Raw genomic sequence first — 72,089 nt, 5'->3', positions numbered from 1 at the left:
ACTTAAGGATGAATGTGCTTAATATGACTTAGCTTTACATCAACTAATAAGAGATTGGATGGATAAAGAAAGTAAATTTAAATAAGAAGCCTCCAAATTGTATCATATATCCCCCTGCATGTAGGGACCTTCATATGTCGCAATGATGATGTCTATACTATTTGGGGAGAATTACCTTATCCATTCCAAACTATATTGTGTCCCTATCATGCACAAAACCCTCAGCGGGTATGTCTTCAATTGTGCTAACATTCTATTGGGTAATCTTTAGAGGAAAATTGAGGGTTGCAGGAAAGCTAGGTTTGACTCAAGGACACCTCCTTTTCAAATGTCATCATATATCTTAGATGCCATTTTATTTTCCACTCCTTTTCCTCAATTAAATTTGCACTAGACTAAGGAAAATCTAGAAAACCTCCATCTTTTCCATTCAATATTATGGCAAGATAAAGTTGGAGACAATTTCTACCACATATATCAACTTGTAATGATCCCATTATATCATAATTTCTTCAATACCCTACCTCCTAGGTTTTCCCAAGAAGAAAAACAAAGTATTAAATAGATTGGGGATTGGTACATTGAAGAAACATTCTCTTGTATTTGGATTTATAGATACCAATAACCTCCTCATGCAATTCCCCTATATGCACTAGATAGGTTGGTTTGTAGGGAAGTGGCCTACCAAATAACAAAAAATAGTGTTGCTAGAGAGTTATTTTAAAAGCATGCAAGAAAATATGGCCTCCTTTTCCTTTGCAAGTTGGCCCCTATTGTATAGCTAATCTCTTTCATGGTGGCAACTAAGTTTCATCCCTTTAAGTTATCTTCTATTGAGTATAAATTTCATGACCCCTTGAAGATCGTATCTGAGCATTGTGTACATGTTTACTTCAAAAAGTATGTTAATGAATATTTTCCTTTCGGTGACATCTTCAAAAGAGCATATGCATATTCAGAAGTCCATCAGAGGATTAAATAGCTCCCTAAGGAGCCACTAGTGAAGTTTCTAAATTTCTAAAGAAACATAATAAGATGTATTTCAATCATTTTGCAAAACCAAGGGATGGAACAGGTTCAGCCTAAAGTTGGAAGTTCATCTATTTCTTAAGTCATCCAGCAGAATCCTAAGGAAATGGAGATTCATGAAGCTACACTCAAGTGTCTCCTAACCCTAAGGGAAACTAAAAAGGAGCTTCCAATCATTTTTGAGTAGGTTGTTAAGTCATTGATAGAACAAATCATAAAGAAAACAATTGTGTAAAAAGCTTCCATTGTTGCAGATAAGGTAAGCTTACAATATCAATGGATACAATTTGAAAAGGTTCAAGCAGAGAAGGAAAAATAAGCTCAAACTATACATAAACAATCACTATGGATCATCTCCCATATCATTAGAACACTAGCATATCTAGACACTTAAAGGATTGTACCCACAGGAGTCTTGTAAAAAAATTCTCTTGTTATAATTCCAGTTGACACCCCTCAATACCTCATTGTTGCTTCTTCTTTATATTCAATTGAGTTAGAAGAGATACCTCCTACTTATTTTTTCTTTTGTCCAAAATAAAGATTCATTGTCAATGGAAAGAATAGGAAAAGCAAAGAACATTATCTAGATGAACTCCCTATGCCATAGACAATAGTCTGGGATTATTCTAAGCACAACAATGAGAAATTGGATAGAGAATTAGATGGTACCATGGGTGTTTTTTCCACTGCTAATTTGTGATATGTTAATAATTTTATGGAAATACTTAAGCAGAAAAAGTGAACAATTTTTTCACTTAGAGCAACAATTAAGCTTAAAAGAATACTTGTTGCAAGAACAAGCAAAACTAAAGGCCTCAGAAGGCTAGAAATGATAGCGATAATAGCATCTAAAGAATCAAATTGAAAATATGCAACATGACTTCATTATTTCTGACAACAGAAAAGATTCTTAGATCTCTAAATTATAGATGTGTATTAAGAGCCTCAGTGGAAAATTAATTGACATTTAATAATTTAGGAAGGAATTTCAACAAACAAGTGATTAGATCATCCATGCTCAAAATAAGTTTTGTAAGCAATTAAGCTAACTACAAAGTTAGCAGGAAACAATTGACAAGCTCCTGGAAGAGATCACTAACAAAATATTTTATAGAAGTCAGAGGAAAAAGTGAATATATTGTAGTTGGTCTCCTAGCACACCACAACTAAGATATCAATTTCAAAGATTGCTAAAGCATTAGAAGTTGAAATAAAAAGGAGCAGGATTTCCCTCAAAAGGTGGAAGAGGAATTTATAGCAATTTAAAGATACGATTAGAGAAATTGAGAAAACTTGCTCACATTTGATTAAATAATCATTTCAATTCATTAAGGATGTAGATATGTTGAATGCTCTATTTTTTGAAGATTCAAAAAAGGAAAATGATTACATTAGTGATGTATTGAGTCATTGAAGATGAAGGAAAAGTGATAATGTTAATTTGGAAAGCTGGATATGGAAGCAAGTTTGTAATTTCATATTCAAACCATGAAGAAACTACCTCATTTTATTAGAAACAACATCAATATTAGCTCAATAATTTCTTGTAATATAAGGTCATATCTATGGCAGGTCAAATTAGCATACATTATGACGATCCAAAATTGATCACCCATATCCTCAACATGCATGGACAATGGAAAGATTTCTTTGAAGCATTAGGTCTGTATAATAATATTCCAACCCCCATATTGTTAATGTTGTGCCCCATAGAAGCCCACTATTATTATTGTTGTGCCCTTACATTATTATTGTTATGTAGACCCTAATTATATTTTGACTTTTATATATCCAAGGAGGTCTTTTCATTTGAATCAACCAAGAATTGTTCATTTATGTGATGTAAATGGAGGTTCCCCTTCGAAGTGGATCATTATCAAGTATTTGATCTATCTTTTATTATTTTTCTACATTATTTTGATATGGATACATAACATTTGGTATTAGAAGTCCTGATCTAACGGTTTTGCTACTACATGTTGAAGAATCTAGGGCATCGAGGTTATAGTGAGATTCTTATAATGATGATAACAATTTGTGAAGTACTTTTACTTTTCTTACTAGCACAATATTTTCTTATTATTATTAGAGTGCGTTCTCTTACTTCATCAAACATTTACCAAAACAAAAGGAGATAATAACACAAGATGTTGGCTCTTAGCCAGGGAAAAACCTCTCTCTCCTAGAGAGGAAAACCCTTCTACAAATTTCTCTTATTGAAGCTTTAGTTGAAAAATTCCAAACCCTAGACCCTTGACCAGTTGATCCTTCACAAGACACAATATCGCTTCCTTCATTTAATGCCTTCTTCTCATTTTTACCTTGATCTCTTCCTTCACACTTCTTCCAGCAACTAACAACTCATTTTTTGGCAACTGCAAAAACCCTAGGTCTCCTTAGAGACCTCTTCTTTGGTGCCTTTCTTTCCTTTGCTTGGAAATATTTCCACTTCTTGATATTTTGACTAGATAATGAGCCTCTTCTTCTAGTGTATCTTTGAGTTTAGAGGTTGATCCTCTAAACCCTGGTACAGATCTGATTTCTTCACTTGTGCGGTTGATGTGGGGCTTGAGATAACCCCTTTTACTTGCTCCCTTCATTTGCTAGATGTGGGACCTCCTTCGCTTGATATGGAAGCTTATTTGGAGTCACTTCTTAACCCAATCGAACTTTGTTGTGTTGTTTCCCTTGTGGATTGTTATGTAGTTTTCTTCTTGAATGTGTACAAAAAGAAACTACTTTAGGATGTGGATGACAGATAGCCCTAACAACAAAAATGGTTATTAAACAGTGTAGATCTGCAACAAATGATAGAAACAAAACCTTCCAAAGCCATGATCTATGCCACAGTCATAGTTAAACAGCAAAATGGAATAGTAAAATAAGCACAAATAACTCCAATAATCCAATGGAAACCAGATATATAAAGAATATATTTTATTAAACAACACCTGTGAAGGGAAAAAATAATGTTACCAGTCCCCCTTTATGGGATGGGTTCTTGGCTATCCTCAATGTCTTCAGCTTTTGTAGAGTCTCTCTCCTCTATAATGTGTAAAACCGGGCAAACAAAATGTTTGAGCTCAATGAGAACTCAAATGGAAAAGAAGATGGTGTGCGACAGTGATAATAATCAAAGCTGCAATAGTGAGTGCAACAATGAAAATAATCAAAAGTGAAGAATGAATGGAAAACCCTTCTATTTATAACAAAATATTAGGTTATCCTCGAATAATGAACAATAATAAAATATTATTAACCCCATTCTAAAATTAACCATTTCGAATATTTTATTATATTTGGTTAGAGGGAAAAAAGTATTTAAACTTTTATTTACAAATAATAAATAAATAAATGATGTATTTATCATCTTAAGAAATATGGTTAAGGAATAATAAATAAATAATGATTTATTTAAGTATTCCTAGGGGATTTAGTCCAGCTTGACAAGGAATAATAACCAATTAGTGATTAATTAATTATTCCTAGAGAAAAATAAGATAATTAATTATTTATCTATTTATTTCTCATAACTGGGTCAAATGTGACAAGGAATATTAATTAAACAATGGTTTAATTAATTATTCCTAGAAGATAATTAAATAAATAGTGATTTATTTAATTATTCTTCATGGGTTTAATTATAAATGACTTAAAAATGTGGTTTATTAAGTAATTTCTCACAGTGAAAGAAATTTTACTATGGTAAAATTGACCCTACATGGTGTACTTCAATCCATCTAGTAAATTATGGCTAGATGATCAATTTTTTGTGATAACATGGATCTTATGTGACTGAAAAATTTATCTCCTTTCTTCACATGTGTAACATAAGTAGGCCCAAAAATAGTCTTCCCAAACTCAGTTTCTCTTTCCTCTTCTTCGTTGCCCTAGAATCACTTCAATGCTCCTTTTTTGCACCTCTTTTTCGTCCTTCCTTGCTCGCTAGTTTCAAAGATGATTCATGGTCTAATAGTGAAGTCGAACTGCCCTATATAGAGGAGGTTTTCCCTCCTTTTGGGCCGACATTGAGCTAGTGAGGCAAACTTGACTTTAAGTGCACCAAACTTCATTCTTTTAGCTGACTTCAAGAGGATACTTGTCCTTGTGCTTTTTAGGATCACTTTTGACACATATCTTTGACATAATTGCATAGGTTATATAGTGTAACATGCCCACATGGGTCTTCAACAATCACATTGACTCTTTGACTTTCCTAGAAGAACTCAAACGTGTGCTTGACCTATCTATTGGGCAAGAAACCCATTCTTGATAATTACAAAAATAATAATTATTTTCTTTTACAAGTACAAAGATCAAAATTACATTTATATTGAAGACCGAACCTAATTACACTTTCTTCGACACTCCCTCTTAACTAGGGAGGTATTCATAAATCATTTTATATAAGGTGTTTGGACATTTTCAATCTGAAGAATTCATATAAGAGAAATCAGATTGGCAATCCATCTATTATAGCATCGTAGTAACCAACATTGTTTCCACAGCAAGGCCTTGACTGACAACTCTATCTCTCAATAGATCAAATCACAATGTTTGCGAGACTAATGACTATAAACACTTTCATCATTATCTCTCAAGATACATACCCAACCAGGTGTTCACTGAGTATGACCTTCTAGGACTATTCTTGTCTTGGGTTCCTAGCCCTCCAAGAATATCTTTCCTCTTACCTAATCTTATCTTGGATGCCCTACACATCCTCAAAGAACATCGAATTCTAGATGATTACCCAATCCTCCACTATTTCTTCCCAGGTGAAGACAAGAATGTTGTGTCTATCTCTCCCTCTCAACTAGGGAAGATATTTCCATTCCTGTGAAGGAATGTACCCAAGTTCCCTCTAAGCAGAAACTTTCCCAATCTCCCTCTTAATAAGGGACTTGTCAGAGCTCCCTTTCAACTAGGGACTTATTTTCAGCAGAAACTTCTTCTTGTGGGTCCTTCAGCTGCTTGATCAATTTCTTTTCTTGATGTCATGAAATTAAGTCGAGCTTCTTCTTTGTAGGGCATCATCCATCGATCACTTTCCTTCTTGGTTCATCATTTCAATCCTTTATTCATGTAAAGTGGCCTTATTGATACATATATGGAACCCTCATCATATGGCTACTTCTTCTTCGTCATGTTTCTTCAAGAATTTCCATCCACCACATGAATGCTAGTTGTAATTTTACTCACAACCCTTGTTCCAGTAGCCTTGCATGAACCTATCTATATATTATTCAAGAAATGAAAGAATAACATTAAATCAAATAGTACCTTACAAGATGGCTTTCCATCATGACATATTGTTGGCTTGAATCATTAGCATCCTACATTTTCACATCTCCAAGGCCTTTCTAGGTGTTAAGGGTCCTTTGATCTTTTTCTTCCTTTGTCAAAATTCTCGTGCCTTCTTCCGGGAGATGCCTTCAACAGATCCGGCAGATGTTGATTCCTAGTGTCCATGGTGTCCTTTTTATCCCTAATCTCTTTTATTATATGCTTCTTCATAGTTTTCTTAGTCAACCTCCTCATACTCCATATGAGTACATTTCTCATATTTACCTTCATCAGTGTGTGAACCATGCCTTCATGCACATTTTTAATGAAATAGATCTATTGTTTTCTTCTTGACAATGCTTCTAGAGAAATTATCCGTGCTCATTAACACAAATGATTACATGACTTAATTGAAAACATAGATGCATACATACCTCATCTTAGTTCTTTCCTTTGACAACTTCCTAGATTGAGACTACCTCAATCCCCTTTGTTTTGCTACATCTTTCCTTGCCTGCATATCATCCTTTATTGAAACCCCATAAGTGGAATTCCAATCGAGACATCTTCTTTTCCTGAAAGTCATGAACCTTCTATTGGAGATTCCACCAGAGGATCCTAGTAGTCCTCATCCTACAAATGATCCTTTCTACTGATGGTATTAGCCTTCCAAGATGATTCTTCTTGATCGTGATCATTCCTCTATGCCTTGATGAGGTTATCCATTGGCTACATCCTTCCTACATGAATATCTTTATCTAAGATATCTCTACATAATTCTCCTATATTCCTAAAGATTCCATTCTCATAAATAATGCATTATATCCTACTACTACATGTTCCTATGATACCCAAAACTTTAAAGAAGACTTATGTGAAGAATTTGATTTCAATCATAGTAGAGATCCGGAGAGTCCTCCTTCTTCTGCTTCTTATATTATTCTTTCACTTCTTGGGTAATTTGAGATTCTTCTTGTTTCCTCTTATTGTTTTCCTTAAACTTAGGACAATCCCTTTTATAGTGTCCATACTCTTGGCAACCAAATCATTGGACTTTGGACATATCTATCTTACCCTTTATTTGTGGACCAAATTTGCCAAATTTCCCTTTTCTCTTGGCCATAACAGCAAATGCCTGCTCCTTTGATCCCACATCATATTTGGCCTTGAGTCTAGTTTCCTCAATATTGCATAGAGACCAAAGTTAATTCAACAGGGTGGATTCCTTATTGGCATATATACTTGATGTTAAGTTGCCCCATTCCTCAGGTAATGCATTGAGCATTACAATTGTCATCTCTCTGTCTGACATAATTTCTCATAGTTCTTGCAACTGATCTCTCATCTCAGAAACCTTCATGAAGTAGGGAGATTTTCCTTCTTCCTTGGATATCTTCCTTTTGTATAGTTTATTACGCAACGATATCACTTCTCCAACTGTACTAACTGAGAATATCTCCACCAATTTATCATAGATTTCTTTAGATGTTTCAAGTTTGGAAACAAAAGGAATGAGAGGTTGTTTGATGAATTCCATCTGAATCCTTTGAGCCCTTATTTCATCCTTATTATACTTTTCTAGGGCTTGATTTTGTTCCTTAGCAGGGACAGTGACACTCCCTTTGACATAGTCCATAAGTTCATTTTCTTTTAGAATTAGATCAGTCCTCTTTTTCCATGCAAGGAAATTGGCATTCCCAACCAATTTGTTGTTTTCCTTGAAAAAAGACATTTTGATATTTTCAGAAGAGGACAAAAAAATAATTACTTGAGAGAGTTGATATGAAGAGATCTTGTTGCTTCCTTGAATATTTGATGTCTTGACTTCTTAGATCTTGGAGTTATTCAAGATGATTCCTTCAAGGTGCCTTATGAGAGACTTTCTTAGTGATGAGAACTTATCATTGTGTAGATCTGGAGATCTTCAATGATGAATCTAGAACTTGGGTGCCTTTCTTTGAAGACGAAGGATATTTGATGGAGACTCTTCTTGGATGTACCTTCTTATAGAATCCTTTAGATGGAAGGCTTTCTTCTTTCTTTGTTCCCAAGCTAGTAGTCCTTCTTGATGGATCTAGGAGAGGAGATGGTAATCCTTCTTGTCTTTGTTGGATATGGAACTCACGCTTTTAGATCTAATGCTTCAACCTTTGTGTGCCCTTGCTTCTTGATCGTAATAATTAGATCTTCTATGTGTTTTTAAGATTCCCTTCCTTGATGTGTCACCTTAGCTCCGATACCATGTTGAGGAATCTGGGGCATCTAGGTTATAGTGAGATTCTTCTGATAATGATAACAATTTGTGAAGTACTTTTACTTTTCTTATTAGTACAATATTATCTTATTATTATTAGCATGTGTTCTCTTACTTCATCAAACAGTTACCAAAACAAAAAGAGACAAGAACACAAAATGTTGGCTCTCAGCTAGGGCAAAACCTCTCTCTCCTAGAGAGGAAAACCCTTATGCAAATTTCTCTTATTGAAGCTTCAGTTGACAAATGCCAAACCCTACACCCTTTACCAGTAGATCCTCCAAGCACGAGACACAATCTATCTTCCTTCATTAAATGCCTTCTTCTCCTTTGTTCCTTGATCTCTTCTTTCACACTTCTTCCGACAACTTACAGCTCTTTTTTCGGCAACTACAGAAACCTTAGGTCTCCTTAGAGACCTATTATTTGGTGCCTTTCTTTCCTTTGCTTGGAAATCTTTCTTCTTCTTGATATTTCGACTAGATAATGAGCCTCTTCTTCTGGAGTATCTCTGATTTTTGAGGTTGATCCTCTTAACCCTAGTACAGATCTAATTTCTTTGCATGTGTAGCTGATCTAGGGCTTGAGATAAACCCTTTTACTTGCTCCCTTCCTTTGCTAGATGTGAGACATCCTTCTCTTGATATGGAGGCTTATTTGGAGTCACTTCTTAGCCCAATCAAACTTTATTATGTTATTGTCCTTGTGGATCTGATGTGACTACAGAACTGCCCTCCTTTCTTTGCACGTGTGACAGAATTAGACCCAAAAATAGTCCTCCCAAACTTAGTTTCTCTAAACTCTTCTTTGCTACCATAGAGTCACTTCAATACTCCTTTTTCACACCTCTTTTTCTTCCTTCCTTTCTTGTTGATTTCATAGATTATTCATGGTCTAATGGTGAGGTTGAACTACCCTATATATAGGAGTCTGTACATCCTTTTGGGCCAACTTTGAGCTAGTGAGGCCAACTTGACTTTAATTGCACCAAAATTCATTCTTTGAGCTGATTTGAAGAGGAGACTTGTCCTTGTTCTTTGGAGGATCACTTTTGACACATATCTTTGACATAATTTCATAGGTTACATAGTGTAACATGCCCACATGGGTCTTCAATAATTACATTGACTTTTTGACTTTCCTAGAAGCACTCAAACATGTGCTTGACCTATCTAATGGGAAGGAAACTCATTCTTAATAGCTATAAAAATAATAATTCTTTTATTTTACAAGTACAAAGATTTAAATTACATTTATCAAGACCGAACCTAGTTACACTTTCTTCAACACTTCAAACGGGTCATCGTAGAATTTTTGCCATATTTTTTTTGTGAAGCTTCAGATCATGAAATTATTACCACATGGAGGTGAAATATTAATGAATATTTGGTAAACATTCTAACCTTGGTTTTCTATTTTCGGAGATATGTTCCAAGGAAGTTAGGGTTTTTGTATGCTCTAGAATTCAGCCTCAAATAGGTGTCCTAGGGAAAATCATCATAACTTTCTCTTTGAGAATTAGTTTTAATTCCATAAGAAGTAATTAAAATTTCATGGAATTTAATTTTATAGGTATGATTTTTAGGTTCGAAGGTTGAAATAGTAACATGGGGCATCCCATACAAGTTCTCCCTACTAAACCAGTCCATAGTCAAGTCATCGTGGGATATTTGATATATTTATCTTGAAGAATCCAATCTCGATCTGACTTTTGGTGTTCAAAAGAAGAGATATAGAGATACCTTAGGATGCAATTTCAAACCTTGCGAGGAAAAATCATAGAGATCCAATAGTTTCAAGGTCATCCGGATTGACAAGCTCAAAATCAAGCTCTTAAAAAGTGTATATGTTTAAATTTGCATAACTTTTGTTTGAAAAAATAGTTTGAATTGATTCAAAGGGAATAGAAAAGAATATATTTCATTATTTTATTCCAAAACTACTCAAAAACAAAAAACAAAAAAGACACACCCATTAATCCCACAAATATATCTACTATGACACATGAAGAATAGGAAGAAATGCAACATGATATATCAGAATTATGAGAGCAAGTGAAACAATATTCACTCTCACAAAGAGAAGCCAAAAATAAATTAGAAGTGATGATTGATGTTAATATTGATGGTTTAGAAGAAAAAATAAAAGGGAACATGGAAGGTTTGAAGGATGTTTAAAAGCATAAATGGAAGGTTTGACAAAGTTGCTACAAGAAATGCTTCCTAGTGGTGATAATTTATTCCATGAAAATAGTGATGAGAAATAAAGGAATATGAATCATTATTTTAGAGACTCCAAATTTGGGTTGAAGAACCACCACATTCCAAATATCTTATGAGGAAGTTTGATGGCAGGGATTTGGCAACATGGATACTACAAATGGAGCAGTTATTTGATCGACACGATGTGTAACACACACAAAAGGCACACATTACAGCTTTATATTTAGAAAAAAATCACTTTGTGTGGTATCAATGGCTTTGTTTTCATAAATCACTTGTCACATGGATAATTTTTATGGACTCGGAATTGATAGCACATTATGAAGATACAAAGAGAGATACTTTCTTTAGCCAATTGATAAATGTTAAACAAAAGGGTTTAGTTGTGGAGCACATTGAGGACTTCCAACGATTGAATATTAAGGTAAATGATATTCCAAAGGAGCATTTGATTGATGTCTTCATATGGAATTTAAAATATAACATATCACATGAGGTTTTCCTTTGGGAACCTAATTCATTGGAGAATGCATTCAGGGTGATAAGAAAATTTGAAAGAAAAATTATAGTAACAAGGAGGTCTACCACTCACAACTATAAATATGGAATTGTTTTTTCTCTTAGCCTCCCACAATCTACAAGGTTGGCACCACAATATCTAGAGGAAAAGGAGAAAAATGGCTTTGTCATAGTTGTGATAGCAAATACACTAAAGTTCATAAGTGTGCTAAGAAGAAATTATTTACATAGACTGTGAAGAGGAGGAAGAAAAGGAACAAGAAACATCAAAAGAAAAAGATATAAACCAGGAACCAACCCAAAGGGTTGAAAAATAAGAAATAAATCTGACTATATCTTATCATTTATTAGCAGGAATTACCACTCATCAAACTCTAAAAATAGCAAGATAAATCAATAAGAAAAAAGTAATAGTGCTAATTGATTCGGGTAGTACCAATAATTTTATTTATTGTAAGATAGCCCAGGATTTCAATCTCTTTCTATATCCAACACCAAAGTGTCAAGTGATGGTTGTAGATGGAGGAACTATAAATAGCTCAGGTAAGTGCCATAATATCAATCCAACCATGGGGAAATATGTATTAAATAGTCCAATTCTTATCATTCCAATGGGTGGTGCTAATTTTGTATGAGAAGTCCAATGGTTACAATCTTTGGGGATGATAGCTTTTGATTTTCAAGAACTTTTCTTAAAAAAAAATTGGGATGGAAAGGAAAATGAATTAAGGGGTATCACAGGGAAACCTAGGAACATAATCATCTCTAATGGAATGAAAATTATTTTGAATAAGGAATAATGAGGGTTAATTGCACAATTAAGCTCACTAGATGTGCAAAAATCTAAGCAATCCATTTCTCAAGATCTCCAAAGAGACCTCAAAAATAATTCCAAGGTATTTGAGACTCCAAAGGTCTCCCACCTATTCGTTATCATGGTCATGCTTTTCACTTGATGTCAAAAGTGTTCCTCTAAACATCATACTTTACAGATATCTCTATGCCCATAAGAGTGTAATTGAATGTATGGTTCTAGAAATGCTAGAGGAAGGTATAATTCAACCCATCCAAAGTTCTTTCTCTACTCTAGTAGTATTGGTGCACAAGAAAGATGGATCATGGCATATGTGTTTGGATTATAGAAAGCTCAACAAGCTCACTATTAAAATTAAATTTCCCATTCCTATCATTGATGAATTGTTGGATGAACTACATGGAGAAATTTACTTCACCAAGTTGGATCTTCATTTAGGATATCATCAAATTAGAATGAAGACAGAAAACATTCTGAAAACAACATGCATGACTCATGAAGGCAATTATGAATTTTTCGTCATGCCTTTTGGCCTTACTAATGCACCTTCCACATTTCAAGGTTTGATAAATTTCACTTTTAAACCCTTCCTTAGAAAATTTGTGTTAGTATTTTTTTTATCATGATATATTAATCTATGGAAAGTATTGGAAAGATCATGTTCAACATGTTAACAGTGTGCTCAAACTATTGGAGGAGAAAAAATTGTATTAAAAACCCTCAAAATATTTCTTTGGGGTAAATGAAATGGAGTATTTGGGTCATATTGTATATCATGAGGGTGTTAAGGTATACCCTGAAAAAATGAAAGCCATAAAGGAATGGAAAATCCCCATAACGTCAAGGAATCTTTGACGATTTCTTGGGTTGACAAGGTATTATCACAAGTTTGTTAAGAATTCTAGGAAAATGGCAACACCTCTAACAACATTACTAAAGAAAGATGCATTTTTTTGGACTTCAGAAGTAACTGGGTACTTTTAACATGTTAAATAAGAAATGTGTCAAGCTTCGTTCTTAGCTACACCATACTTCACAAAAACCTTCATTGTGGAATGTGATAGCTCAGGAAATAGCATTGGTGTTGTTTTAATGCAAGAAGGAATATCCATTGATTTAGAAAGTTATCCAATCAAGGGAAAGAATTTACGCAAACCTATTTATGAGAAGGAAATGTTGGAAATACTACATGCCTCGAAGAAATGGTGCCCTTACCTAATGGGAAGAAACTTCAAGGTAAAAATAGACCATGATAGTTTTAAATACTTCTTGGAACAAATATAATCTTCAAAAGAGCAACAAAAATGGGTCACAAAGATGTTGGGTTATGACTTTTAAATCATCTGCACAAAATGGAATAAATTTTTTTTTACTCTCAAGAAGGGATGAGGATGTGGAGGCATTGCTCTATGCCATTTCTATTATCCAACCTGATTGGATAACTAAAGCAAGGGATGAATGGAGGAATTACCAAGAGGTGTGGACACCCATTCAAAAGTTGTAGCAATATCCTAATGCATCTGATACATTTATCTAGAAAAATAATTCATGTAAGAACTCCCAACTAAAACAAAAGGTTCTTTTGGAATTGCATACCTCTCCTATATGGGGGCACTCAGGATCTTTAAAAACTTATCATAGGGTCAAGATTGATTTTTTTTGGGATGGCCTTAAACTGGATATTCAAAAAATTTTGGAAGAATGTTTGGTTTGCTAACAAAATAAAGTTGAAACAATTAAGACTCCAGGTATTTTACAACCATAGTCATTCCAGTTTAGTGTTGGGAGGAGGTCTTAATGGATTTTATCTTAGGTCTATCCAAATCTGAAGAAAAGAGTATCATCATGGTGGTAGTTGATAGACTTACCAAGTATGCACACCTTTATGCACTATCTCATCCTTTCAAATCGAGTACAATCACTACTTCATTTGTGGAAACAGTTCAAAAGCTACATGGAAACCCAAAGATTGTTGTAAGTGATAGGGATCTAATTTTCACTAGGAAATTTTAGACTAAATTATTTTCTTGTCTTGGTACTCAAATAGCTTATAACTCATCTTATCGTCCTCAATCTAATGGGAAACTGAGATAGTGAAAAAAAATTGGAAGGATATCTTAATTTCTTTATATTTGATAAACAAACACAATGGATCAAGTGGTTACCTCTGGCAGAATGGTGGTCTAACACTTCCTTCCATACCACAACAAAAATGACCCCATTTATGGCACTTTATGGATATCACCCACCATCCTTCACCTCATCTTTAAGAGACAATTATAAGGTTCAATCATTGGAATATCACATCAAGAATGAATATCAAGTTCTCCAGCTCTTAACGGATAACCTAACTCTGGCGCAGAATCGAATGAAACAATGGGCAGATCGACATTATAGTGAAAGAAATTTTGATGTGGGCAGTTGGGTATTTTTACAGCTACAACCATACAAACAAATGTCCCTCAATCAAGCTAAGAAGGATAATAAATTATCACCCAAATAATATGGCCCTTACAAGGTGTTACAAAAGATTGGTACTATGGCACATAAATTGGATTTTCCTGCATCTTCATGAGTACACCCAATTTTTCATGTTTCATGCTTAAAAATGGTTATTGGTGACAAGCTCATGGTTCAAACTATATTTCCAGAACTTGACAAGGAAGAAAAAATAATACTGGAGCCTGAAACAATCATAGCAACAAGAAACTAGCAGCTATGGAATCTACAAATTTCAGAATATCTCATTAAGTGGAAGAACTTACCCAATGAAGATTCCATATGGGAGGATAAGTATTTTATGCAGAAGCATCCATAACTACTCAAGCATTGAGGACAACACTTTTCTGAAGGAGAGGGGCACTTTAGGTCCATATAATACTAGTTTAGCCCCCATATCGTTATTGTTGTCCCCCATAGAAGCCCATTATTGGTACTCTTGTGCCCTTACATTATTATTGATATGTAGGCCCTAATTATATTCTGACGCTTTAGACTCTTATATATATATACCCATGATATATTTTCATTTGAATCATCCAAGAATTGTTCATTTATGTGATGTAAAGGAGGTTTCCCCCTCAAAGTGTCTTATTATCACGTCATTGATCTATATTTGTTATTTTTCTTCATTATTTTGATCTAGATACATAACACAGATCCTCTAGCTCAACTTCCCAAAACAAATGATTCATAAACTTTGCTTCACATCTCAAAAAACCATCCTTTACTATATTTTACTTCTTTAATTTGTTTTTTCTTGTAACAATATCAAACCAAATTACTAAAGCCAAGGGGCCTATTTAAGCGAGCCTCATTCGTAGTGTTCGAGGTTCTACTTTTTTTAAGAGATAGACTATTTGCACTATTGTAAAGTTTATTTTGGAATACTAATTCTAAACCATTTTTTGATTTCTAGTTGCAGTGCATCAAATGAATATGGTACTATTGTTGTGATTTCATTTGATTCTTTTATACGAAATCAATATATTTCTTTACTTGGTTTTATCAACATTTTATGAATTGATTAGTTACTACTTACTAGATGTTTCATTGAATTGTCAAAATAACTAAGATGTATGTGTATGAATGTTATTTTTGCATTTAATTCAATTAATTATTTAAATGATTTTAATTATATTTGCTGTAGCGTTTATTTGAGCCATTAGTCTAAAGATCTAAATCTCATTATTCTCGCTAGTTCTCCTAAATTCATACATGACTTTAATAAATCTCAGGATATAATATAGTATAGTGATAATAATTTTATATATAATTTTATCTTTAAATTTATATTAATCCTTTCACTACTTCCATAAAAACCACACTCACTAGCACATCCTTTAGAAAGTCCCCGGCTTTTGGAGAAAACTCTCTAGGTGGAAACTAGCCCCACATATCAGTCAGAATCACCATCCCAAACAGATAAAGGTCTAACTGGGGCCTTGACCGAGTGATTTTCCAAATTTTTTCTTAGTGTTGATAGTGCTAAAACATGCCAACATGAAAAGGGGTCTCCCCGATGAAAATTCCCAATTAGACTTTGTACCGTTTCGTATAGGATCCCTTCCAAAAATAAGGCGTGACTACCATTTTTCTTAGATATTTTCCATGGTTGTGATGGTCAGCACAAGAGAGTAATGTAAATGTACTTTTCAATGAACAATTGAATATGCATTGTGGAATGTTTAGTTGTGAAATGTATCAAGGTTCTTTCACCAGAGGGGAAATAGAAGTGATCCTTTAAGAGAAGAGTAATAGTACTAATCTAACAAAAACGCACAAGCATATATGTGTGTGTGTGTGTGTGTGTGTGTGTGTGTGTGTGTGTGTGTGTGTGTGTGTGTGTGTGTGTGTGTGTGTGTGTGTGTGTGTGTGTGTGTGTGTGTGTGTGTGTATGTGTGTGTGTGTGTGTGTTTGTGTGTGTGTGTGTGTGTCAACTAGAAAATTAGTACACATAGAAGTAATGATCATTAAATCAAGTACAATACACCCTCAACAAGATAAGTGCCAAAACCACAAAAATAGTTCAATTTCTTTATTACAGATGAAAAAAACATATATTTCAAACATTCAAAGAATAGTCTTACAAAATTTATGACCTATGCATGAAAGTGTGTTGGCTCAATGAGCTTCAAGTATTAAGAAAAAGTTCCAAGGTACATCGATATAATGAACACCACTAACTCTAATAGTGGAGCATTAGAGTTACCACTTTCTCCTCAAAAGAATTATCTTCCTCCCTAATGCCTAGTTAGAGGAGACAAGGTGAAAAGTACTTTGCTTGAGCTATGAGGGTGTATATATAACAAATGAGGTGACTCTCCACCTCCCTTGTGACTCTTGGACTTCCCTCTTGACTCTTTGACTTCCATATGACCTTTTGACTTCTTCATGACTTTTCACATTCTATAGGTGACTCTTGGACTTCCACTTTACATTATATTTCTCACATTGTTGAAAATTACATAATCAGATCCACAAATGATGTGGAAAATGATGACTCATATGACACCTTAACTTGACACCTTGACAAGACATGACATGAAATTAATGACATGGACTAAATGATGATGTGGAAATGTCAAGCCACTCTTTATGTTGTTATCTTTGTGTCTTCTTGAAAGATGGTACATGATATTCTTCTTCCTCCTCCATAAGGATTTAAGGTAGGGAGTCTTCAATATGATCTTGATCTTTAGTTTGTCATGATATGGTGTCCCTTCATCTTCTCTTTCAATGATCAACTTGTCCTTGCAACTTCATATGTGTCTTCTAGTATAGTTTCCTTCTCCTTCTCTTCAATAATTATCCTGTCATGTGAAGATATAGTACCTGCAACTAGAAATCACTCATGAAAATATGAAATTAGTCCAAAAAATGCCTAGTCTAACATGCTTCTTGAAAATCACTTATGGCATTGGAATTGGGTACTGAACTGGGGAAAGTTGATGGATTCTGCAGTGCACAATTCCAGAAGCCTGGAGTGGAGGATTGTTGCTTGTGACTGCGCAATGCACAGTTTTAGAGGTGTGGGAAGGAAGACTGCATAGTTAAGGAGCTCAATGAGATAGGTTTACCCACTGAGACTATGCAATATAAATTTTAGGGGAGAGAGAGTCCAAGAGATTACATGGTTTCACAGCTCAAGAAGGCAGGGATACAACTTGTTGCTTGCCACTATGTAATGTGCAAAATGAGACAGACGGGCAAGCTTGATTTCATAGCTATGGAGATCAGGGGACAAGAATGGGCACTGTGACTATGCAATATGTAATCCTTGGAGGTAGGAACTATGCATTGCATAGTGCCAAGTGGAAAGGGTACATGATTGAGGCTTGCCACTGTGAAATGCGCAATTTAAGGAGATAGAGTTGGGTCAAGTTGGTTGGGCAAGAAATTTTCTAGAATTTCGCTAAGTGTGGGATCAGTGAAGTGAATTTGAAACTGATGTTGGACATGGACATGATCACACACTTTGAAAAATTAATGAAACATCATAGAACACTTGGCACTTAGAAACAACATGGTCCCCCTATTGTGACGGAAAAATAACATACTCCTCCAAGTGCGACACTTAAGGTACACTTTGTGACGACAGTGATGACACTAGTGCAACAATGCATGAAACTTTGGGAATGAGTCTAATGCATGTCTATATGATAAATAAGACCCATTGAAATCAAATTTTCCCCTTTAAATAAACCAAAACACTACTTTTGCGATGTGTGACGCTTCCCATGCCAAAAGACGACACTTGAGTTTTATTCTAAAAGGGACTGGAAAGCTTAAAGAATATACATGGAATGACTATAGCTACTAGAAATGACAGCATGAAAGGTCAAAGTAGGCTCTAAAATTTGAATGTAGGGTAAAATTTTGGAGGGTTTTATACCAGTGAAAACACTTGGCAACGCACTGGTAGAATTCCAGCTTCTCTGCCTTAGTCTAATATTTTATACAAGGTCTAGTTCTTCAAGAAGTATTAATTCATTGTATGGATTACTCATGATTTTCCAATTCCCAGTTATAGATATATTCCCCTTCATCCCTTTCTCGGTTAAATAAATTCATAAGGATAGACATAGCACAATTGTTTCAATTCAAGGGAAGGGTAATATAGTTCGTGATATTTAAGATATTCAAAGTATGATTTTTCATATCTAGTGTTGCTCCGCTACCAGCAAGCCTGGAAAATACCCCAGTGGAGTTACTATAGAAACACAAGCATTAGTTCATTTCCAGTGAACCTAAACAATACCCTAGCGAAGTTGTTTGTTTCAACTCTCTGCAAACGAAGCCTTTCTCTTCATTCACCCTTTATTTATTTTATTCATAGAACCGTGCTTCAACACTTATTTATTTCAATGAGGCAAAATAGGGATCCTGTCTTATTGAGAGCATAAGAGGTTATTCCACCAGAGAAGCGTATACATATAACTATGATATTAGCATGCTCAATAATATTTTCCCCTTGTCCCTCTCTACTTGATTGGATCATCATGCAAAACATTGAAACATAAAAAACTGAGAGTAGGAAGGAGGTTCCTAGAATATATACGGGTATCATGGTTCTACGCAAAACTCTCCATATGAAAGAATCATATTTTCCATCGAAACATCATCGAATAAAAGGTATGGACCAATATGAAGAAGAAGGACTAAATACTAGCCAAATGTTGTAGTATCACAAGGACCTTTCCCATTTTTCCACACGCATTGGAACCAAACCCAAAACTTTTACATAGGGCTTATTCACAATAAGGAAAATACAACGGAAAAGACTGATCATGAAAAATAGAAAAACAAAGATAAATAATATATACATAGGGTAAGGCATAGCCCTAGACTGCTATTGAAAATATTGTTTCAAATCTTAGCGATTGATAGAAAGAGAGTCCATCTTCACATCCAAATATTGGAGATGATAAGTGTGGTGATGAATCTTGTCATGAACTAGATAAGGTCTAATCCAGAGGGATTGTGGGTTGGACCTTAGTGTGTTTCCTCTTCTCTTCATGGGCTTTATCCCACTTCAATATCATGTCACCCACATTGAATTCTTTCTTCCCTACAGACTTCTTATCAAACCATCTCTTGATACAGTTTTGATGAAGAGTGAATTTTCCTTTTTCTTTCCTCCTTTCTTCCTGTAACTTCACAAGAGTATCTATACTACTCTAAACCAAAATACAAGGCTTATCTCGACACTCTTATGAAATTTGAAGGGCAGAGAGGTAAATTTTAGAGGTATAATGGATTCTTTTTCATATACCAAAAAGTAAGGAGAGGTTTTGAGAGAGGGCTTAGGCATGACATGGTCATCCCATAGAGCATTCACCAAAGCATTGTGTCAGTTCCTTTCTTCAGAGTAAACATTTTCTTGATAATATAGATCAAGTTTTTATTGGTTGACTCAACAAGAAAATTACCATATGGATAATAATTAGATGAATGTTTCAATACGATGTCATTTTCTAATGAAAATTCATAGAGTTTAAGTTATGAGAAATAAGTTTCATTATCGAAAACAAGTGATGTAGGAATCTCTAACCTCGTAATGATATTATGTCTGAGGAAATTGATGACCTCCTTATCATTCACTTATTTGAGAGGAATGATATTATGTTTGAGGAAATTGATGACCTCGTTATCATTCAGTTATCTGAGAGGAACCACTTTTGTCCACTGCGTAAAGTAGTTTGTAGCATTGAGAATGCAGCGGTGTTGCTTCGATGAGTGTGGAAGGATTTCATTGATGACATCCAATACCCATTATTGGAAAGGTTCTTCTACAACAATAGACTACAATGGGGTAGATGACTTCTTATCTTGGCCAGCACATTTCTGACAAACTAGACATTTACGAGCATAAGCATGAGCATCCTTGAAAAGTGTGGGCCAATAGAAACCAGCTCTCATAATCTTGTGTGTTGTAGTGTCACCCACATAATTCCCATTGGCTAGCTCATCATGGAGGTCTCCCAATACCCTTTCTAAATCAGGTTCTTCCATACATCTGATTAGGACCCCATTATGGTGCTTTTGAAAAAGCACTATGTGTACCAACTGGTATGATAGAGATTTAAGTCAAGTATCCATTTTCTATCTTACCGATAAGTGTGGAGGAAAGGTACGATGCTCAACATATTGTCACACATCTGTGTACCAAAATGTGGATGTGTCAGTGGGGGTAGCTTGTTCAATTTTAAATATTTCAATTTCCTGCTCCCATCTAGAAGAATCATCTTCTGGTGAATTGATTTCTTAAGCTACTAGATGGCATAGACCATGGCCTTTTATTGTGTGAATTGTCTTGAACTCAATATTGTACTCTTGCAATTTTTTCATCCAATTCACTCTTATTTCACCTAGCTCTTATTGAACAAATAGCGATCTGACTGTTGGGTGTGGTACAAATATGGTAACATGATTTTTCAAAAAATAAGGCCTGAAGTGTTTCAACGCATTGTACATTTTGTAGTCTTTCTTATTAATGGTTGTATACTTTAATTCAGGTCCTTGCAAGATTAAATTCATGAATTATATAGGTCGTTGATTACCTTAATCATCCTTTTACGTGAGAATGGCAGCAAGGGAAGAATCAAAAGTGAAAGTGTACAACAGGAAATATTTGTCAAAAATTGGACATTATAGTGTTTGAGCTTCTATGATTACTTGCTCAATATGGGTGATACCATCCTTTTCCCTTTTATCCCACTTGTATACTACATCCTTCTTTATCATATCCTGTAACAGTTTCACTATCTGTGCATAGTGTAATATGAACTTGTGAAGGAAATTAATTTTCCCTAAGAAAGACTATGTAGCTTTCTTGTTTACCGAGAAGGGAATCTGAGTGATAGTTTTGACCCATTCTGGGTCCACTTTAATCCCACTCTTCACAATGATATGACCCAAGATATTTCCCTTCGACACTTTGAAAATTATCTTCTTAAGATTCTGAAATATCTCGCATTTGCAACATCACTAGAAAATTGCCTTAGATGGCGCCAGCGATCATATATCTTCTTTGAAAACATGGCCACATCATCTAAGTATACCACAACCCTTTGTCCAATCAAATTGTGAATTGTGATGTCCATAGCACATTGAAGAGTAGAACCTACATTAACAAGTCCAAAAGGACTTATTTTGAAGGAAAATGTACCCCACTTGGTTTTAAACATATTTTTGTGCTTGTCGGGTTCTGCCACCAAAGCCTGGTTGTATCCCGAGAAACCATCCAGTAACAAAAACATTTCAGACCTGATATTATTTGCAAAATCTATTCCATTAACAACACTGGGTAATTATCTTTGTCTGAGGCATGATTCAAATTACAAAAATTGACGCACAAGTGTATCTCCCTGGACTTCTTCCCTACAAGAACTAGATTGGAGACCCATGTTGAATGCTAACGTTAAATATGATCCAAGAATCTAGCATTTTTCTTAATTATTTTTGAATGAGGAGTTCAAGTGTGGGAAAAAAAATTCTCAGCTTCTACTGGAAAGGCTTGACCCCTTCCTTGATGGGAATTACATGCTATATTATTTGTGTGTCATAAGTCTTACGATCATCGTATGTCCAAGCGAAGACATCTCAATACTTCTTGAAATTTTGGATAATATCTTGTCTCTGTTGAGGTGTACAACAAGCATTGATATTTACATACTTCGGATCTTCTTTTGTACCAATATTTACTTGTTCGTGCAAAAGTGTAGAGCTATGTGTCTTTAAATTGATCGTTCCCTTGAAGTGATTTTGCAGGTCATACATCTTTTCCAATGTCATTACACCCTTGGGCATGGGGTTTCCTCTACTTGCTTGAGCTGAATCCTGCAAATCTTTCTCATGATCATCTTTATTGATAGTTGTGACCCTGAAAACATCAGCATTCGCCATGAAATCCAGTATTTGTTGGTTGTAATTAAAAAATCAAAAATAAGTAATGTTATCAGGAATGGATGGCCTATCAAGAATCTCAGCTGGAAATCCATCCCTTAAAGGTGACAACCTAGAAGCAACATTTTCTAATGTATCAGCAACATAACTATGAATTCGAGGAACATAAATAATATTAAAATCTTGGAATTGTGAAATTCAATGTCATACCTCTTGTTGATAATTTTTTAGATTAGATGACACACAGTGTATCGTATTCCATACCTGCCATGTGATGATTTCAGAGTCACCTATTTCTTTTAGCACTTCAACTTTGAGGTCAATGGATTTCTTCAAACCTAGAATGAGTGCTTCATATTCGGCAACATTGTTGGTGCACTCAAATTCCAAGTGGAAAGAGATCTAATGTTTTTTCTATTGTGTTTCTATTAAAATGCAACCATCTCTAGATCCCTCCTATGTTTTCGAACCATTAAATTATAATATCCAATTGTCAACAATACTAGTGATATGCCCTATACTAGTACTATTTACATATACTATACATAAGTCAATTGCACTTGTTGGATCTTGAGGAAGCAGTTCCAATTGTGTATCTAGTGGGACGGGTGAAGGTTGTGCTAGGTAATATTTGTGATCTACTTCCAAAAAATAATTTCTGAAAATGACATCTACAAATCCCATTGGTTCATTTTTCCCTCAAGTTGTGTCACGATATGTTTGATGTAAGGCTCACTTTCTACTTGAATCTAGTTATTTCTTCCTTTATATGGAAGCCACATATGTGTCCAATTAGTTGAAAAGTACCCTTTTAACTTGTTGGACATATCTCTGCTCAACAATAAACCACACATTTCAGGAGTGTCCACAATTACAATTGTTATGCATTGGTGAACTCTATGGTCAGATGACAAGCGAATGGTAAGATTTTTGAGTTCACCAATGGCCTCGACAAATGATCTATCCAGTTTTATGACTTGTGCGTTAGTTTTATCCCATTTAGCATTAATTTTCTTAACAACAGATAATGGCATAACATTTGTGGATGCACCAAAATCAACCAAACAATTATGGACATTATAATTAAAGATTTCAAAAGTTAAAATAAATGGAGGAAAAAGTGTGTTAGGTTTCAAATTGAAGACATTAACTATAGATTTGATAATATCGTGAGTATTACCAAACATTACCTAAGAAGCAGAAACTTCTTTACCTACCGAAGAGTGCAATGAGAGTGCTTGGATAATCAGTTCTCACTGACCTGTTATCTTTGTGAGCTCAAATATTGAAATGTTGGCCCAATATTTTTCCATATCATCGACAACATTGTAATCAATATTTTCCATCTTAAAGGGTTGTGCTGACGAATTGGGTGGTGTATCCTTAATTGATGTTTCACGAGTGGTGTACTTTTTCTTGTTGTTGGCGGAAGTGTTCTTAGCAGAAGGAGCACTTCTATACTTGTTTGTGAGTTATGATTTGGATTAGACAGTGGTATAATTCATCACAACAATTTCTTCTTAAGTTCCTGCTCAAAAACAGGTCCCTTGATCCTCAAATTATAATGACCAATTGACTTTTGGGGAGAAGCTTCACTCAATGACAGTTCATTAGCACTCTACTTATCCGCACCCAAACTTTCTTCGATTCATTGGCTTCTTCTCTCTACTCAGGTTTTTCTTATGCTAGCAAGGTATGTACCAAATCAACCATCATAGATTTCATATTATGATTCCACTTGGGCATGTCTTTTTGAATTTTTATCTTGGTGATAAGTATAAAAATTGTCCATTCTCAAGTTGTCGACATTGGACACTATGTTAGAACTTTGGGCATATTTGGTCGACTAAGAATTGTTATTCTTCTTAAAGAAAGGTGGTCTAACAAACTTGTTGCTAGTAGTGGATCCCTCACTTGACATCCACTTTAACTATGATAATTCATTCGTGAGTAGCTTCAAATATTTGGTCAAGCTTTCCATATCGAAATATTTTTTCTCCTTAGCTTTGTCAGAAGAGGCTTGAGTCTTATTACCAGTTTCCTTGGACTATTTAGGATCATCGATGTCTTCAATGAATCTAATAGAATGCAAAAAAAAATTGACTACAAGAACTTCTGCAAAGTTTCAAGAAAAAATATTCTTTGCAGCCTTTTTGACAAACAGATTCAATTATTGAATGAATCCAATAGTCTCCATAATACTTTCCCATCCTAAAGGGTAATTCATTTAATTTTATAAAAATAAATAAACATAATACCTCTAAAAACAACTCAAAACAATGATGTTTAAAAACTTTACATACTATTTGGATATTAATAATTATAATTATATAGCCTCATAAAATAAAATTAAAAGTTTGTAATTAAAGAATCATAAATTAAATTAGTCAAATGGAAAAAGAAACATTAATACAAAAAATCATATTTCATAACAACCCTAATAACTAATTAAACCCTAATTTCACATTAAAATCAATACATTACATTGGATAGTGATAATAAATCCAATTAAAATATCACTAATAATGGAATCTCCATTTTAATTAAATCAACTAATGATCTAAACCACATAATTTAATTTTACCCAAAATGTCAAATAACCCTAGCCGACTAAATCATTTCATATTGATCATTTCCATAAACTACATATATACATAAGATTAGCTCTATGATACATCATTAATCTCCTCTTAATCAACTGGTTTATCCCCTAAGGATGGACTCACTTAGAAGTCTGAAACGTTGGGTTAAATAAACTCTATAAATAGGTTATTCCTCTCTCATTAAAACAGAGAAATGTTAATTGGCAAGGACATTGTATAGTAATATTTGGTAATGCCATCATGTGACTGTACATCAGCGAGGAACTTGTGCAACAACTGAGTAAATATTTGGTTAAAATATTTAACTCTTTCTTTGTCCCCCATTTTCAGGTTCCCAGGCACTTTTACTAACATGGAGGGAGTTTTATCATCAGCAAATTTTCCCAAAAAAAGCTTCTTAAAATCCCTCTAATTGTGGATTGAATTGGTCGGAAGACTGTAATACCATACATGAACTCTACCTTCTAAAGTGAATTGAAAGAGTCTACAAACAATGTCATTAAAACATACCTCAAGCATTAGTAAATGCATTTAGAAGATTTCAGTATGGTCTTTTGCTTTAGTCTTCTTATCAGGATCAAACTTTGACAGCAGATTTTCTAGATGTTTTGGAATCTTATAAAGATTATCTGGAAGAGTGAGTGTCCCTTAGGCCATCTAATCTAATTCTACATCAGTCATGTCTTCATCTCCTTCCTCTTCCTCCTCTTCTGAGTCTGAAGAGGTTTATCCTTCACCATTAAAGTATGTGTTATAATCAAGATGTTCCTCATCTAAAAACTAAAAATCTTCCCCTTCAATGTCCAAATTCTCTTCAATAAGTGGAAGTTCCTCTTGGTGATTTGTTCTTTCCGTAGGATCAACTAACTCTACAAGGGTTGAAATAACCAAATATGCCACCGAATAAACAAATATGCCACTTGGAGTGGCTTCTTTCATTACAGGCTTATGAGGTAGAGTAGTAGCAATAAGGAGTAAACCAAGGAGTCCATTGTCCTAGTATTTTATCAAATCCTCTCTCGTAATGAGCACTAGAGTGACTCACTACTTATCTGATCTTATTCACAGGACCTACACAATTTTCAACAATATTTCAATTCAAACATAGGGCTCGGCAATGAGCTCCAAGGTGTTTTTCCTTCTAAATACATGGCTCCATATCTCCAAGCTCAACTTTGAACATCCTTGGCTATTTAGTGAGAGATATTAAGAGAGAAATAACACACACATGACCAAAAACCAACCTAAGACCAAAACGATTAACTGATGAACAACTTACATTTCTCTTCTTCTTCTTCTTCTTCTTCTTCTTCTTCTATGTATATAGATATATATATCATCACATCATGTATCTGATAAAGTGATCCTTTGGCTCTTAGATCTACTCGGGGAATTGGGCATCGACCCATGCCCCTCACAACCCCAATCCAAATTATTGAATACCTCTCACATGGTGACTTCTCTCCAATCAAAAAAATCTATTGGACGATGCCATTAGCCCGCAACTGGTGTCTTAGCAATTTAATTCAGCTGGGTTATGGATTTCAAGTTATGCAAGTAAGCAAGCCCTCAAGTTATGGATCCATAAGGCATTCCTTCCTTGGTAGTTAATTAATTTTAAAAAATTAATACTTAAATGCTTAATTATCATATCATCCATCCTTGACTCGCCACATTATCAATACAATGATAATCTCATATTACATAAATAGGGGAAAAGTGAAGGATGTTACATTAGCTTTCCAATACCTCTTTTCCTTGAAATTTAACAATGAGATAATGCTTTTCCATTTCATGAAACTATTTATAATTAGAAAAACTTTATTATATTACAAATTACTCGTATTACCCTTTCAATTCGTCATCCCATTTCTTTAGTAACTTCCCTTTCCAATTCCCTTTTGTCTTGCAAGATAACCACCATGAAATGATTTCGTATTCAAAACCTATATTCACCCTTCAAGAATATTTCTTCGATTGCAAACTACCCTTGAGAATCCTCTCCATACTTCTTTGATCATTTCCCGTCCATTCTCTCTTTTCTTTGGTTATTATCTTTCCAATACCCTTTAGCTTGGGAAACTAATTACTAGGTAATGATTTTCCATTTTAAAACCTCTATTCACAACAGAAAAATCTGTATTATATTGGAAACCACATTTATAACCATTTCCCATCCATATTCTCTTTTCATTAGAAAATTATCTATTGAATACCCATTTTTATTTCCCTTCCAATGCCCTTTTTCCTTGAAATATAATGACAATGAAATTCTTTTCCATCCACAACATTTATTCATAATTCAAAATATTTTATGTATTGAAAACTACTATTATGTCATCTCCCCATCTACAATTCCTTGATTATTGTTATGACCCCTTCCCATACACGATCCCTTTTATCTGGTACATTATTTTTCCAATAACCTTTTCTTAGCAAACTAACCACTATGTAATGTTTTTCCATTTCACGCCCTCTTTTCACAATGAACAAACATTTCATGTATTGGAAACTACCTTTGTAACCATGTCCTATCCATACTCTATTTTCTTTGGAAGATTACCTTTCCAATGCCATTTTTACTTATAATCTAATCACCATGTAATGCTTCTCAATCCACAACCCCTATTCATCATTCACAAACATTTATTGGATTTCAACATACTCCTTCGACCCCTCCCCACCCATGACCCCTTTTCCATTGTAGCTTTCCTCTCCGATGCACTTTTTCCTTACAACCTAACCACCATGAAATGATTTTCCCTTCACAATCCCTACTTGCCAATAAAAATATTTCTTGGATTAAAAACTACCTTTGTAACTTGTCCTTGCCCAAAATTCCTTGACTAGTATTGTTATGACCCCTTCCCATGCATGATCCCTTTCATTTAGTATCTTATTTTTCCATTGTCCTTATTCTTATCAAACTAACTATTGTATAATGATTTTTCATTTCACAACCTCTATCCATGATGAACTAACCTCTCTTGTGTTGGGAACTACTCTTAGATCCCTTTCTAATTTATATTTTCCTATCTTTGGAAGTCTACCTTTCTAATACCCCTTTTTCTTTGAAATCTAACCACCATGTAATGCTTTCCAATTTCATTATTTGCATTCATGGTTCATAAACCTTTATTGGATTAAACTATTTTTCTCACCCCTTCCTATCCACAATCCATTTTATTGGGTAGTTTTATTTTCCCATACTATTGAGAAGTGGAACAAGAAAGGCTTAATTTGACTTAGCCTTGGTCAAATTAAGTAAATTTGAAATTTCCACATTAGAAAACAACTTGGAGGCAGTTAACTAAGGTGACATGGCTCTTGTCACTCAGTTACCTCAGTAAATTCGAATTAGTGGGCTTGGAGTTCAGTTTGCATGTGTTGATTGCTAATTTGTAGCAATCCAATTCAGTTATTTCTAGTTGCACTTAGTTAAACTAGTTCTAACAGTTAATAGAACTAGTTGGAGGTCAGTGATGCAGTGGGACAACATTCTAACTCAAATGTCATCCAGTTAACTGATCAATCAACCAAATATAGCTCATGAATGAAAGGAATTTGAATTGAGCAGTTGTGGTGGATATTCTAAGGAAGTGTAACATCAGTTGTGGACCAGTCTTGAGTGTACATGTGTCGCATGTAATTAGTGATTAATCCTTGGGAATTGCACAATCAATTTGGAGGAAATTCCTGAGGAATAGGGGCCAATTTCCTTGGGATTTGCACAAGGAAATAGGAGCTCAAGTGGGGGCATAAATTGACTAAGTCTGGTCCAGAGCTTCTCGTTTAGTAGAGAGAAAAATTATTCACTTGCAAGTTGAGCTCAGAGCATGCATGCAATTATAATACATTCTCTATTCATATGATTAATTCAAGAAGGATTAAGGGATTTTTACCATTTGGTTTCCCCTAGATAAATTTGTGTACTTATGTATGTCATTGATGCATGTTTGTGAATGTTTTTCTAAATTGTGAATTAATTTCTGCAAAGTAGTAGAGTAGAATTGTGTCTCTTGATTTTGATTAAATTTCTTAAGCAGTTGCAATTCTATCACCATATTTCTAAAAATACCAATTTTATTTACAAGCTAACAACCATGAAATACATTTCAATTTGCAACATTTATCCATCATTCACAAAACTTTCTTGTATCACAAACTACCCTCATTACCCCTTCCTATCCATAATTCCTTGAATTTGGTAAAATAACTCTCAAATATCCATTTTATACCATGAATTTATTCTCCATACCATTACATCTATTCAAGATTCATAAATCTTATTTGAATATCAAACTATGTTTTTGACTCTTTCTAATCCACTGTGTCCCTTTTCTTTGATAACTTACCTACCCAATACCTTGAATATAGTATTACGAGCCTGCCAATTGTTGAAAAATTACAAAATCATCATTATTTATAAAAAAAAAATAATAATAAAAACTTACCTTTTCAATACTTTATTTCTAAGTGAGCTAACAATGATATAATGCTTTTCCATTTCATAATAACCTCCAACCATATCCACACAAAAAATTCTTAAACTAGAAACTACCCTTATAACTCCTTGCAATCCACAAACGCATCTTAATAACTTAATTTTCCAATGTCCTTTGACCTTGTGAATTAACCCTACTTTATAATTTCACAATTTATTACTTTCAAAACTTCTTCCATTCACTAACCTACAATTTTTTTTCCATACTTTTTATACATGTCAAACACAAAATATTTTGTAATTAATTTGTAATTAGATTATTTAATTTTTTAATTTATCGAACTTTGATAAAATTTATATTAAATTAAATATTTTAAGATTTTAAATAATATTTAAATATTTAAATATATATTTTTATTATGTCAATAGGCATCTTATTGTGAGGTTCTTCTTACAGACACTGTAGATATTCTTCGTCAGATTGTGTTTTGTACAGGTCTCAATCATTTTGCTTGTTTTTTGTACAGGTGTCAGTGGTTTTCCTTCCTAACTACAATCGAAAGGATACGTGAAAGAAGAAATTAAGGCCTTTTCTTAGTGTAGTTACACAAATGGAGATGGAAGTAGCTATGTGTTGGGAAAAATATTAAAGGGGGGCGTGGCGGCAGTGGTGGGGGGGTGGGGGGGGGGGGTGTGGGTGAATCAGTATTTTAAAAACTCACAATAATAATTTTCTTTTCTGAAATATATATGTGACTTTACTAAACCCAACTCGCGTATGTACGCGATTGTTGTAAAAGAAACTAGTGTATGCTTAGTAAACTTGTAAAACAATTAATTCTTTATCTGTTAAACTTAAACCAGAATGTAAGAGATTTATCAGGCATTTGATAAGAAGTAAGAAAAAAATAAAGTATCACACATAAGAAACACACATGAACACCAAGATTTAAGGTGGAAACCCAATGTGGGAGAAATACACCACTACTATCATCTCAGTCTTCAAACTTGTTAATGTCAAAAACTTCTTACATTCTTGTACTGGTGCAGACTCATGCCAGTACGCAAGCACCCACCTACTGAAGGCTACAACCTTCAATCGTTCTCCAGCTCCTACTAGAAGAGAGATCCAACCCATTGATCTAAGTACCAGCTACTACTGGTAGGAATCTTCGAATTCATCACTGAAGTCTCCAACACTCAGCAACATACGTGGATAACGTTTCATAAATTTTCACACTAGATCCACCTTCTTTAATACATCACAACTTGTAGATCAACTAAATCAAACACCAACTTAATTCAAACAGAACATTGAGATCACTATAACCATAACACAAAACTAAACTCATAATACTGCATCAACACATAGAATCAACTACAACCCTGAACATTCATATTCCAACATGTATACGTTACTTCACTTAAGGCAACCCGTGTGTATAAACTCTTTTCTGTAGAGAAACCTACATACAGATCTCAATATACTAAAAGCTTTTAATTATGAATCAGACACAAAGTTGACCAAGGTTATTATGAAATATTATGTTAGCTTACAAAATCCTCATACAGTTAGCAGCATCAATAATTTTTTCAACCAATCAACATGTAACCAAATTCGACTTCATCATTCAATCAGTTCTATTTCAGACATTATCACTCAACCCAGATCAACATGAGGAAATCATTGATAGGCAGGAGAGATACAACAGCACTAATCAGGTTGATCAGTCATTTATGAATAGAAACCTTTCCTTTATATACATTAATTTGAAGAAACGAACCTGTGTGTATACACGACTTTACCGAGACCAACTAGCGTATAGATCTGCAAATTTTCACCTAAAATTTCACATCTCTTCAGAACTTCAGAAAGACCCAGATCATAATATTCAGAGATAAAAACATGCATCAATACTTAGATCTAGTCAATCCATGAGCAAATCATACAATGGAAATTCATTTCAGGTCTCATGATCATGATCCATCATTGTATTCATGGTGCATAATTATTTCAAATCTATGTATCAACTATGGCCCTTACAATGCAAATATACTTTAGATTTAAGTATTCATCAAAAACCCTTTCACATGCACACTTAGAACTTTGATCTTCACCTCCTTATATAGTTAGAGCCTTAGCCAATACCATGGGTCAAAACTACATTAGTGTTGGTGGTAATCTTGGACGAGATCAAGTAATCATTACGGCACTCAATATTGTGGGCTAATACCATGGTAAAGACCCTTTGTATTCTTAAATTAGTGTTCCATCATGTATGTGACTTTTCTTCTTTATACGTGCATGTATACATGACTTGGCCTTGACGAACCCGTGTATAGATCTTCAAATATTCACCTTTATCAAACTTCTGATTCTGATCTGTAAACATTTGTCCCATCATTCTGTTATTTTGTTCCATCACTCTGTCACCTATGAACTGACCTATGGATTCATCTAGTTACCATATACTTGTTCTATTACAAGTGAGTTGCCATCAAGGACAGCAGATGCATCATAATGCCAGCAATCTCCCCCTTTGTACTTGATGGAAACCATGTTGGTGTTGATCACCTCAACCTATAGAAACCTATTAGATACATCAAATAATTGTTATTAAAACACCAAGATATTCTCCCCCTTTTAAATCAAGGGCAAAGGGCGGACCAAAGCTCCCCCTTTGGATATGGTTTGCACTATACTGTCCATGCTCCCCCTTTGGATATGGTTTGCACTATATTGTCCATGCTCCCCCTTTGGATATGGTTTGCACTATACTGTCCATGATCCCCCTTTGGATATGGTTTGCACTATATTGTCCATGCTCCCCCTTTGGATATGGTTTGCACTATACTATCCATGCTCCCCCTAAGCACATGTTGAATCTTCAGAAAAATTTTAAAATGAAGATCATGGCTCTATAACTCAACTGAGTATGACCTTCCTATAACCAAGGACACATACTTACATCAATCTCCCAACCAAGTGGGGATACATATTTGACTCAACCGCCCAACCAAGTGGGATTACATTTTTGACACTACCACCCAACTAAGTGGGATTACGTATTTGACATGACCTAAAAATTCCATACATGACTCAATATGACAATTATTACTTCATAGGTCTCCACATTACCTCTACATCAAATGATAGATATGAAATTAATAACTGAGACCAAAAGATATTAATAGTAGCGTAATTCAGCAACCATAATGCCAACAATGCATTATATTCTGCAAGGCTAATGCTCCCCCTGAACCTATGCTACATCTTCATTGTCAATGACTCATTCATCATAGCATCTGCATCAATGAGAAAAACATAACTCAATACCATATCAGCAGACTGTACCCATCAACACCAGACCAACAAAAATCAAATCATAGCTCTCAATAGCATGCTACAGGTTGATCTTGATTATGTCCCACTATTTTTCTATTATAGAAAAAAATACACGATTGTCTGCAAACAAAATTGTGTATATATGCGACTATACTTCATGAAACCCACGTACAGAAAGAAACCTTCTGAATTTTCACCTATAGACTGAGCAGACTAGATTAATAGCAAAATGAGGCAGAGAAAACTCCTAGTTTCTGTCTGAGATATTCAAATGCTTCTCTGGGAAGAGGTTTAGTAAATATATCAGCAACTTGTTCTTTGGAGGGAACATACTCCAATTTAACCTTTTGCTCAAGCACTTGTTCTCGTAGAAAGTGATACTTAATTGGAATATGCTTGGTCTTGGAGTGCATAACAGGATTTTTTGAAATACTAATAGCACTTGTATTATCACATAGGATGGAGATGGGTGGAGAACATTTGATTTGTATATCTTGTAATGTTTGCATCATCCAAAGAAGTTGTGTGCAACAAGATGCAGCAGCCACATATTCTGCTTCTGTTGTAGATAAGGCAATGGAACTTTGTTTCTTGTTGAACCAAGATACCAATCAAGGCCCCATGTAAAATGCACCTCCACTAGTGTTTTTCCAGTCATCAACATTTCCAACCCAATCTGCATTTGTGTATGCATGAAGGGTAAGATCTACATCTTTAGGATACCATAGACCAAAGTCTTGGGTTCCTTGGAGATATTTGAATATTCTCTTTACTGCCTGAAGATGTGATTCCTTTGGATTGGCTTGGAAATGTCCAACAATCCCAACTGCATGCATGATATATGGTTTGGTACCTGTTAGATAAAGCAGACTTCCAATCATAGACATGTACTCTGGTTGGTTTACTACAGGAGAAACATCATTAGAACCAAGGTTGCATCCTATCTTCATGGGAATACATACATGTTTGCAATATTCCATCCCATACTTTTTCATAATTTGCTTGAGATATTTTGTTTGTGAGAGAAAGATGTCATCTTTTGCTTGTTGCACTTGTAGACCAAGAAAATAGGTTAGTTTCCCAAATAAAGACATTTCAAATCCTTGTTGCATAACAGAAGCAAAGTTTTGACTCATAGATTCTTCATTACTGCCAAATATGATATCATCAACATAACCACAATAATTAGCAGTTTATCATTCTCAATTTTTGTGTACAATTTGTTGTCTACGGATCCTTTTGTGAAACCTTACTGTTGAAGATATTTTTCAAAACGATAATACCATGTCCATGGAGCTTGTTTTAGCCCATATAAAGCCTTTTTGAGTTTGCATACAAAGTTTTCATCATTCCCCAAAATGAATCCTTTTGTTTGTTCAATATATACTACTTCTTCTAGACCTCCATTAAGGAAAGTAGATTTTACATCCATTTGATGAACTTTGAAATGTCAAAAACTTGAAAGTGCAAGAAACATTCTTATGGCTTAAAATTTGGCTACTAGTGCAAATGTTTCTTCAAAGTCTATACCTTCTTGTTGAGAATAACCTTTACAAACAAGTCTATCTTTATTCCTAATGACCTCTCCATTTTCATTCTACTTATTTTTGAATATCCATTTTGTCCCAATAACATTTTTACCATGAGGCCTTGGAACCAATTCCCAAGTATCATTCTTTCCAATTTGATCAAGTTCTTCATTCATGGCCTTAACCCAACATTCATATTTACTATCTTGATTTACATTTTGTGGTTCAATGGTAGATAATAAATCTAGATAACTAGGAGATCCTACAAGAGTTCTTGTTTGTACCCCAGATTCCTTATCTCCTTTGAGTTTTTGGATGATTCTTTTGAACATACCTGGATGGAGCCTTTCCTTTGTTTGATGTGTCTTCTTCTGTTGCTTCATTATTTTACTCTTCTATATCATTGCAATTTGATTTGGGAAAGCATTCATCATCATCATCCTCTTTTGCTTATGTTACCTTCTTCGGATTTGTACATGCTTCATTAATCACAACATCAATGCATTCAACAATTTTATGAAGTCCCTTATTGTAACATTTGTACCCTTTGCTTCTAGATGAGTAACCAAGAAGTATTCCTTCATCTTCTCTAGCTTCAAGCTTACTAAGTTTTTCATCATTATTTTTTATGAAACATTTTCTTCCAAAGACTCTAAAATTCTTTACAGTGGGAGGCTTACCATATCAAAGTTCATACGGAATTTTCTCGCTATTCACACGAACATGAGCCTTGTTGAGAATAAATATTGCAGTATGTGCAGCCTCACCCCAGAAGGCATGAGGAGTTCTAGACTCTTCAAGCATATCATGAGCAATTTGTTGAACAATTCTATTCATTCTTTCTGCCACGCCATTTTTTTGAGGAGTTTTAGCTATAGAAAATTGTCTTTTTATGCCATGTTATTCACAGAAATCAAAGAATTATTTTGATATGTATTCTCCTCCTCGGTCAGATCTAAGACATTTTGTTTTTAGATCTAATTCATTTTAAACTAATGCTTTGAAGACTTTAAATTTATCAAATGCTTCATCTTTGTGTTTCAATAAACCGATCCAGCACATTCTAGAAAAGTCATCAATGAATAAGATATAGTATTGTTCTCCACGAGGTGAATTTTTATTTATTGGTCCACACAAATCAGTATGTATAAGTTTAAGAGGCTTAATTTCTAATCCTTCTTTGGCATTGAATTGTGCTATAGTTTGCTTACCAAATTGACATGACTTACATATGGTACTTTCTGGTAGGGTGATGTTGGGTAGATCACGAACAGCTTTGAGCCTACTTGATTTTCTTATTTGAGAGAAGCTTATATGTCCCAACCTTCTGTGCCATAACCAGTTTTCCTCTACCTTGCCTAGGTAACATTGTTCTTGGCCACCTTTCAATATATACAGATTGCTTGGGGTTCTTGTTCCTTTTATTATGGTTTTTCTTGTGTCAAGTTCACGAACCACACATTCTTTTGATCAGAATACAACCTCATTTATTTTGTCACACATTTGGCTAACACTCAACAAGTTATGTTTTAATCCATTAACATACATAACATTAACAACTTTAACTTTGCTTTTATAAAAATAGAACATTTACCCTTAATGATAGTAGGTGAGTCATTTACAAAAATGATATGAACTTTTCTTTCTTTAAAGCATTGTATGAAATAAGTTTATCTTTATCACCTGTCATGTGTTTTTAGCATCCACTATTAATGTACCATTAGTTTTCTTATCCTTCTGCAAAAAATTTGATGCCACAGCGTTCAGACTGTAACTCCTTCCTTTTCCATACCTTAGAATTGGTTGATATTTGATCCTTTTGATATGTTGGCTATAATTTGCTCTTGTATTAAAATTCTTCATGTCCAAATTTATTACAAAATGAACATTCAATTTCATCTTGAAGAGATGAGAAGTTGTTATAAGTGCTCTTCTTGACTTCTGTCTCATTCCTTTGTTATCTTGCTTCTCTAGTCACGATGGTTTTATATGCAACACATTGAGCAGCCTTATGACCAAAATTATGACATGAGAAACATTTTCCATTAAAGAACAAATTTATGTGATCATAGAATCTTTTGGTGTTGTTTACCTTTTTACTGGTGCTTCTGTTGTTGTTCATCCTTGGATTAGAGTGAACATGATTTACTATGGAATGCCTTTATTCTTTTGCTGAGGTATGAAGCTTTGTTGACTGGTTTTTGCTGCATTTAGATAGCTTCCGGTGGTGGCTGAAGACTTTTTTGTTTGAGATGTTTCTCCATTGTATCCAAGACCTATCTTCATAAGAGGAGAGATATGTACCTTGCTAATTTCATCTAAGGTTTAAGATCCTTTAGCAAATCTAAGATTCAGAGTTTTTATTTTCTCAAGTTCCTTTCTTAGACTTACTACTTCACATTCTAACTTTTCATTATGCTTTTCCTTTTCTTTGAGTTGATGCTTCAATATATCTATGGCTACTTTGTTTTGTTCCAATAAAATTTTGAGTTGAGTAATTTCTTCAAAGAAATCTTTTTCCTCTAAAGCATCCACAAATTTATCATTAGACTCGTTAATATTTTTCTCAAAATTCATGAGTAATTTAAGATCTTGATCAGATTCTCCTTCTTAACTATTTAACAAGCCATCACTATCTTCATGAGTATAATAACTTTTTCTATTGTCAAATTGTATCCTATTACTTTTGCAGTATCCTTCCCTTTGTCATGGTTGTCTTTATGAGGGCATTTAGTAGCATAATGACCAACTCTACCGCAAGCAAAACATTTGAAGAGAAGCTTACCTCTGAACCTTTCGGTGCCCAGTTGAAGTTTCTTTACAAAATTCACCTCATCTTCCTCTGATATATATCCTAATTCCTTGTGTTCTTCCTTTTCTTTTACTGATACTTTAAATACGGCTTCTCTGACTTCTGAGGGACCTCCTTTCCTCATTTCAAAAGCAGTCAAGATCTCGTGAAGTTGAACAACAGTAGGAGTCTGGAGATCATGCTTTTCTTTGATAGCAAACACTTTTGACTTGAATTTATGAGTTAGAGATCTTAATATTTTCTTTACTAAAGTGGTGCCCTTTATTTCTTCACCCATATTTTTCATGCGATTTACAATCTCATCTATACGTAGAAAGAAACTAGCAATACTTTCATCATTATGCATTTTGAGAGTTTCATATTGAATTCTGAGAGTTTGGAGTTTAGCACTTTTTACCTTGGTATCGTCTTCATAGCTTTGAATGATTCTATCCCATATTTCTTTTGTTGTGTTTAACTGCATAACTTTGACAAATTTTGATTTTGTCAGACTTCCCAATAATGCATTGACAGCTTTGGCATTGGTTTCATACATCTTCTTTTCTGCTGCATCTGTGGGAACTGCGGCTAGATATTGGTAACCTCCTTCCACAATTTCCCAAACATCTACTCCAAGGGACTGAAGATAGGATCTGGTTCTTGTCTTCCAATATATTAAATTATTTTCACTGGAGAGTGGTGGTCTAATAAATTATGTTCTGTCTTTATTGCTCATCTTGGGAGATCTTCTTGCAAGCGATCAAGCTTCTTTTGAAGGACCTACTCTGATACCAATTGTTGGGAAAAATACTAAGAGGGGGGATGAATCAGTATTTTAAAAACTCACAATAATAATTTTCTTTTCTGAAATATATACGCAACTTTATTGAACCCAACTCGCATATGTACGTGGCTGTTGTAAAATAAACTAGTGTATGCTTAGTAAACTTGTAAATTAGATAATTCTTTATCTGTTAAACTTAAACTAGAATGTAAGAGAATTATCAGGAATTTGATAAGTAGTACGAACAGAATAAAGTATCACACATAAGAAACACACATGAACACTAGGATTTAAGGTGGAAACCCAATGTGGGAGAAAACCATAGTTGTTGTTGTCTCGGTCTTCAAACTTATTAATATCAAAATTTTCTTACATTCTTGTATTGGTGCAGACACATGCCAGTATGCAGGCACCCACATGCTAAAGGCTACAACCTTCACTCATTCTCCAACTCCTACTAGAAGGGATCTCCAACCCCCTTATATGATTACCAACGACTACTGGTAGGAAGCTTCGACTTCCTCACTGAAGGCTCCAACCCTCAGAAACATTTTTGAACCATGTTTCATAAATTTTCACACTAGATCCACCTACTTTAATACATCACAACTTGTAGATCAACTAAAGAAAACACCAACTTAATTCAGCTAGAATAGTGAAATCATTTTAACCAGAACGCAGAATTGAACTCAGAATACTGCATCAACACACAAAATCAACTACAACCCTGAACATTCATATGACAACATGTATACACTACTTCACTTAAGGCAACCTGCGTGTATGTGTGCTTTTTTGTAGAGAAACTTGTGTATAGATCTCAATATACTAAACACTTGTAATTCTGAATCAGACATAGAGTTGACCAGAGTTATTCTGGAACATTATGTTAGCTTACAGAACCCTCATACAGTTAGTAACATCAATAAATTTTTCAACCAATCAACATGTAACCAAATTCAATGTCATCATTCAATCAGTTCTACTTCAGACATTATCACTCAACCTAGATCAACATGAGGACATCATTGATAGACATCAAAGATACAGTAGCACTAATCAGGTTGATCAATCATTTATGAATAGAAACCCTTCCTTTATATACGCGACTTTGAATAAAAAAACCTGTGTGTATACACAACTTTATCGAGACCAACTAGTGTATAGATCTGCAAATTTTGACCTAAAATTGCGCAGCTCTTCAGAAAGGCCCAAATCATAATATTCAGAGATAAAAACATGCGTCAATACTTAGATCTAGTCAATCCATGAGCATATCATACAATGGAAAGTCATTTCAGGTCTCATGATCCTGATCCATCATTATATTCATTGGTGCATAATTATTTCAAATATATGTGTCAACTATGGCCATTACAATGCAAATATACTTCAGATTGAAGTATTCATCAAAAACCCTTTCACATGCACACTTAGCACTTTGATATTCACCTCCTTATATAGTTATATCCTTAGCCAATACCATGGGTCAAAACTACACTAGTGTCGGTGGTAATCTTGGATGGGATCAAGTAACCGTTACTGCGCTCAATATTGTGGGCTAATACCATGGTAAGGACCCTTGGTATTCTTAAATTAGTGTGCCAGCATGTACGTGACTTTGCTTCTTTGTACCTGCATGTATACGCGACTTGGCCTTGATGAACCCACGTATAGATCTTCAAATATTCACCTTTATCAAACTTATGATTCTGATATGTAAACCTTTGTCCCATTATTCTGTTATTTTGTTCCATCACTCGGTCACCTCTAAACTGAGTTGTGGATTCATCTAGTTACCATATACTTGTTCTATTACAAGTGAGTTTCCATCAAGGATAGCACATGCATCATAATGCCAAAACTATGTCATGGGTGGAACAATTGCCATTCTACTAGATATAGCATGGGATGAATCATGCCCGCATAGTCCATCAGTGTCCCTAGACCAAGATTTCAGAATGGATATGATGATATACTATGATGTGAGACAACCTACCCATCGATATAGTATCCACTGCAGAGATATGGTCAAGATATGGAAAATTATTTGTTGCAACAAACCCGTTCATAACCACCCCTCACGTGCAGACCATTAGAAGAAGAAGAAGACAATTCATTGGAGAGAGAGAGAGGTAATAAACATAATACAGCAGATATTAGGAGTAGTAACAATGAATAGAAGTGGAACAGTAGCAAGAAACTTTCATTTATGTCTTCCATTTATCTTTATCCATGTGTGAACCACGCTTTTCATGTGTTGCAGTTATTCTTCTTCATGGAGAAAATTGGTTGCCTATAACAACCCCTCTTCATCATATATGAAGAACAGGTGGGTTTGGTGTTTATTTCATGGGTTTGGATGATGCATTTATAGATTTTAGAGGTTATGATGTGTTGTGAGTTTTTGGAGAAAGAAGTATGTTTGGGAAAATGGCATCGACTTCTTATGAGGCGCACAACCAACATGTCTTAGTTGGGTGCATGTTCAAGCATTGAAAACATTCCTCCAGGTGAGTCTTGCCATGAAGAAAAACAAAGGGAAACCAACCCAATTTCCCCAAAATCTATAGTACCCACCATCCAATTAACATGACAATAACATACTCATTTTGAAAAATAAAAACAACACCTGTGGGATGAATCCTTATGAGGGAAATAATCAACCACCATCTGTGAATGCCTTCTTGAAGGGTATGGCTCCATAATTGGTCGTACCATATCCAACTCAGCCCTTCATGGGATAGGGGTGGTTTCATTTTGTTCATGTGAGTGTGAAAATATGTTGGCTTGATGGGGCCTAACCCAAGTTCGGAGTTAATTATCCAAACTAATCCCTACACTATTGGCCCTTTCAGCATCAGCCCGCAGTGTGCAGACTGAAGTCTCACCTGAAGCAGTATCGGGGGATGCTGGAACCAAGTTTCTGCACCCTTGATATGTCTGAGGGGTTGATTTAGTCCAACTGTGCCTACTTTCGTGTAGGTTACTTCGTGCATTGTTTTGACCTGCGATACCTTCACAATATTATAATTGTCCTTTGCACAGCCCTAACCAGGTGGCTGAGGTGATTTTGTGTTGTTATGGCAACGATCTGTGCTATTTCCCCAAGCTACACCATGTATCTTAATTATCCTCTTATAGATGTTAGTCAACTTCATGTAACCAGATACTTTAACTCACATTTACTTAATCTACACAGTTATATATGTTCACGCACCATATAGACAACAGAAATGAAATTTATACCCAATATATTTGATACAGAAAATAGGAAATAAATACAAAGAATTGATGTAAAACTTCTCTTTATTAATGCTTCAATAGTTACAGACTCGACTCGCCCTGCGCACTCAGCTGCAAGGGACCGCGCATTCAACTGCAGACTACTAGGCCTTTGCATACTTAGCCGCAGAGCCTTCTCCTACTCTACAACCCAAAGACTCGACTTTACACTTAGATCTTCTGCTATGCTTCTATTCCATGATCACTTCTTAAATTTGATTCTCTCAACTACTTAGAGCCTCACTCTATTTATACAATCCCATGGTCCGCGGACCATGGCTAGATATCTAAAGTCGACGTTACATTACAAAATTGAGGGTGGACAACCCTATGACTCATTTACAACTTCACGCTTTGCACCCACAAAATGTGGAGCCTTTACATCGGATTCACACTTTTTAACCAAAATTTGGGCTTTAAACCCCAAAAATTTCCTTGGGGGATCCCACGCCCAACAGGCCCCCAACACAAACATCCTGACTCACCCTCGAGTAACTCTATCGGTGCAAATATCTTCGCACGAAGACCTCCCAACTCTGCCTGGACTGCTGCAAGATCGCAGCGCACTGAGCAACTGCCTGCTGCACTTCCTGGACGCGTTGTTCAGAGACTGTTGTAGCTAAACTGCTACCCTGCACCTATTCCTCTGTTCCCTGCATCTGCACAAGCTTGGCTTCAATCGAGGTTGTAATGATGAACACCTCATCGATCCATGGTTGTATGTGTGCCTTCCAAATAGCTTCCTTATGTCGCGCAACGTCTACCTGCTCCTTGAGCGCTTTTTCGTGTTGCATCTGCGTGAGCCTCTGTGTAAGGGCCACCATCTGCGTTGTCCCTTTTATTTCATCGTACTATTGTTGCAGCTCGAATGCCTCTATTTCTAAGTTTTGTATGTGTGGGTCCTCCTGCAGAGTGGTGAGGACCTCAAACGACTCTTCAAACAATTTGGTGCAGTCCTCCACTACACTGTTGATCTCTGATATTCCTACTATAATGGCACTAGCGCACTATTCCTTCACCCCAGGCGGAGTTGAAGGCTGTGCCTTCAATTTCAGCTCAACTATCTGAAGGTTCAACTCCAGTTGAACCTTAGCCATTTCATCTTTCGCCTCATGCACCCCTGCTGCTAGTCTCTGGATGTGCGCCTCCATTGGTTCCTCTACTGGGATGGCCAACTCAGGGACCATCTAGTAGGCTTCCTCAACCACCTGCACTAGTTGTCTATTCTGTGTCACGACCTCATCACACTACAGGCTCAATTGTTTAATATTAATCTGTTGCTCGCTGATCCCTTTGAGTGCAGGGCCCTCCCTAGCTCATAGTTCTACAGTCACGCCATCTTGCAGAACCTAGAGTGTCTCCCAAGGGAGCGTAGCCATGTTTATCCCAATTCCCTTCAATCCACTGACCATAGGCCTATCAACCTCATTTTCTATACCTAGTGCACCCTCTGGCAGCACTATGGTGTTGGTCATGCAAGCGCGCAGCATTTCCTCAGCCGCGGTTGTGCCTATTACGAGGCTGGTTGATAGAGTACTAGCCTAAGGGGTATGCACCTGCAACTCCTATATCTATGTCAGGAGGGCCCCCAACACCATCTAGTTTTCCTCCGCAAACTGCTGGAGGGCCTCCATGGTGACGTCTAGCATTGTCTCCCCTATTTCATGGAGATCCCCCTCAGTGAGGGTGATTGGGTCGAAAGAAGTCTTGGAGGCTTTTGACTTCTTCTGCGGTCCCACCTGCTCTCTCGGGTGCTGTCACTTTAGTTGCGTGGATGCTATCTGCGGGTGTCTGCCATCTTCCTCTGGATCTGTCTCTTGTGCAGGCAAAGGCGACTTTTCTCCCTCGCGGTCCTTCTCAGCTGCCCTCTGCTGCTCTTCTATTGCCTTCGCAGTGTCACGTGCCTCCTATGCCTTGGCTACTACTGCTTTGTTCCTCCTCTCCTCTGCCAACTACACCATCCACAGTTTGGCCTCCTCCTTTTTCCTTTGTGCAACGAACTTCTCCACTTCCACAGCGGAGCTGGCGGGAGCATGCCACCCCGAAGGCCATGACTCAAGCACAGTGAATATGAAATCGTTCGTCGCTAGATAAGGTAGCTCCTTCCATGCCTTCGTGAGGTCCTTCCTTGCCTTGATGTACACATGATGAAAGTATGCCTTGAACTCTGCGAAGCTCTATAGACTATTATAGATAGTGGGTGATAACCGCGGCTTGCAGTTAATCCCCATTCTGATGTTCATCTCCATGAACACCCATAATATCTTGTTGTCTCTGATCCTCTGCACATCTTTAGTTGCCCACAGCAAAGCGTACTTCGCTGCCTCCACAAGATCCTATGTAATTGTGGGGAACTGGCTATCCTCAGGAAATTCCCAAGCCACTAGTACTATGGATAGCATAAGCCATGCATAGTGGAAATTCTTCCCCTGTTGCTATGCCTCGCGGCAGTTTTCCAGGAACTCCCTACACAATTAATCTGCCCAGTTAAACTGGACCCCCTCTGCACATTGCACAGCAAGTACAACCACTGGCACGGGCACCTCATCTGTGCAGCATTTCCACATAACTTTCTCGGCTAATATTTGTGTCACAACTTTGATCGCAACATTATTGATACTGGAGATCGCGTACCCTCTCTTTTTCTTCTCCAGCTTGAACTTCTTCTTCATGGCCTCTGCGATGGCCAAATCATCACTTTTACCCTCGAATATGTTCGCTGGATCCTCCCCTTTGTAAGGGAGCTAGGTAATTTTGTGAATTAGATGATCCGTGATGGAGATGGGCTCCTCTAGCCACAAACACCCATCATGCACCAAGCAGAGTAGCTGCTTGATGACGAAAACAGTCACTGAAGTGCGATGGTAATTTGGCACCCAGAGAAGGTTTAATAATCCTGATTTCTCTACTCCTCGCAACCACTTATGCAGTTCCAACTCTATGACTCCCGCCACTGTATTTTTCTTCGGCCTCATTAGCTGCACGGTTGCCAAATGTGGGAATTTCTCATTGTCCACGAGAACCCAGTCTTCAAATTTTAGAACCAGAACCCGTCCCAAGTACGCTCCATCAAAAATGATATCATCGGGTAGCAGTGGAGTCTACAGAGAGCTCTTGCTCTCATCTAGGTCCTTGGGCACCCTTGCTTTCCCCTTCCACGGAGGAACATATGCAGGTAACATATTCAGAGGGTCCGCACCCTGGGTTTCTTCCTCCATTTCTTTATCCTCCTCCTCTACCAGGATTTCTTTGAAGTCTTAATCCTCCTCACCGGCTTCCAAATTGATCACCTTCCCCTTTTATTCCATGCTAAGCCTCGTCCTTAACGGATTCTGATGAGTGCCAGTATTGCAGCAAGGATGCTGCAACTCCTGGGCTACCAGCTTTACTTATCAACTCAGGGTTCGTACAAACTTGGAGGTGACAATGCTATATGCACAAGTAGAAGTGAAGGTCCTGCCTGTTGTCACTTGTTCATCTGGTGAGAGACCCTAGGGGTTCCAAGCCAAACTTCTATAGAGTCAGAAGAAGCTTGATTCTTTGATGGAAGAAGAGAAAATCTATTCTAAGAGAGCTACTCTAGTGCAGTAATGAAGAAAACAACATATAATGCTAAATGACACCATATCCTAATTAACCATTTAAACAACTATGCTAAATAGAATTGTTAAATCAACACTAACCTAATGTTGCTATCTAAGTTACAGAAGTAAAGAGCATCAAACCAAACTAATGAGTAAGCAAGGAAACTAAACTAAATCTGTTTTCACTTTCTTGGTTTTTTGATGATCAGATAGTGTTAGAGTCTGATTGAATAACCAAATCGAAGCTCAGAAGTGGCAGCATTTAAATGATATGCAAAACAAAGTTCGGGAAGGAGTCAAGTGGAAAAGCAATCGAAGATCGAAATCAGCAAAGGGAGGACGTAATGAAGCAGTAGTGCATAGGAACTGTTGGATCGATCAACGAACAGTAAAAACGGAAGATGAGCGGCAGAGATCTTATCGCAGGATATTACGTGAATACATGGACGAATAGGGTTAACGGGAGATGAATGGCGGAGATCTTATCACAGGGGATTAATTGAATAGATGGACGAACATGATTAATGGAAGATGAATGGCAAAGATCTTATCGCGGGAGATTAAGTCAATAGATGGATGAATAGGATTAACGGAAGATGAGCGGTGGAGATCTTATCGCGGAGATTAAGTCAAGATATGGATGGATCAATCCAAGAACAGGATTAACGAAAGATGAGATATGAAGATCTTATCGCAGAGATTAAGTGAATAGATGGATAGATCACATCAAGTCATGTGTCGGCAGAAGGGTGGAAAACATGTGGAATAATGGAGCGGTCTTCGTAGGTGGTAAGCAGTTTCTCCCGCGCCCTCAAAGTTGTAAGCTCTATTTATAAATTTCATAAGATTAGCCTAAGTGAGTGACACGTAGCACGGGAAAACCACTTTTCTCGCGTGCTCTTGGGCAGATATTGATCGTGCAAGAATTCGCGCGAGATTTCGCGATAGCTGTTGGATCTTGCGGGATTGATCAACGGTGGAGATCATCCAAGCTAGTTGGCGATCGGGTGATGCGATAGTCATTGGATCAGGTGAGGCAAATCGATGGTGGAGATTCAGAGTGCTTAAAGTAAAATTTTGAAATGAATACACATGCAGTTGACGGTGATTGGCCAGGTTTGTTGTTGATCAGACGATAAGGAGATCTACGGGTATAATCTGATTAAGACGTGATTTATTGGCTCCCGCTTAAGCATTTAGTGCTGAAGGAAATGAGAATATGAGTGAGATCTATTACATAAAGAGAGTTATTGAATACGGTAATGATGAAATGAACCAGGTACTGAATCAAGACAACAAACTCCAAAGCTCATGCGATAACTAGAAATCTAAAACACAACCAATCTACTCTACACTGCTGTAATGGAAATGCGGCTACTTAAGAAAATGAACAATTAAACCATCAATCTATGCTAGCATACATGTACAATAAAGAGGAGCCTTAGCTGCTAGGGTTGGGTCCTAACCCAAGAGCTTCAACCCTCTGAGTTAACACGGTGCTAGCTCAAAACAAAACTCATTCTTATTATCAAAAAAATGGATTACATCAAAAACTGTCACAAGTCTTACAGCTCGAAAATAAAGTAGAGTTTTACAATCAACAGTCTGAATCCTACTGAGGTCCTAGGCCTCTCTACTTATACATCTAAAGTCTCCAATGACTTCCTTAAAATTAGGGAGGCTCAGATCCCAAACTAGAGATAAACTGATGCTTTGACTTTCACTTGCTCGGCTACCTTCTAGTCCTCATGATTTGGTTGTTTGCACTCCGAGTTGATGGAGGAATATTCGAATGGAGGGATAATAAATGAGGAGGATTTCCCTCCTATAATTCCTCTCCCTTGTCCCATTCAAGTTTTGACCAAGGTCTTTGCCAAAATTCCTTGTTTTTATCCTTTAATCCTGCATTAAATGCACATTATACCACAAAGAAAAATATCCAACTCTAACTCATCTCATAAACAAAATATAATCAAAAGTATGCAATAAGTTGTGAGAATAGTTGGTTTGACTAAGCTAGGAGGTGAATTAAGGCCCATATAATTACCCAATGATGAGGCTCATCATCAACCCCTACTGAATGTGTTGCTCATCCCCTGAGAAACTTAGTCAATGTCCATGTCCTTCATGGCTCTGGTAGCCTCTCTAACCTCCCATGCTTTTGTTGTGGTCTCTTCTTCTTGTTCATAAAAGCCTACTTTCCTTTCTACTTCTTCCTGGTGCCTCTTTTCCTCTTCTTCTTTTATCCCCTCTAGCATCACTAGGAGTAGTGGTGGATTGAGTTTTAGGCCTATCCAATTGACCTTCAACCTTTGCATTGATTGCTTATACATAGGTGTCATGTTGAGTGCCTCTCTCAACCTTTGAGGGGAGTGATATTCTCTGATCTTCAAGCTGTGTGGCAGTGTGTTCCATCTCCTTGAGTAGGCATGTATACTATCATCTCCTAGCAGCCTAAACATATCCTCAAAGTGTGAAATTGCTTGCTCTTGGATAGCAAGATATCTAGGTGCCAGCTGAGTATCATTTGCAATTAGATTATGGTTGCTGATTAGGGCCATGGGATTTGATTGTTCAGCTATGATAAAAAGAGGTTCATTTTGCTCTCTAGCCAATATTATTTTCATCTTTGTAGCCCTTGACTCCTCATGGTTCATCCATGATGCCAAAGCCATTAATTGTAGATCTCCTAGCTCAACATTAGGATCCCAAGAATTCATTTCAATGAGGGCAATGTTGTGAAAGTAAAATTCAGCCATTTTGGTCCTATCCTCTGGTGTACTTTGATCACAAAGATCAATAAACTACCTGTAGTCCTGAAATGGCATGGTGCCCCTTTGTGCTAGTGTTTTAATCACAAAGATCAATAAACTGTCTGTAGTCGTGACATCGCGCAACTCTCGAGCAGAGTAGTTTATAGTCCCATGCCTCCTTTCAACTGCCTAGAGCGCTAATACTATGCTTCCCACAACTAGTCAGATGGTCGGGCCACCTATGTAAGGCTTCAACTGACTACCATTTACTTTTCCTAGGAAGGGTTCACCATTTAACTTCTCCAACTGCACCGCACCACCATCTGTGATTTCCTTAATAACATACGATCACATCCAATGCATTTGGAGCTTCCCAAGGAATTTATCAAACTTACTAACGTATAACAATACCAAATCACTCACCTTAAAGGTGCGTAACTTGATATGTCGATCATGCCAAGCCCTGTCACGTCGCTTTTGTACCTGCTTATGGAATCCAGCCAAAAATCATTCTTCTTCAAGCTCCTCCAACTGTGCGAACCTCTCCTTCAAGGCTCTGTGGTCCGCCATACCTGTGAGTGTTGCTATGTGCAAACTAGGCATGATATACTCCATCGACATTACGGCTTCCACTCCATAGACCAGTAGGAAAGGTGTCTGTCCCATCAGTTTCTTGCATGTTGTCCTATAAGCCCATAATACTGCAGGTACGCGCAGGTCCCAATCACTTCGCTGTGCATTGCATACCTTGGTCAACGCAGTCTCCAGTACTTTGTTAAACACTTCTATTGTCCCATTAGCTTGTGGGTGATATGGTGTGCTTTTTTGATGATACACCTGAAACTCTTCTGTCAGTGCGTTGATCATCTCGTTCAGGAAATGTGTACCACGATCGCTCATCAAGATCTTCGGACATCTGAATCGTGTCAATACGTGTTCAAACAAAAACTTCGCAGCCATCACGGCCATGCAATCTTTTACCAACTGCGCTTTTGCCCAATGAGTCAGGTACTCTTTCACAGAGATAATATATCTCGCGCCCATTTTTCCTTGAGGTTTGATAGGTCCTACAAATTCGATCGCCCACTTTTCAAAGGGCTTCAATGTCATTTTTAGATTCAAAGGCATCTCATCTGTCCACGATGGTTTACCTGTACTTTGACATACATCACAGGCCTCGCAATGTGCTTTTGAATCCTGATGAAAGGTCGGCCACCACAACCTTGCGCAGAGAATCTTCTGCACGGTCTCTCTCCCTGCATAATGTCCTCCTGCAATGCCCCCATGAGCATTCGCGAGGATATTTCTTCGTTCAAATTCAGGTAAATACCTTCGCAGTATCTCATCATTCCCCATATTATATAGGTGCCCTACAATGACAGAGAAATCTGCCACATGCGCCACTAGTTCCTTCTTCTACTGGATGGAGTACCCTTTCGGCGCAGTTCCAGTCATGAGAAAGTGAATTATATCTTCAAAATTTCCATCCACTATGTGCACAACAAAGAGTTGTGCATCAGGTAATCCTTCCTCCATAATAGTAGGTTCCTCTCCTGTCTCAATGCGCGACAGGTGATCTGGTCCCGCGTTCGATCATCCAAGCTTCACAACAACTTCAAAATCATATTCTTTGAACAATAAAATCCATTTGCATATGCGCCCCCCCCCCACCAAGACAGGCTTATTGACCAAGTATTTCAGCGCGAGGTGCTCTGTATACATCTTGAAGTGTCCTGCTAGCAAGTAGTGTCGATACTTCTGGAGCGCATACACCATAGCCAGTCCCTCGCGTTCAGTGGTGGAATAATTCTTTTCTTCTTTAGATAATCTGCAACTTGCGAACGCGATAGGGTAATCCAAGCCTTCTCCACCCTCCTATGTTAATACTGTCCCCAGCACTGTACTCGATGCGTCAACATGGACATGAAACTCTTTCTTCCAGTTCGGGAAGACCAGAATCGATGCAGTAACCATCTTTTCTTTTAATACATCCAGGCTTTTCTTACAGTCATTGTTCCAGCAAAACATGACATCCTTTTTCAACAGCTTTTCCATCGGCGCGATGATCTAGGCATAGATTTTGATGAACTTCCTGTAGTACCCCGTATGCCCCAGAGTAGCGTGCAGTTGTTTCACACTCCGCGGTGCTTGCAAATTCAGAATCACCATGATTTTCATGGGGTCTACCATCAGCCCTTGTCTACAAACCACATGCCCCAACAAGTTCCCAAAAGGAATGAGAAATGTACACTTCTTGAGGTTGAGCGCAATTTGGTATCTTTGGCATGTATCCAGCATCAAGCGCAGGTTCGCTACATGGCACCTAATTAGCCCAAATACAGTCCAGTCGTCAAAATAGACCTCCAAGAATTTATGAATATATTCCCTGAATGTCGCAACAACTATGCACGAAAAGATAGCAGGGGCATTCTTCAATCCAAATGGCATGACAGTATATTGAAAGCAACCCCACTCAGTCGCGAAGGTTGTCTTTCTTCTATCCTCCAGTGCGATTTTGATTTGGTGGTACCCTGAGAACCCATCAGTGAAAGAATATGCTTCCTGACCGCCTACATTGTCCAACACCTCATCTATGAATGGAGTTGGGAATGGATCATGTACACACGCATCGTTCAACTTTCTGAGATCCACGCATATTCTTATTTCTTCCAACTACTTCTTCTCTTGTACCACCATCGGGCTTACCCAATCAGATTCCTCCATAGGCTCGATGATGCCTGCCGCGAGCATCTTGTCTAGTTCTACGTGGACCTTCTCCTTGTATTTCGGATTTAAGCGATATGACCTCTGCTTAACTGGCTTCGCGTCGGGTTTTAACGTAATCTTCATTACCCCTAAATCTATGATTATTCCCTTCAAATCCGTAGACTTGGTCGGGAATAAGTCTTGATATTCGCAGAGGAATTCAGCGACCTTATTCACTGTCAGGACGTCCCAATAACCTCCAATCTTCGGAAATTTAGGTTCCGCCTTCGTACCAATATTCACCTACTTAGTCTTCACTGGCGTGGTTATGTCAGGGTTCTCAATCTGTGGTCCCTGAACCTCACAGTGGCCTTCTATCTCTAGAATGTTCTTTTCCGCGGATCTTCATCTTCTTCTTCAACAATTACATTATAACATTCCAGCACGCATCTCAGCTGAGTAGCCCATTCAGGCTGAATTGATTCTACCAGCTCTTGTGGTATCCTAAAGATGATTTCTTTTACCTCTTGTGGCGCTTCATCAATGTTGTCCCACTCATCCTCAAAATTGAAGGTCATCAGGAACTGTTCACGCAGAAAATCCCATTCACCTGTCCCGTGGCAGAGCTCTGTTTTTATGTACTAGTTCATTGGTATAACATCCAAGGTATGACAAAACAAGTGTACAAACTCATGTTGTGGCTTTTCCCCATAAGCCTGCATCCATTTGGCCAGATGCACACATGGATCATCCTGTCCATTGTATTTGTCTGTCAATCACAGCATAGGCTTCCCAAATCATAATCACATCATTCCCCTACACTCGCACTAGTCATCAAAGCTCCCTTTGTGCGTACCCCACAACCTCGCAGGCGTAGCACGCAGTACCCAATTCAAAGCCTGGAAGCGTTGCTTTTCTGACACCTCCCTTTCAGATTTATTCAAGAAAGTATCTACCTCACTTAGGCCATCATAAGTAGGTAGGTCCCTTACTTCTGTCGATACACAGTGCAATGACCTTATCATCATATTACAATTTAGTGTAGTCACCTCATGTAACCGATTTTTCCATCGCTCCATTTCCTCATCTGAATCCGAAGTACAGGAGCTCTCGCACTCCCATGCAAGCCGTCCATCCGCAGTGGGATTCACCCAGTCCTGGTTTCACATTGTTATCTTATATATGCAGTCCAAATCATCATTGCTTTCATAGTCGCGCACCGACTCTGTATAGCGTGATCCTTCAGCAGGGTCCAGAGGTATAACTACGCATAGTGACTTCTTCTCAAAAATCATCTTGTGCTTCTTCAAATTAATCACCCCATTCATGTAAGTGGCCCAATCAATTCCTAAGAGTGTGGGGTAGGGATTGTTGTCATCAACAATCTTTATCACTTCAAAGTCTGCTAGCATGCTTGCTCCCTCAATATCCACAGTGATTCCCTGCAATTTCCCCATGGGTATTATCTTCTGTTGGTTCACCATTCACAGCTGAATAGGAGACCGTAGCATAGGTCTCCCCATTCGCTCCCATGTCTACTTTGGTAGAACATTCGCATCCGACCCTAAATCCAGAATTACTTGGTCCATTTCATATTCTCCAATTTGCGTGGTCAACCTCATTTCTCTTCCTATTCTTGTCTTATGCTTTCCAATCTTTCGGACTACACGTGGTTCTCCTGGCATGGTCCTAGCGCATTTGTTAATGAGTTCCTGTAATCCTTTTACAGCTTTACTGTCGCGTAGTAACTTCATACATGTTTCCAAGAACATTGTGAGCATGGATGGATCCATCTCTAGCTCCGATCTATCTTTGCTTCCTGAAGTGGAGGCCTCTACAAAGCTCTTCTTAACTTCCATGAAAGTTTCCCGAGCGCGCTCCAAGTCAAACTCCACTTCTTTCTCGGGGGATTTGCAAACACAAGTACTATCCTCCGGTTGTTTTCCTTTGTCATCTCCCATCATGATTCCACTTCGGAGCACAATGTTCACATCTAGATCGTCCTCGCATGTCTCAGACCTCATCATCTGCCGGTTCTAAGTCGGGGGAGGCGATAGTGCTCCTTTGTCACATATCTTAGCTATTAGTGTAGGAATATCTTCCATCTCATGATCAAACAAGGTGCAATATAAACACAACAGCTGCATCGGATTCATACAATCGCGGGCATAATGCCCTGGCCCTCCGCAATTGTGGCATATCAACTGACCACGACCTCTTCCAGGTCCTCCTCTGCCTCGGCCTCGTCCGTACCCTTGAAATCCTTTTCGTGCCACTCCTGCATTATGGCCTAGGGGCCGTGCTTTGGCCTAAACTTTGTAGGTGGGAGTTCTATCCATCATCAACTCATAGCTCCTACAAGTGCACTCATCGTGTCCCACCGACCTACAAAAGTTACAAAATAATTGTTGTGAATTTTGTGTATACTTTTGTAACAAATGATAGTTGTCCGTAGCATGTTTTCCACCTATTTGACAAATCGCGCACCACAAAGTAGGCGTCGCGCTAGGTCCTGCTTGTGCTTCCAGCCTTAAAAGTTAACGGCATTGTTCCTCCTCTGATGAGGTAATTGGTGAACACCAGGAAATGTTCCTTATCATGACTCTGACCCTTGCATTTTACGCACCACACTTTTTCGCACACTTCTGGTCGACTTGTTCTGTCCTGTTTCAGACTCTACATCTCTAGGCATAAATTCTTTAGCTGCGCGTGGATCTGTTGAACTCCTAAGTTAGGATCCTGCATCGGGGTATCATGCAGCCTCATTGCGATCTCTAAGGCCTCAGCCTGAGTCATTAATTTCTACTGTGATAGCGCGCTCCTTAAATGTGGCATTAGCGATGCTACAAGCCATTCACGATGTTGTCCATCCGTCATATTCATATTAGCTTCGCGAATCATACACTACAACCTGTGATCCAACTCCCAAGGAGTCTTTCCTAGTAGCATCATGATTTCTTTGAATCCAATGATCGACTGTGCTTCACACTTCGGCCTGCTAAATTCTTTGTTTAGCGCTACTTGGATATCCGTGATTCCCGCATTTGGATTATCATTGGAGTGCTTAATATACCAGGTCAGCGCGCGGTCCTGCAAGGCGCTAACCAGTGTCACTTTCTTTATATTTTCATTTGTAACTCCCTGCGCTTCCAATACAGATCTTACCACAAACCAAAATTGGTCTGGATCCTCATTTCCCAATCCCTTGAACACAGGAAACTTTGTCGTGCTTTCCATATTGACTCGTGGTGGTGGTGGAGATGGTATGGGTGAAGATGGAGGTGAAGGCAATGAAGCTAGTGGCAGTGTGGGTGGGGGTGGTATTCGTGGAATTCTTTGCCTTATCAGATGGATCACACTTCGCAACGATACCTTCACGAGTTCTTCCTCATCCCCTCATGGAGGTGAAATCAAGGGGCTAGTTTCTAGTCCCTTATTTCCTTCGTTCCTGTAAGTTTTTCCACTTTGCATAGCCCCGAACATCAAGGTAATTGTGTTACCCTCTTTTCACACAATAACATTTTAATCCAAGTATTTAGGGACTTTATGTACTTACCTTGTGGTCCCTTTAGAAAGCGTCACTCTACCTCGTTGTAGCTCACTGAGGTGTCAACCGCGAACTCAGTAATGAATCCTCCTATAATTCAATCGAGCCAGTGATCAACGGCGCATGCAATCTTATCCTCTGATGCTTCCAACCTTCGCACTAACTCTGGGGTCCACACAATAGGATTTTCAAGTTTCCACCTTCCTTGGCTATCTGCTAGCTTTGCGATCCACTCGTACAACTCAGTAGGAAAAGACGCAAAGAAGATTTCATGGATCTCTGTGTACAAGTAGCAATCTAACCACTCTTCTTTTTTCAGTCGCGAGTTCCTGTTCTCCTGCACCGCAAACTCGTGAATTCCTCTGTCTAACCAGCCTTCAATTTCCTTTTTATTTGGATTCCAACGATACGACATCAGACATCTCTATGCATATTCCGGTCCCAGAAACAGAACCATTTGTTGGCTTGATGGGGCCTGACCCAGGTTCAGAGTTAATTAGCCAAACAAATCCCTATACTACTGGCCCTTTTGGCATCAGCCCGCGGAGCGCGGACTGAAGTCTCACCCGAAGCAGTATGGGGGGATGCTGGAACCAAGTTTCCACATCCTTGAGATGTCTGAGGGGTCGATTTAGTCCAATTGTGCCTACCTTCACGCAGGTTACTTCGTGCACTGTTCTGACCTGCGATACCTTTGCGATTTGTTATAATTGTCCTTTGTGAAGCCCTAACTAGGTGGCTGAGGTGATTTCGCACTACTATGGCAGCAATCTATGTTATTTCCCCAAGTTACATTGTGTATCTTAATCATCCTCTTATAAATGTTAGTCAACTTCGCGTAACCAGATACTTTAACTCACATTTACTTAATCTACACATTTATATATGTTCGCGCACCATATAGACAACAGAAATGCAATTTATATCCAATATATTCGATACAGAAAATAGGAAATAAATACACATAATTGATATAAAACTTCTATTTATTAATGCTTCAATAGTTACAGACTCGCCCTACGCACTCAGCTGAGGACTACTAGGCCTCTGCGCACTCAGCTACAAAGCCTTCTCCTACTCTACGACCCAAAGACTCGACTTTACACTTAGATCTTCTATTATGCTTCTATTCCATGATCACTTCTTAAATTAGATTATCTCGACTACTTAGAACCTCGCTCTATTTATACAATCCCATGGTCTGCGGAGCATAGGTAGATCTCTAAAGCCGACATTACATTACAAAATTGAGGGCGGACAACCCTATGACTCATTTACAACTTCGTGCTCCTTGCCCACAAATTGTGGAATCTTTACATTGAATTCACACTTTTTAGCCAAAATCTGGGCTTTAAGCCCCAAAACTTTCCTTGGGGGATCCCGTGCCCAACAAAATTTATGCGAATAACCCCATGGGGAACAGAGGAGATCATGCCTTGATGAGGACTAAATTGGTCCCATATATGGTTAATCCTTGGGAACATGGTATGCAAATGGTCAAGCCTGCTCATTTTCTTTGGGATTTTTTTTTTTGTAAGCATCACCTCAGTCATCATCGGGACATATACATGTATATGTACTTGTTTTTTTAGATATCTATATTTCATTACTGCACAGAAAAAGATGCATAATACAACTTTGCATTAGGGTGAAAAGCATAGGCATGTCAAGGTGTGTGAAATAGCAGTTTGATATGTTTATCTCACTGCTTATTGGAATTGTTGTTATAACTAAAAATATATTCTCCTTTATTAACCCTTCACTTTGCAACATAAGCAATAAAAACCAAACATGTATGCTTGTAGGAAAACATGTTGTTTGGGTACAAGATTGAAGGTTCAGAAGCTTGTGTGCTTTGTGGGTCCTTTTGCTTATGATTTTTTTCTTCCTGATGCCTTCTTGAATGCAAGCATATTAATGTTACAATTAATATCAGAATTTGGTATTCCTTGTTGGAGATTTTGTTCAAAGTCAACATGACTACTATTGCATCTCAAAATTTCCTTCCAAGCTTTTGGGTTTGGGGTTTTAGGGTTTTTATCATGATTCAATTGATCATTGTGTCGTATAAATAATGGTTGAGATTGAGATGTGGTTGCAAATTAATTGTGGTTGATGTGTCCTTTGTTTTGTATTTAGATCTCACATTAAAATAGAATTTATTGCCAGATAATAAGAATCTTTAACTAAGACCACCCTTTGCGGGACTAAATTCTCTAGACCTCATTCTCGACCTTTAATTTATGAAGGAAAATTTGTGTTATCCTATTATAGACTCTGGAATCAGCTGTGGGTTGTATGTGGATAGCCTACATAATTGAATTTGTCAATATGGCTGACACCAAAAGACCAAACTAGAATCTTTGGTGAGGCATTAACTTTCCATTGACTTTGGAATTTACCTCACTGAGTTAAGGAGCGCCTCAATAAGAGTTGAATGTAGGTGTTTCTAGAAGTGGAACTCAATCATCATTAACTTCCCATTTACTTTGGCAAGTTGCCCCAGCTGGGGTAAAGAGTGCCTCAACAAGAATTGAAGTTATATCTTTCTGCATGTGGAATTGATTCACTATTGATTGGAAATGGAACTGACATGCCTCTATGTGGACCAAGGTGGATTGCAATTATGAAGGCTTCAGCTGCTATTTGTCTCTAGCTTGCACTATAAACTGTTCTCTCATGTAGTTCTCAAAAAGAACCATTTTTTATGTTTCATAATTTTTTTGTTTAATATGTTATCAGGATCTTCGTTTTTCACTTTCCACAGGGATTTCAAATCATTTAATGATTTCATGTTTATAGAGGGCTTACCTCATTTGAATTCTATGCATGTAGATGCCTTTATTTCCCATCAATAGATAAGATTGTCGAAGAAAGTTTCAATTTTGATATCTTTTACTGCCTAGGTTATCCACTTGGTTTCTGGCCATAGCAGGGGTTGTCACAATAACTTATTCTCTTGTTTTCATTTACAGATGGTATGTTATTGAATTTTATTTCATTTTAATTTGTTTGGAATCAGGTGTATTTGTTTTATAAATATCTCTACCCTAAAAATAATAGTGCTAAAATTTGTTGTGCTCTATTATTCCATTTGTGTGTCCTTGTAACACTTCCATTCACTTGTCATGATGAAGATGATATTTTTCCTTAATTCATTGTCAGTTCAGCAAGTGCCAAATTACTATTCTTTCATGCATGTATTGGTTTAATGTGCTTTCATAACATTGTTTGGTTGATCTCTGGAAATCTTATTACTAACATATGCTTTAATTCAGTTAGGAAATGCAGCAAGGGAGTTGATCTTATATCTTCTCTAAGAAATATATTTCATGCATCAGAAGTTGACTTGCTAGAAACAATTAAAGTGGCCAATAACTTAATTGTTGAAATTTTGAATAAAACCCCACGTCCAACGTCAGAATGCCAAGCAGAAGAGTTAAAGGATATTGACACAGGTTGTGATTTATTCGTTGCATTATTTTTCATCATTTAATAGAATTCCTATTCAAGGATGAATGAAATATAATCTAAGTTCAATCATTCATATATCTTCTCCTATTTTGAGAGTCCCATGGAAGAGAGTTTAATTGCATAAAAAGATTATGGAGATGCAATATATGATCGAGGGAAACTTGACAAGCGGATGTTTGTGAATGAAAAGGATAGTTTGTTTGGTTTAGGAAGAAACTTTGGAGGTTTTGTCACTGTGTCTGGACTGTACACATTCTATAGTGGTATTTCTTTCATAGTTTTATCAACCCTGCATAATCATACTATAGTATAATGCTATCCCTCGACCCTATCAAATCTAAATGTTTTAATATTATTTCATGATTTTTTTAATATACATGAGACTAATATCATATTTTTCTGTTCATTTTTGAAAAACTTGTGTCTTCTCTCCCATTTTGTTCATTGCAACTTCAGGAGTTGATTTTCTACTTTTATTTTGTTTTCTTTGTCAAATACACCTAGGATGAAACAGAGGAAGTTTATATGTGGCTTTGAGTCTTAATTCAAGTCTGTGGTCATATTTTAGCCTTTATGTTTTCGTGTATCAAATTTTTATGGTCATATTTTAGCCTTTATGTTTTCATGTATCATTTTTTTTGTTTTTTTGTCAAGTGTAAATATTTTGCTTTAGATTTACTTTTATTTGTATGTTATCTTGATATTTCCCATATTTTGTTGCAATGCCATGTCTTTGCCACACCTCAAGATTGGCACATGGATTTTTAAATAGTTTTGTTTTTAGCATGTTGTGAACATGGTCTGTACTTGTTCCCTTGCAGGGCAACTTTGAAATATGCATTTTAGATTCTTTAAATGGCATATATTTACTATTTCAGGAGTTTTATAGTTTGTATGCAGTCAACTGTCTGATAAGAATAATCACATATTGATTTCAAACTACAAAGAAAATTTAATAGTGTTTCCTTAACTACGAAGGTAATAACAAGTCTACGATCTCTACAAGGCTCTCTCATGGCATCCCTTATGCAAGAGATCTTTGCCATTGCTAGTATTAGTATGCCACCCCCTACACCAGTGAGCACAAAAATGATAACTACAAAGTGGCTTCGAACTGTTATAGCTCCACTTCCTCCAAAACCTACTTCAGAGCTTAGGAATTTTGTTTCATCATGTGACAAGGACATTACCACAAATATCATTGAGCAAGAATAATACTAGAAGCAATTTTTCCTAGTAGTTCACCTGGGGAAAGATGTGTTGCTGTAAGTCTCCAGAGTGCATCCTTGATGGATAGCATATGGGCAGAACAGTGTAGGATGGAAGCATTAAAGCTATATTACAAGGTTTTGACTGCCATGTGTAGAGAAAATTTGAACAGACTCTGAAATCGTAGCTTGACTTCTATGTTGACTAATGGAATGTTCCATAGGTGCATGCTTGCTTGCTCTGCAGAACTTGTTTTAGCAACTCATAAGACAGTTACAATGATGTTTCCTGCAGTTCTTGAGCGATCTGGGATAACTGCATTTGATTTGAGCAAGGTAATAGAGAGTTTTGTAAGGCATAAGGAAACTCTTCCAAGAGATTTAAAACGACATCTGAACAGTTTAGAGGAAAGAATACTTGAATCCATGGCATGGGATAAAGGCTCCTCAATGTACAATTCCTTGATTACACATAAGCCCAGCCTTTTGGCAGGAATTGATCGTTTAGGTCTATTAGCATATCCAATGCCCTCACTTGATGCCATTGCAATGCATTATGGTGCCCATTCTACAATCCCTCAGAGAACTGAGGCTTCATCCGGTAATTAATATTATCTGTTCATACATGGTTGCAATGTATCTTTCTATCTCGCTACACTTTTTGTTTCTATTTCACCATTTGTGTTATTCGTTTTTTTGTTTTTTGGATAACATCTTTTTGTGTTATCTAAGATAGTATGCTTGTTTTACTGAGACATATGTTGAAACTGCATCTTATTGTGACTCCATTTCCAAGCATCTCTGTAGAATTGACAATGAGTGTATTATGTTATATAATAGCTAGAGATTTTCAAATAGTGGTTCATAGTTACAAAAAACTCCTAAATTTTCAAAAAAAATAAAAAATTAAAAAATTAAATAAAAAATTAAATAAAATAAATAAATAAATAATTAAATTAAATTAAATTAAATTAAAATTAAAATAAAATAAAATAAAAAAAATTAAAATTAAAAAAAAAAAAATTAAAAAATAAATTAAAAAATAAATAAAAAAATAAAATAAAATAAAAATAAAAAATAAAAAATAAAAAAAATAAATAAAAAATAAAAAATAAAAATAAATAAATAAAAATAAATAATTAAAAATAAAAATAAAAATAAAAAAATAAAAATTTAAAAATATATATATATATATATTCCATTTGGCCCCAGACTAATATATGCCATAGGATTTCTCCCAACTGAAAGATATGATTATGAAGGAGACAAGTCCAATTTTTTTGCCTAGAAAGTTGAGATCTTTTCAAGTCTTCTATGACTGAAATCCCTGACCTGAATACTGCCTTTTTTTCAATTATCTGAATTACTTCTTTCCCAAAATATGCCACCATATTTTTTTTTGCATGCTTTTTGTATTTCTATAAATGTTTTGTTTTTGTTTTACTTTAAGGTTCGTAATTTTTCATTTTTTTTAAACATGATTTATTAATTACTATGTAATGGATCCTTGGCAAACTGGTGTTTTCAAATTAGAAGCTACTATTGTTTAGTGATTCATCTTGTGGGGAAGATTTTGGACTAATTCAATGGTTTGAACCAATTTTGTAGTAATAGTTGCTCTTCAAATGGAAAGAGATAATTTAAATTCACTAGAAGTGGCAGGAAGTGCAAAAAATATTTACAATCTACCTGACTTTGGAGATTAGAATTTATGGTCTGCGAGGGACTAAAATTGAGCCACAATTATGGGTAAGTGCTAAAACATATCTAGATGTGATTGATTTGCATGTGGAAAAACATGTTAGCCACGATAGCGTAGGATTTTCCAACCATATTATGGAATTTCGGGAATAGTTATGAAATAAATAATATCAGAATGTAATAGAAGATACAATACCCAGGTCAAAAGGAAAATAATAAAAGTGTTTTGGGAGAAGTATCATGTAATGGCATGCTTATTGGCAGATTGCTTTGAGGAACATTTATAAACTAAAGTTTTCAAGCCAAGCAAAAATTTGAAGTAGATAGGTGATATGATTATTTTAGAGAAATTCTTGAAGAAATTGATTTTAGCCCCATGTTGAGAACACACACCCTAATAAGTTTCTTCATTTAACATCTCTTTTGTTTGATCCAATTACCATATTCAGCATAGACCATGTATTAGAATAATTTATTTGTAAATATTTGGTGTTTCCCCTCCTTTCTCCATCAATCTGCATATTCAGCATAGACAATGTATTAGAATAATTTGTGTATAAATATTTTGTGTAACCAATTGTAAGGCATCCTTGATCCTTCCAGTATCACAATGAATCTTTATAATATAATTATTAATATATAAGTCAGTATCACACCCATTGTCATGTTGTTTTCAATACTTCATAATCTTGTTCCATCCTTCTTCTCTCGGAAAGTGCAGAAGTCACAATAGTTTAAGTCACCACATTTGGAGCATCCGTATTCTAGATCATATCAACAAGAAATTCCATGGCATCCTCAAGATTTTTTTTCAACAATAAACACTGAATCATGGAAGTATATGTTGAACAGTTCCAAGAAACTCCACCAAAAATCATTTGGAAAAAGCATTTTCATCCATGAGAGTTTTTTTTTTCACTAGAGCTACCAGGACATCACACCTGAGTGCCTCTACACTCGGTGAGAAATGGCCAAATTGTCTTGGAAACTTATTGTGAAGGATGCAACAAGAGTGACAAGAAAGTGATATTACTTACCAGACAAATTCTTTTAAACTATGTAGCACTTCCATTGCCCTTTATTTGTTAATGCTTTGCTTAGACCATGGTTGAGGCCAAGATGTGGTCCTTACATGTTGCTATGAACTTGTGCTTTAGCTAACAGGGTTGTGGAAAGAAAATCTGCTACAATGGGACTATGTGTTAGTGTTTGTTTAACTTCTAACTGAAGGGAATTTCTCCATCTAAAACACAATTTTGGCAAGAGACACTTTGTGTCAAACAAGGTGAATGAAATCACTATACCACAGTTCTAGAAGAAGCTTGAGCCTATTATAAAGGTGTGATTGAAGGTCTGAATAGAATCAACTACAAATAATAGCGTTTGAAGACATGAGGATTGCATGAGAAGGCGATTTAATCAGCATTGGAAGCAGTGTATCATGATGGAACTGTATTGAAGTCTTTAAAGGAAGGTGATTTTGTGAATGTGTGGATCATGGCACGACTAGATCACATATTGAAACATATGAGGAGTCATATTTTTTAAAGGAAAATCCATTCCAGAAAGGACATTGTCTTAAAAAAATAATAGGAGGTTTATGCAAGTTGTAGTGAATCAAAGTTCTATGACATCAATTGAATTTGCCCAGCAATTAATCTATGGATGAGCATTGAAATTCTTACATGAAACTATTAATCACAAGCATATTTCATTCCAAAGTGGAAAGGCAATGAATGGAGATACAAAGCAATGGTTGAAGGTATAAAGAACCTTATGTTTTTATGAAACATACATACGTGGTTTTATGAGGAGAGGAGATATATTTAGTGGCAGAGGAGAGGACTTATGGAGTGGTGAGATAATAAGTGCTTTGTACATTTTATTTATATTTTAAATTAGTATAATAATTATGTTATGGTGTTGTGCCCATTTATTAATAAAAATTCCAAGCATTACGGAGGTTAATGCATGAAATTGGGTGTTTAATGAAGGAAAATTAGTGTGAGGTGTGTTTTGTTGCCATCAATGTGCCCCACTCACCTAAAAACCTAGACCCATATTTCACCAACCATTGCTTACCAATTTTGATCACCAACAAATATTTTTTACACAATGACAGTGTATTCATCTAACCTTCCTACACTCACTCTGGGTGTGTGGTACTTAATCTGTTAGGCCAACAATATTGTATATAACACAAAACATCTTCCACCATCCATGTGGGGGAAAATAACAAGAGGAATGGCCCACCACCTCGACACAAAACCATGCTCACTACATCAATATGCATGCTAAGTGAGACCCTAACCAATGTTGGAGAGTTCTTGTGGCCTAATTTCGAGGTGGGAAAGATATTTTCTATTCCATCTACTGATAAATGAAAACAAAATTTTATGATGTTTTGAGTTGGCATCACAGCCTATGACGAGTTTTCTTGTGGCTCTTATGATGAGCTTGAACTTTGAATGGTTCAATTAATCTTATAGAAATAGATATATAGCATGGTCATGGAAATTGCTCACCTGAAAGTAGTAGCAACCTGCACGGATCTTGAGACTATAAGAAAGATCTTCTAGCTTGCGTTACTTTGCACAAAGACTCAACCATTAGACCGTACCACTGTGTATGATGTTACTATGGTTTTACAGTCGTTATTTCCAGTTACTAACAAGCTCTAAGTCGAAGAGTAAACCAACTAGCACCTAGTAAAAACTACAAGAGATACTTGGATGAGTATGTGGAAGGAAATAATAGATATTTTACAGGAAGCAACACGAGCAACGATGCTTCTGATGGGAAATTATGTGTGATATTTGCTGAGGTTATTTCATAGAACATTGTTTGAAAAAACAACCCTTGGATTGAGCTCCTAATCACAAATACCCAATCATTGAATTCTACCTTCAGTGTTGTCATTTCATCCAAAAATCATTTTTTTAGCTTTGGGATTTCAATAAAGCCAACTACCAAAATTCTAGACTTGTTAATACAAGATGGCAGTGCCAAATAAACAACCCATATATGGAAAAATGGAAGAAGGAACCTTGGAAGATGGCTTGCAATTTGAGTTTCTTGTGAATTTTCATCATCCAAGCCCACTAAGATCATTTGAATGACTTGATAGATCATTTATTGGAGGGTTGAAATTATTAACTACCCACAGGTACCTCTGCGTTACTCTACATTCATCTACACTTCTATCAGCGTACCTTTGCACCTTTTTGGGTAAATCCTAGTTTTATAATTAATAAATATATATCATGTGACTAATTTTCGTGTGATTGTTAAAATAATTTTAAAAATGAGTATAAAAAAATTATCAACTGTCTTTTAATTTTATTTACCATTTATTAAAGTTGTTTTTGCTTGGTGTTAGGAGTGAAAACCTGCCCCTTATGGACCACCAGCTAGTAATTCCAAGTGGTGTGTTTTTCCTTGAATAAAGGTGATTAATCAGCTTGCATAAGCCATGGCATCACCGCTCCTACTGAGTTCTGTCAAAACTGAATTACAAAAATTTTCTGCCTTTTGTCTGTAGATAGTTCCATTCAGGTGCTGTCGCTATCTCTGATATGCGTTGTCCAGTGGTTCTTTTATGTCGATACGCATAACAGTAACTATGTATTGTTCATGAAGAAAACCAACATAAACCGGGTCTCCTCAGATTTGAGGAAAACAACCCGTCGCTGTTCATGAAATGTTAAGTAGGCCGCACTATCATAACTGTAGTGATTTTTAGGATTTATATATGGTACAAAATTTTGTTGAAAGTAAGCAAAAACAAAAATTCCTGCCAAAAATATCAGAAAGGATGGTGATAAGGTGGCTGTTCCGATCTTTTGATTTGGCCTTGATCGACTTCTTCTATTTGCCAGATGCCCAAATCCTGTTGAAGACCATCTTTAGAGAGCTGATCTGCCATGGCATTTCTTTCCCTGAAAATGTGACATATGGAAAAACTGTTAAACATTGATTTCAGTCTTTGAACTTCCCCCAGAATTTGTTTTAAGACCTGATTTCTGCATGTACATTGACCATTTACCCATCTGATCACGTTTTGGGAATCCCCAAAGATTTGAATAGTGAGGGTGTGCCTTTGGATGAGCCAGCATAAAAGGAGTTTTAGGGCATTCAATTCTGCATAATTATTGGAGCCTATTCCTAGCCCCATAGAAGCTTTTAGAGAGTGAGTTGGGTTTATATGGATGACAAGTCCTGCTCCTGCTATGTTATTTTGAGATGCACCATCGAAGAAAGCCCAAGGGACTCCTTCTGAGATCTGAACTTCAGGGACAATTCTTTGGGAGGAGGTTTCCTTAGGTTCTGGAAGGCTTGAGAAGATGGCAGCTCCCTGAATGGCAGTGAGAGCTACAGGAGTATCTTTGTCTTGAAAGATGCTCCTGTTTCTAGCTATCCAAATCCCCCAACTGATGATTAGGGGAAGGTTGCGCAGGTTTCCATCCGCATGCTCATTCCACCACTTCTGCCAAGCTTCTTGAATATTGTTGCCTTCCCAGACGAGCTGTTTGTTCAAAATGTTTCCAATCTCACACCATACCTTTAGTGATTCTGGGCATTTAATAAAAAGGTGGTTTACGGATTCTGCTTCTGCTTTGCATAAGGTGCATCTCCCAGGCCCGTGCATGAATCTGGTCTGCAGAATCTCCCAAGTTGGGATTTTGCCCCTTAAAATGCACCAGAAAAGGATTTTAGATTTTGGAGGGCTCTTGAGTTTCCACAGCTGTTTCGACCACCACTCCGGATCTCCCCATCCTTTCCTTGTCATAAGGAAGTTATACCCGTTCTTTGGGGCATAATCCCCAGATTTTGCATGAGCCCAGATTAGCTCGTCTTGCCTGTCGCTTAGCCTTACATTGGACCTGAGGAGTTCCTGAGTGAAAACATTCCAATCATTCCACCATCTTTGCTCCAGTTCCAACTCTTCTCCATTCTTCCAAGCTTGCCCCCAGATGGTTGAGAAACCTAGTTTCTCCACTTGACTGAGGAAGCGGAGATCTTTCCCTTCCAACTGCTGAACCAGGTCGGGGGAGAGGGCATAGTTGCCATTGCAGCCAACCCAGGGGTCCTTCCCGATCTTTACCTTTTCACCATTCCCGATCTTCCAAGCTAATCCTTGCTCAATCACCTTAAAAGACTCCAAAGTGGCTTTCCAAATAGCAGAAACATTCTTTTGAGTCTTATTTGGGCTCCTGATCCAATCTTCCAGGGGAGTTGGATCTATGTATTTTCTTTTTACCGTTCTTGTCCAGAGATTTTCCATCTTTATGAGGCGCCAACCTGATTTGGCAGCTAAAGAAAGTCTGAAATCTGGAAGGCTTTTAATCCCCCAGCCACCCCAATCCTTTGGCCTCGCCACTTTCTCCCATGCAACCCAAGGGAGAACCGAGGATTCTTTGGTCCCTGCCCACAGAAATCTGCTGCATATTCTCCTAATTTTCTCCAGGACTCCTTTTGGGACCCATGTTAGAGCTGCCTAGTAAACTGGGATGGCTAGAAGCACGGATTTTATTAAGGTCAATCTACCTGCTCTGGATAGCCATTTGAAGCTCCAGTGATTGATTCTTGCTTCAATCTTAGCGATTAGCCAGGACCAATCCTCCTTCCTATAATCATTTGGCTTCAACCAGAACCCCAGGTACTTGAAAGGGGCACCCATGTTGCTTACTTCATATGGAAAGAAAGAACTGAACTGCTCCTGTTCAAGTCTGCTTAAACCTTCTTCAATGATTTGAGATTTCCTGGGATTGATCTGCATTCCAGTAGCTTTCATAAAGAGGTCAAAGATAGATTTTAGCTCCCTAAGTTCATTGGGGGATCCATTAGAAAAAATCAGGATATCATCTACAAAGAGTAGGTGAGATATGAACAAGTTTATTGCTGCCTCAATACCATTTATCTTACCTTCCCTTTTGCTTTTATGAATCAGCTGGCTCAGGCCTTCTGCCACTAGAAGGAAAAGCAAGGGGGATAGAGGGCAACCTTGCCTCAGCCCTCTCTGTCCTTTGAAAAACGAGGTGGCAGCACCGTTGATGAGAATAGCATAGCTGACATCTGTTATACACCCCATGATCCATCTGATGAAATCCACTTTGAAGCCTAGGTGCGTTAGGAGCATGCGAATGTATGTCCAATTTATCCTGTCATAGGCCTTTGAGAGGTCAATTTTGATCACCGCTCCCTTCTTGTTTTTAATCAGCTTGCATTCACAAATAAAAGCCAGTAATAATTATCCTCACTGCTGGTTTGACAATTAAATTTAAAATATTTTCCCACCATATACATTAAAAAAAAACCTGAGACAAATTTATCACATGGCTACTATGTTGTTGTCACAAATTCCATATTCTATAATTCCCCTTGTGAATGTCTACTCTTAGAACAAGACAAGGGGTTGATTCCCATGCATCTTTCTCCAATCATCCAATTTGACAGTGGAACAACAACAATAGTAGCCATAGATCTCTAATTCATCCAGCACCATCTAACAATGTTCCCCCAATATCTTTTTCAATGGCCAACTACCTCATCACATTTACATGTGTGTACAATATTTCAGTGTATTTATTATTATTATTAACATAAAAACATCATGTTGATCACATTCTAAAATTAATGATTCCAGTAATATTTGTTATTTGAAATTTTGCATAATAATTTTGTAATAATATTTAGGGAATGTAAACAGATAAATATTTATTCATATAATGTTATTTATTATTTGATAATCAGTGTGGTATTTCATTTTTTTTACACTGATAGGCATTTTCTCTGCAGGGTTGGGTGAGCAGACATTGTTCACCCCTACCAATTCAGAGCTTCATTTTTGTCTTCCTCAAACCAATCGTAATTCAAAACGTGTCCTCCTTTTTCCAATGAAAAATGACGTGTTGTAGAACCTTTCGATTATCTGCTACGCTACTGAGTGTTTCATATTAACCTCAAGGGCTTGCGGATAGAATCCAAAGAGTATCTAGCGTGACAGTTCATCCATATCAGGATGGAGAGACTGAGTCGAGGGCCAGCAACAATGGTTGTGATGATGAGGTTGAGGGTTCAATCCTTGCAGACAATAGGCTCTTGAGATATTTTGGCGAAGTCATCAATGGATACGACATCGAGGGCAGAAACCACCTCTTTGGCCACTTGTCTGATACCTGCATTGCCTACGAGCTCAACTTGGTCGACGGGTCTCTTGTAAGGGTTTAAACCAAGCTCCCTAACCTAACTTAACTAGACCCTAATGAATTGACATGTTTAACCTTATTCTCAGGAAAGGCAAGGATTATTATGATGCATTGTCACAACATTCATTCCATTAAACGAGCACAATAGTAGTCTTTCGAGTAGGTTAAAGAGGAAGAGATCTCACCAAATTCCCATGACCAAAGGAGTGAACAATTGAAGATTTTATTATGTTTTTCTGGTTTAGCCTGATGTCTTGAATCATTTTTATATGGTTCCCTTTTCTATGTAAAATTTTCTTTGTTCTCATAGAAGGATTTCCTTCCAATTTGGAAGTTTTTCCACACGAAGAGGCGATGGCAAAGTTACCAGCATTCGCAAACTATGCAATGTCTGGACGAAACACCACGACTCTCAATCAGCAAGCAGCACCATCGAGACCCACCCATCCTCCTGCTATCCATCTCGCTACCGGATCCGGAGTGGGGTTTGCCTACCCTTCCCACTGGACATGGACCCGTGTAACCTCGCCTTTGCAGGTGGAAAAGTCTAGATCTGGACTTGTAGTCACATACAACCCTGTCTCAGCTAAAACAACGCAGATCGGCGATACCATCAAGGGTAGGGGCAGCCGAGAGAGCGAATCCAAAACCAAGAAGTGGGACGAGGGTTTGAAGGAACCTGATCTCAAGGATAAGGGAACTTCCTGCGCCGATGTGAGGGCTTCCCACGATGGAAAGGAGCATATTACAGTGGATTTGTGCTCCAGGGACGCCATCAATCTTATGAAACATGCAAATCTTCAAGGGAAGCCGGATCTGATAAATTTCTGGATTTTTCGTAATCACCCTTATGTTTGGGCACTCACTGCAAACGCATGGACGTTGATATGGAGGAAATCCCCTCACCTAGGGAATAATAAAGTAGCATGTCCTCTGGAATGGTCAAGCAGCCCTCACAAATTCCAGATCGGGGGCCAGGCAATGGTCATGATATCCCTTTGCCCTCACTCCTAGGCCAAAATCGCAGAGGAACACTAGAACGACGAAGATCTAGGGTTCTGGATCTGGATGAACTGGGCAACAGATCGGGGGAAAAAACAATCGACCTCAAACCCCAGAGAAGCGGCTCTCATTCATCTATTCATTAAAGCACCGGAAGGTAGGCATTACTGCCTGAGGTTAGGGAAGGGCAGTAGCATCCAGGATCTAAGGGAAAAAATGCAGAACCTACTAGGCATTCCTAAACAGGGAAAAAATCTGATCTACACAGGACGTAGCCTACAGGACAACTACACCCTACAGGACTACAACATCACCATAGATTCGACCATCATCATCAACCTCCGTCTAAAAGGTGGATGCATAGGAACAAGCTCAAAGAATACAAGCCCCAAAAACACAAGCTTCTTCAAGGACGCTGTAAAGGGTAAAGGGAAAGCGCAAGCCAATCCTGTAACAGGCCCTGTTCTTCCCGGGCCCTACATTGTAGAACAAAAAGCTGAGAATCATGTGATCACCATTGCAATGCCTGAGGTAAATGCTATGTTCTCAGATCTATATTCCCACATAATTATTTGTAGATTCAATGGGTTTTGGCCTAGATCTAGCGATCTGCACCACTAGATCCACACTACCTGGACACCAGACTGTGATATTTACTTATACCCAAAAGGTTTCTTTATAGTAATATTCCGCACAAAATAGGTCAAGGAACACATCCTTAATCAGGGGCCATGGTTCTGGGGCAGCGCAGGGCTCTTTATCACCCCATGGTTTCCAGATTTTGACACCAATATAATGGTAGTATCAAAAATGCCAGTCTGGATTAGGCTGCACAACCTTGCACTACACTTTTGGCACGACAAGGTTTTAACTGTTATAGGAAATACCCTAGGGAAATTTCTAAAGATTGATGAAGACATAATTACAAGGGGAATGTTTACATTTTCCAGAATATGTGTTGAAGTAGATCTTAGCCAAGGGCTACCAGATAGTATAACACTGAACTTTAACAACACTCAGTGGATACAATCCTTGGATTATGAAAACACAACATTCTGATGCCGAGGATGCCTACAAACATGCCACCTTCATAGTGCTTGTCCGCAGGCAAGAAACATCCCCAATCGGAACAAGAAGCAACAAAGGAAGACCAAAGGACGACAAAATACAAAGCCACCAGAAGAAGATGAAGACAAAGCAGACATTACAGAAGACCAAGCAGAAAAGGAAGAACAAAAAATCCAGCACAACATGCAAATGCAAGCGGAAGACCCCAGTAACCTATTACAGCGACACGATTTCCAAACAACAGAAAAGGAAATAGCTGGAAACAAGAGAACTCATGGTTCAGAAGGATCTGAGTCACGCAAGGACTCTCCTAGAAATACAACAGAAAATCAGCTCTCCCTTGTAACTACTTCCCCCAACTCTAGGGGATGGCATAAGATGGAGAAAAAGAAAGGGAGAAAAGAATAGTTTTTTAGTATTAATTTTTGTTGTTCTCTGTGAAAAATAGGAATAGTATTTACTGCATATGCTCCATTAGCATCTACAAAATGTAATTTTATCTTATGAATAAAATTACGATTTTTTCTTACAGGAAAAAAAAGAAGGATTTCCTTCTCCCTTTTTAAAGTATGTCAGACAATCCAATGTACAAGATCCAGTTGCGTGAATATGTGCAGAAATCATCCTTGCCTGCTTTTGTTTACAGGACTACAAAACAAGGGTTTTCCCATGAGCCAAAATTCAAATCAACCTTTATTGTTAATGGGATCAACTATGTTTCTTCTCCTGCATATTTCAGGTACTGCGAGGTTGTTGAGCATGTTACAGTGTGAGTTACTTTAGAGGAGTTGGGTTTCATCCCTAATTCACTAGTAAGTTCTTTGTACCTACATCTTAATACTTACTCCCGTGCTCTGCAAATTCCTCATCCTTGCATATTACTTAAGAATAGCCCATCCTTGTGATTCATGCATCCTACAACACATTTACAAAGAAGGGCTAGCACAGTAGGTGAAGTTATTTTGATAATTAGAAATGTCTTTATCATAATCTTTTATATATATTTTTTGCTATACTTTCACTTTACAATGTTTTCAATATCTAGCTCTTGATATCCAGCTCTCGTATTTTATGGTTTGGAGATAATGCTCGATAATAGCCAGTTTTCAATATCGAGCATTGTCTCTAAATGACGTTTTCAATATCCATCTCCACTAAATATTTTTTCGGAGATATCCGCAAAGGATCTAGAAAGAGCAAGCACTCAATTTCTATCTGTTTTACTTTCTTTTACTATATCTGTTATGGACCATTCTTCATGTAAGATTTACGAGTGATTGAACTATAGCGATGATGAAGTTGATATATGCAACGATTTTTTCAATATCTAAACCAAGAAATCCCTATTGGAGAGCCACAAAAAGATGGAGGGTAAGTATTATATATCTTTTATTTGATTGGATGAAGTCTACATGATTATTTTTTCCAATTTTTTCATTACTACTGTTATCTGTAGCTTTGTTTGATATTAGTTTCACTTGAAGAAAGGTTGGAGCCATGTTAAATCTGGGCATAGCTTATTATAAGATCCAGACACGATGCATATTTGATCTTAAAATGGTTCTAGGTTTTGAGGTCGTGAAGCAAAAGGCTTAGCAGTTCTCACTGTGGTTTAGCAAGTTTGCACTAACATTATAAGAAGTTAGGATCTACCATTTGATGAGAAGAGAGTTTCTTTTTCCCTTATCAATTATATTTTTCAGTTATAGCGAGTAACGATGAACCCTTTGGTTAGAAGTAAGAAGCCATTTGGAGTTGAAACTAATCACATCAAGTTTTGTCCTTGAGTTTCTTATCCGTTGCTTGTTCAAAACAATATTTTAGTCTGTCATGTGTGAAACTTCTGAAAACAAAATTTGAAAAAGGGGTTAAAAATGGAGTTAAAATTGATCAAACAGTTGGTTCAAAGCTAAGGTCAAATAACCATCAATCGTTGTTGACGCAACTCAATTTGGTGACATATGCATTGTTATTATAGCATTTTTTTGTGAGCTTTTCAGTCTTCATTGGCTATACTGTTCATTGTTTAACATTGCCTTCTTTGAAATATTTTCTTGACTTTTAGGGGCTATGAGCGAGGGTTTATTGATGTTGTAAATCTATCCATTATAGGAATAAAGGTAACATTCGTTGCAATAGACAGAAACAGAGCTTTAGATGAGCAATGGACTTATAATGTTGTTTGCATATGATGAGATGGATCCATCCATTTATTTTTGTCTCTCTGTTTTCTTTTCAGATTGGTCACAGGCTCAATAGATGGATTCATCAACTCCTTTTGCCTCTATGTTTTCTTTTCGAAGGCTCAATATATGGATTCATCAATTTCCTTTTGCCTCTTTGTTTTCTTTTCACCTTCATCGCAGGCTCAACAATGTGGATCTTTTTAATTTTACCTTTTTCAACCATCTAGAGAGTGGGTGTTTCTTGTGTGCTTCTGAAAAGGGACTGAGAAGAAAGAGTGTTGGTCTCTTTCTTCTAATTAGATGGCACCCTTTTAGTTCATTATTACCATGAATGCT

The 72,089-nt window shown here is 37.0% G+C and overlaps 1 protein-coding gene and 2 pseudogenes across 1 annotated transcript; 2 read left to right on the top strand and 1 right to left on the bottom strand.

Moving 5' to 3' along the window:
• The first annotated feature begins 40,423 nt into the window (after positions 1-40,423).
• On the top strand, positions 40,424-55,498 carry LOC149252795 (uncharacterized; annotated as a pseudogene).
• Positions 55,499-57,117: 1,619 nt separating this feature from the next.
• LOC149252794 (retinoblastoma-related protein pseudogene) lies at positions 57,118-59,197 on the top strand (annotated as a pseudogene).
• Positions 59,198-64,094: 4,897 nt separating this feature from the next.
• LOC149252793 (uncharacterized) lies at positions 64,095-66,380 on the bottom strand. The gene is made up of 2 exons (XM_089454275.1): positions 65,837-66,380; positions 64,095-65,713 (listed from the first exon to the last, which is right to left on the bottom strand). The coding sequence occupies exons 1-2, from the start codon at positions 66,378-66,380 to the stop codon at positions 64,095-64,097; spliced, it is 2,163 nt and encodes a 720-aa protein (XP_089310401.1).
• Between the last annotated feature and the right edge of the window lie 5,709 nt (positions 66,381-72,089).

The sequence above is a fragment of the Pinus tabuliformis genome, chromosome 7 (genome assembly GCF_031772625.1).
Source record: "Pinus tabuliformis cultivar Carrire ecotype Pingquan chromosome 7, CPIR1, whole genome shotgun sequence".
NCBI classification, from domain to species: domain Eukaryota; kingdom Viridiplantae; phylum Streptophyta; class Pinopsida; order Pinales; family Pinaceae; genus Pinus; species Pinus tabuliformis.
Note: the sequence above shows the minus strand (reverse complement) of the source record. Positions and strands in the feature narration are given on the sequence as shown.

What these genes read in the sequence shown, in the direction of transcription:
- LOC149252793 (XM_089454275.1), bottom strand. Translation starts at nt 66,380, where the DNA reads ATGGGGTGTATAACAGATGTCAGCTATGCTATTCTCATCAACGGTGCT. An exon ending in CAAATGGCTATCCAGAGCAG is followed by an intron (nt 65,714 to 65,836) that starts GTAGATTGACCT and finishes TTCTGTGGGCAG; the next exon opens with GGACCAAAGAATCCTCGGTT.